We start from the raw sequence: 71,908 nt of genomic DNA on the forward strand, positions 1-71,908 counted from the left end.
TTGACGATGATGGATGACACAAGAATGGCCGATTTAAAAAACATACATATATTATTTCCATACATTCGCATACGTGTACAGAACAGCACAGCCCGCGCTGGTGCAGTAGGTCAGCTGCCTGACGACACAAAGGAAATAAAAAAAAATATGGATAAAACTAGAATATGAATTCCAGAATCGTTTCAAAATATACCTATTGCAGTCTGATTAGCCTCAAAGACAGGTGGCATTGCATATGTAAGCCATCAGAATAGATGCAGGTAGCGCCTCGGCTGTGGATACTTCTTGGTCAACAAGTGACAGATCGCTGTGCGTTCAGATGAAGTAACTTTCACGGAGCGACTCTCTCGACGGCTGAATGGCTCAACACTAGCTGAATTACTGCCAAATGTATTGCTGCTGAATTACTGCCGCACGTTCCCTCCACTAACACTGTGCGAATTCCGCCATTGGCCGAGTCGTTGAGCGACAGGGCCAAGTTTCCGTCGCGTCACTAGTTCAGCCTTCGCTCGCTACACTCTCACGTGCCCTCAGCCCTCGCACCATCAGACGAGAGATTCCCTTGAGCTATCTTAGTTGGCTAGTAGGCGTGCTTCTCGGCGTCCCCGTGCTGAGCAGCTGGTGTGCCTTGCGCAGTTTATACAGTAGTTCGATTAGCAGGCCGCGAAAAGCGCCCTTGGCTCCACAATAATTCAACACGTTGTCTGAGCTGACCTAGCTACACCTCCTCTGTCAAAAGTCGCCGTCTGCCAGGTAAGGAACTTGCCATCTCTTTCGTTTGCGATATTCGTAAAGCTACGTTACCAATATTGTCCGTTTTGTATAAAGGCCGTTAAATGAGCACCCTTCCTTCCAGAAACACCAAATCCCGCATTTCCCCAGCCGTTCATGCGCTAAATGTTTTCGTAGGAGAACGGGCGAGCCAATGTTTAAGTCGGACATATCTGCCAAGGCGGCCGTCCAATAGGAAACAGTAATTGGGATTGGAAATCTCTGCGAAGAAGGACGAAGATTTTCGACAAATGTGGGAGGAAGTTGATGTAGGCGCCAAGAAACGCCAAGCCTTATCCTACTTGTGGTAGTGCTTTTGAAGTCTTATCGGAAACAAAGTGAGTCGATGCCCTGAAGCTATCCACTGGTGTTTCCTGGTGGGAATAAGTAAATTGTATAAGGCATGGCTCGTGCGGTGCTCTATAATACGTCATTGCGGAAGCGACTATTGTCTATACGTTGGGTAAAGTGCAGTTTTCTGGCGCACTATCACTGAACTGTGAGCACACGACTATTTCTCATTACGCGAATATAGCTCCAAATAATTATGTTCCGCTTATATTTTGCTATTTCACCTCTAAGAATCGACGTGAGGTTTATGTCAAGCCGTACGAAATAATTTTTATTGAAACTACAAATTTATTCATCCAGGCTAGCGTTCAGCCATCGTCGAGGCAAACGATTGCTGTACAATAGGACGTCGTTATATATTATGTTGAGTTGCTTTTGTAAGATAGTAGAATGCGCAAGAAACGAACCTTTCTTGCAAAAGAACATGCAGCTACGAAGAAGGTAATTTATTTTTTAAGTAATCATTTGTACAAAATACAGATGCGTTTGCATGAATTTAATCTCCAAATACGTACAGGACTCTATGAACCTTTTTGAAACGCGGGCCTTTGGTTAGAGGGAAAATCAGAACGACTGTAAATCAGCAGATCTGTGACGGTGGACTTCGCAAAATATAATATGATCCGTCAAGGCCACGGCCCGGAACCAAGTGTGTCTTGCAAATGGACTCCTTGGGGTTACCTTCAATGATTTAAAGATCCCAGCTATTACTGTTAGCCCTCCCCCCCCCCCACACCCCCGAAACTCTCCGAGCAAAACAAATCCCACTGGGGCATGGAGCCGTAAATGGGCTGTTGACGCAGCAACAAAATAATAAATAATGAAATTAAAACAGGCAGCCTGGTTTCGTAACCAAGGAGACGGAAGTGCACATTTCCACTACTGTATGGGTAGAATAAGGAGATGAATGTTAGTTCCGGCCACTGGTCGAGGTAATTAACTAAAGCCGCCGCGCGCTTCATCGGCTCACCGCGTTGAGAAAATTTTCTTCCATCTCTACCACACGTAGACGCTTTAAAATTCATGCTACAAAACGCTCACTGGGAAGGGAGTTTTTACTCCAACTTCACAAAAACTCCCTATTATACAAAGTGGGGCACCCTTTAAAAGAAAGCGTCTTCCGATCCATGAATTCCAATCAGTACAAAAAGAAACGTGCCACTTATATTTCTGTTGTCTTATTGCTGCGAACCTATGCTACATTGTGTCTAAGAAAATAATAATAACTGGGTCAAAATCATTCGACTCTATTGACAAATATTTTCTCACTGAGTTGTACTACGCATTTTCATTTACCATAGGCAGCTAAAGAATAGACATTGTAACGGACCACGCACTGCATTTTTCTGTCGCTTCATGTGAAATGAAGCAAACAGAAATAATTAACATATAGCACCACAATACAACAGATGGTCACATATTCAGTACACTATAGCCAAATGCATCCTAAAGTTACACAACCTATCAAGACATCAAATGAATACATATATTTCAACAAATTCTCCATTTTAAATAATTAACTTGGTATTTGATTCGAATATCAGTAAATTTCTCAATAGATTTACTTCCATATAAAACCATTTCTAGAATGACACACGCATCCGGCTCTCTCGGGCTTGGTTCTCGTGAATCGTACTTTCTAGTTTAAGCAATTCGCAAAGCCCGGAATAATGTCTGCTCCTTTATTTACAGGTGCCGCTCCAATAATCAATAAGAGAGGTAAGCAAGCATTGCCGTCATGGATATCAAGCAATACAGGGACGTTGATGGCTTATGGATGCACAAGTTCTTTCATGAAGACTTAATCCGCTCCGCACTAGCATACAAGCCACGGCAGGATGACATCTTCATCGTAACGTACCCAAAGTGTGGCACGACGTGGACGCAGTACCTCATCCTCAGCATACTGTCTGACGCCCATCCACCAAAAACAGTTGTGGACTTCATGTTAGCATCGCCTTTCATGGAACTGATGGGCGCTGAAGCGGCAATCAGGATGCCCAGACCGGGTCTGTTGAAGACTCACCTCCCTTTCAGAATGCAGCCTTACTCTCCTCAAGCGAAGTACATCTACGTCACCCGCAACCCGTACGACGCCTGCGTTTCGTTCTACTATCACATGAAGGGCATGACACCCAAGAATGTTGACGTCTCTTTCGCCAGGTTTTGCAAATTATTTCTTGAGGGCAAGACCAGCTTCGGAGAGTACTTTGACCACTTGCTCTCCTGGTACGCGCACCGTAATGACCCAAACGTTCTGTTCTTCACCTATGAGCAATTGAAGAAAGACACAAACTTCTGGACACTCAAGATTGCCGACTTTATGGGCGAGCAGTACGGGAAGAAGCTTCGCGAGGATCCTGCCTTATTGCGCAAAGTAATCGACGCGTCGAGCCTCAAAAATATGCAGGGCATTTTCAACGACCAGATGCGTACGATTGTAAAAGACATGCTGAACTTGACTCCAGACAGGGCTATCAAATCGATGGAGGTTTACAGGGAAATGCTCGCTCACGAGGAGCCATTACACGATGCTGATGGATTCGTTCGCAAGGGCATCGTTGGAGACTGGAAAGCTCATTTCACGAACGAGCAGATGGAGGATATGAAAGCATGGATTGCCAAAAAGACCGATGGGTCAGATGTTATGGATTTGTGGAAGGATTTGGAACTACCATGAGAGCGACATTTATTTTACTGCGCGCGGCCAGGCAACAGCTTAAGTGCATATTTCCTTTCTAGTCGGCGCTGTGAAGCTGTGTGCAAATTTCACTTCAAGTTTTCTCATATCCCAGAGACTTAGCAGCCACTTTCTTATACGTTCCGGCATATAATTACAGTTTATGTCCAAGCAATTTCATTATTTTGAAGTTTGGTGAAGTGCTTCCACATGATGATGAGAACATACAATAAAAACGTTTCGTTTTGCTGTTTTTGCTGAGATTCCAGGGAAAGTTGCTGCATGGGGCCTGTTAATATTTACTTGCTCTTTAACTATCACTGATTCATTGTGTATATATGTGCTTGCGCGTGTGTGCGTTCTGCGTGGGTGGTCTCTGGCGGTGTGCAGGGGGTCTTGGTGACTTTCGGACCCTATTATACCAAAAATGACCTTTCCACGCGACTTCCTCGCTTGGTGAGTATTTTCACACGACGAAGTTTCTTGGTTGCTTGTTTTTAAATCGTTAATTTTAACAGGGACACACACCTAAAAACTGTGGCTACAAATGCGTAGCAACAGACACATGAGCGCACTCCTATGTCTTAGCTTCTTCTTAGTCCTCTTCTTGTCCGCAATTAGGGAGGTAGGTGGAAAGGATCATGGTTTTGAAACTGAGAATAGAAAGTTATATAAGTGCTTTTTCTATGGTGTGCCTCCATCCTATAGGCCAGATATAATTTGGGCATCTCGCGCAGTGTAATGAGAGCAGCTGTGGTTTACATGGAAGGTGCATGTTCCAACATCATATACAAGTGACAGTATTACCAGTCGCTCAGTTGTGGACGTCAAGCCATGTGGTCAGCACCATGAGGTGCGACGAAGTTTCTTCATTGCTTGTTTTTAATCGTAAATTTTAACAGGGACACACACCTAAAACCTGTGGCTACGAATGCGTAGCAACAGACACACGAGCCTACTCCTGTGTCTAAGCCTCTTCTTAGTCCTGTTCTTGTGCGCGAAAATGTGCTGTTTCGGGGCAACGCTTCTTGACAGGTCAGGTGAAGGAAGCACTCCGATAGCAGCGATAACACTCGTCTGCGTATTTTGACATGTACACGGTAAATAGGTACTTCTATTTCAATTTTTTCTTTTTTGATTACGAATATGATTGCCTAAATAAACAAAAGAACACAATTCCCGAGTTCAACAACCAAGGAAACATGTTTCTGAAGCGAATAATACAACAACAAAAGCCGGCCGTTCACTAATTTTTCCATGCCAGAATCTTTGGTTGGTAATTGCAAACTATTGCTGTAAGTTTGGCTGCACGTCGACCTGAACTAAGGCAAGGAAAGAAAGACAAATGGGGAAGTTGTTTCACGCAGCAACTTAGGTCGTTGGTTTGGGTATGTTGTTATTGGATAACATTTAGGAAACAGTGCTGTGTCCGTGTCGTACCTTTGCCTCTCGTCCTTTTTTCGCGCGCAAAACTCCTAACAATTTAGGTCGTTCACCACTAGATCTAGCGATCAGCAAGAAGCTCAAACTCGGAGCACTGTAAAATAGGGGTACTCCAGCCACAGCCCAACGTTAAGCGTCTTAAAAAGAAGGTTTTGCTCGCGGCCAAGTCCGATGTCACCAGCAATGCATACATAAAACACAGTAACGCATTTATGAAACTACCAGCAGACCTCTTTCACAAAAAAATTTATTGCATTTAACAGAAATTTTATAACGGCTCTTAGATGCAGAATTCTAATTTAGGGCCGACGATGTTTTACAACAATTTTCAAACACCGGTAAGTACCGGAATTTCTTCATGAAGATTACAAACACGTAACACTGCATATACAACACATATCGCAGTTTTGTAAACCGCATCTGTTAGAGCATCCAAAATGGAAAAGTTTAATTTATGACTTGAAGACCTACGTGAAATCGATACAATCATTACGAATGTTTTGCAAAAGTCGCACTCTAAAATTGTGTGGATTCCACGCAGTGTGGGAATTCAGGTTACGCGAAGCATTTGCTAGGCAGCAGGCTACGCAGCGTTGTTTTGGGTTCTGCAATGTGTTGCCATGTTGGCCAATGTATTTGTGTAATCCTGTAATTTTATATGCGGCGCTAGTACAGTGAACTAGAAGTAACGCGAGAGAGCGTTTGTGCGACAATAGCGTCGAGGCGACGATGATGGCAACGACGGTAGCGTACTCACTACAATAGACCGAATTCTTGTGAACAAGTAGTATGCAGGTGCGAGATCGGTAACAAATTCAGAAATTAGTTATTCACTCAAGGCAACACCGGATTGCACTTGTAAAACATAAACAGGTGACTTGATGACGAATCTGTACCACAACAGGGAGGTCATGTCCTCTTGTAGCCATTTGGATGAGTGGCGAGGCGCACTCCTCACCTCGACCGAGCCGTGACGGCGCTGTCATAGTAGAATCTGGTGCAGAAGTTCTCACACTCGGACACTACGTGCACCAGAAAAGGGAAGGCTTTAATCCTTTTTTAGGCAGCCTGGTAAGGACGAGAAAGGCAGTGAAGGTCCGGTACGAGCTTCGGGAGGAACGAGGACTCGGCTCGCTGCTGTCCGGTTTTGTGAAGTCAACGCTAGTGGGAAATTTGGTTTGGGTCACGCTTTAAATGGACACAACAACCACCCTGTGCTCTGCTGCGGAGCTGCTAGGATCGTTTTACGCCTGCCAACCGGCTGAAGCTCAGGTAGGACACGAGGATCAGAGGCGACCATCGAATAACGAAGCTGCAATGACGACGCAATGGCAATTACGACATCACGGACACGGACGCATAGCCATTGGCCTATGTTAGTGGTGAACTTTGTCCATTTGGTTGGGATAAGGCTTTGTTATGGTAGTAATATTGTGTGAGACGGCGTGAACAAGTAGCCACCGAATCCACGGTTTGTTTACGCTGGCCAGCCATGGTGCAATGTGATCTTGGGAGCGGCCCACACCGCAGCATCTCAGGTAGCGCGCGCTACTGTGTTCTATTCTCGCGCTACTTGCACGTGAGCCTATCTTTTTCTTTGCCTACTTTGGAGGCGATAATTTCGCCGGTACATTATCAAGGCGTGCGTGCGTGCATGCAAGACATCAATTTTTGTCATCCTTGTCATGCTTATCATTAAATTCATGGGAATCATGTTGTGAGATGTCATGTCACGCATGAATATTACGACACACTTCTCCAGAATACAGCCAGTTAAAGAAAGGCAAGCCGTTTCATTGAATATTGTTACGTCATCTCATTTTGACATTGATGTCATGGCATGCATGTAATGTCGCCCATGTCGTGACATGATGGTCTTTCATGATATATTCATTTTTAGCTAGTATGTGTCTGGTTATTCATGGCTTGTATGAAACGACGTCGTGCGAATATCATGGCGTGATTGTCAAGAATCACAGAAATGGCATGAGTTGGATGGGATCGTGATCGTTTATTTACATGGATAAGTATCAAGGATGTCTGAGAAGATCTACACGTATCACATGCCAAGAATGACATGACATGCTCAGGCATGCCTTATCTGAAGCGCATCTCATGACGTACGTGAAGCGTCATTATGGCATTTGCATCATGACACACATGACGTTCATTCAGTGATATTTATGTAATATCATTCATGCTAGCTCATGCGTGCAATGTAGTTTTATTAGTATTCACATATATGTCGAGTTATAGAAAACACCACGACCACATCACGTCATTATTACTATTTATGTCAGGATACACTTGCCATGACAAGCATATGAAGTTATAACATGACATTAGCATGCATGTCTTGTCACTCATGTGACGACGCGCATGACGTGTCGTGTCATCTATAGCACTCGTGTCACAACACACGTCATTCATGTGATGTCATTTCTGTCATGTCATGTCATCTATATCACGTCATGCATTCATGATATTCATATCCTGATGTACATCGAGTAAGAGAAACGCGCATGATGGTATCATGTCATTCATACCATTTATGTCGTGACATACATGCCAGGGCAAGAATGGGATGCTACTGATGCCATGACATGAAATGCGGATGCGTTGTCACGTGATCATTTTAATATAGATCGCTTGACATGTCGCGACATGTCACGTGATCTATTTTAATTAAGCATTCTTTGGCGAGCTCCCCAGCCCTGTCACATGAGAAGTATAATGCTTTGTAACTGCTCAAAAGCTCGTTATTTAAAAAGATAAGCCATTTAACGTTATGATTGTGTAAATGTAGATGATTGCAAGCGTTTCAGTGATAAGGAACAATTTAAAGAAAGCAATAGAAATACAATACCACCTGCAACTCAGCGCATGCGCAGGCCGTCCCCCCTCCGCTTTCCGTCTCATGTTTTCACTGCAGCCTGAACCTCAACTTTCCTCTTGGCGCCCTCTTCTTTCATCTACCGCTGCGCTTCACGTTCGCTTTCATTTTCGCTATGCTCGTTCACTTTGTTACGAGGTATAGCAACGCCAAAACAAGCCGACGCTCAATGGAGGAACATTCACCTAAGAGCGTCACGGTAATAATACTTCGACTTGTATACTCCCGCATAGTTGGAGCACAATTAGTGACGAGGAAATATTTGCTTGACAAGATTTTACTTACCACACTCGGTCAGTAAGAAGCAGTTATTATAACTTGTATAAATAGCAGAAGTTGGTGTCGCCATACTTAACGCAGGTTACTCCACACAGGCCACTCAGGAAGACGGGTGGTTGTGATGCATACAAAGATTTACTATACCTCAAGTTGCGTGCACAGTTATCGACTATTCCGTGTAGGATAGAAATGCACTAAGGTAACTCCTTGTAGTGCCGTATTTATCGTGCTCGAGTGGCATCAGATATACTAAGAATGCAACTGACAGCTTGCAGAAGAAACATCACTGTGATAAGACGGTGTTTCCAAAGTGTGCCATATAAAACAGAACATGCCACGACGTCTCCTTAGAAACTCCTCACCATGATATTTACCTTGGGTCAACAGTGAATAAATGAGGAGCCAATAATACAATGCGGGAAAAATGCATTTTGCAGTATCCATCATCGAGATCGCTTATCGTAGAATTTGTCGCACGTGGATGAGTGACAGGAGGTTTTCGGGATTCAACGCGTCAGTAAATGGAACATCATAAAGTACCTTCTTCACAAAGTATCGTTCTTTAAGAGCATATATGTAGCTTGCACACTGACCTTATTCGTGTGTTTGCTAATGCAGTCGTTCCCACAATGGCCTGTTTGTCCTGCATAGAAACGCCCACCGTAAAGAGGAATTTGGTAAACAAAAGTGCTACAACGCTTAACAAACTGCTGTTTGTGTTTCATTTTTTTTTCGCCTTCCAATTGCCTTTCTGTATTATTACCTTATTATCAATAAGCTTATCCAAGCTGATTTGGGGCAGTGAACAGCAGTCTAACGCAGGCGCTTTTAACGTCCTGTTTTAGAGGGTGCGATAGCTTGTGTTCATGCAGAATTATCGCAAGATGTCGGACAACAGAGCCGTTGTACGTTGGACACACGAGGTGTTTTGTGAATGACAGCACGAGAAAAACTTTCATGTAAGGTCAGTAAGCCAGCAAGATATAGTCACCTATCACTGCATTATGTTGAAGGCGGCTTTGAGCCACTTTTTAAACATCGCCACATACTGTAAAAATACCATGAATAGGTAAAAAGTGAAAAATGGGCGACTTCGCATTGAAACATGGCTAAATTCAGAGCCCGAACTACAGGTAAACAAGCTAATGCACAAGAAAAGACAGTACATGGCGCTACTGAAGGATGAAAGAAGGCGGCAGTTAAAAAAAGGAACACATGAAGCTAGGGGGAATTAGAAAAAAAAAAGCTGGCCGTCATCCCCTATGTCCACTGCATGTCGCTTACATTGAAAAAGTTAGGGTTATGCTATGGTGTGAGTGTAATTTTCTATGCAAACAATAAGCTTGCCACCTTTGTTCAGTCGTTCGCATGCGTACTGAAAGATCGAGCAGCCGCACCACACATGTAAATAATAGGTCTGGTTGCAGTGTTAATCACGTAAATTATTTCGTTTCATGCTCAACTTCAGTGGTGTATGGGTGCCTAGTATGGAACAGCATATGTGGGCCAAACTTGCCGATGTCAACACTAGGCTGAAAGAGCATTCAAATTCCACAAAAGGGATTGCACACACACATCTTGCAATGCACGTAAGAGACTGCACCTCCCAAGGAAAATGCGCACCCAAATTTGATAATACTACAGTCCTTTATAGCCACAGAGATCGAACAAGAGAAGTTGAAGAGGCTCACGAAATAAAGAAATAGAGGACAGGGTGTGTCATTCATGCTTCGTTTACCCTTCATGACACTGAAACATCTTTTCTAGATTCATAATTCATAATTTTCGTAATTCATTTATTTATTAGTAAAAATACAGACAATTACTTGTGCATAGTATGCATAAAGAGGTCCCATTGTCAAAGACTGCATCGGGACCTGCTGTTAAAGACACTTATGATGTTATACGATGTTTGAAGAAACAGTAGTACATATGAGAGCTAAGAGTAATGTCAAAACAAGTTTATAGCATATGATTATTAAGAACACTTGTTAACAACATGACCATATAAAGAACAGAAATAAATTTTAAAAAATGGACATTATCAGTAAGTCTTTATTATGAATGCTTTTAGTTCTCTTTTAAATTGGCATAGATTTTTTTGCATTCTTGATTATAGGTGGTAGAGTATTACAAACGATATCGAGGAAAATTCCGCAGTCTGTTTACCATAGTTAGTTCGCATTTTAGGTAGACGGAAATTATTATTGAGTGCAAATCTAGTGTGGCTATGAGCTATCGGGTCACAAGGTGAGTAGCAGATTGATGGTAGTTCCTTAGTCATATATTTGTAGAATAAAACCCTTAGATTATATTTGGTGAGTTCTGAAATGGTTAGAATGTTGTTTTATGTAGTAGCGATTTTCCATGTGCAAAGCGTGAACCGCGTATAATAATTCTTATGTATTGGTTCTGGATTACCTGGAGGGATGCCAAGTGAGTGTTATAAGTGTTACCCCAGCATATTATGCCGTAGTTAATATGAGAGTGAATGAATGAGCGATAATAATGTATTATGGTTAAAGAAGGGACGACTTTTAATTAGAACGCATATAACGTATGCTATTTTCTTTCTGATGTGGTTAATGTGATCTTTATATTTCAAGCTGCTGTCAAGAGAAATCCCAAGAAAATATAAGCATGGGCTGGGAGAGGTAGAGTGTGAGCAAAAAGTTAAAGAAGAGGAGGATGATGAATGTTGTTGATGTGCGGAATATACAACAAATTTAGTCTTGTTGGCAATAATAGATAAAAGGGTTAGCATTACACTAACTTAAAACAATTTCTAGATCAGTATGTAGCTTGTTAATAAGAAGTGATATGTTTTTATTAGAGGCAAATATAGTAGTATCATCAGCGTACGGAATGCACTTAGTAGACGACAAACAGTTAGGTAGGTCATTGATATAGATCAAAAAGAGTAGTGGCCCTAAGATGGATCCTTGAAGGACGCCAATGTTAGTGGTTTCTTCTGCAGAATAGACATTAGACACAGGCACTATTTGAACTCTGTTTGATAAGCAACTTTCTAATAGTGAGAGAGCAGGACCAATAATGAAATCTCTGTGATCATTAGAGGGAAAACAATTAGGTATTTCAATCCAGACAGATTAGCAATTAGAGATTGGTAAGTGTAGTTCATGTCGTCTGCGATAAGTAAGATCAGGAGATATATATATATTGCCGCATAACCATAACTGCTAGTTAATCTGTTACAATATTTTGAATTGTAGTTGAAGAAGCAATAAAGATTTTTGTCATCGTCTGATAACCAAGTTTCAGTCAAGGCAATGAATGAGAACAAGCTAGAAGATGATAAAAGTAAATGAGCTGTCTCATCAAAGTGTTTGCGAAGGCTTCTAGCACTGAAATGAATGACGGAATGAAATCCACTTATCAAAGAGTTAACTTGATTAGGTTCCAGGAAAAAGGCCATTTTTGATAAGTGGTGAGACAATGAACTTTCGTTGCTATGCTATTAGTCTATTCTAGTCAATGCGCAAAACTCTGCTGTTAGTAGTCTTTCTAGCCTTGATTTGACAGTTGTCAGTCCAAAGAAACATCCACTTCTTTTCTTTCTTCGGTGTTAGGGCTTTGGGAAGCAGGGCCTTGTTACATGGGGTCAGATGATCGTTTACAAAGATAGATGCGTTAGAAATGCTAGAGAAGCCTATATCACTGACACAAAGCTTGGCCTTACGGGCTTTAATGCTGAAGTCAGATTTCTTAGTTCGAGAGCAGAAACGTGCAATGATGTTTTTGTAAGTAGACCGTGTAGGCACGCGATGAACAGTGTCGAGTTCATTAGGCGATATGGGACATCCAGCTTTCTCCCCTAGCATTTCCATGATTGCGACGCAGTTCTCCCCTTGAGAACAGGGAACACCCTTGATTTCAACATTGCGAAGGCGTGAATATCGCTCAAGTTCTTCTACCTTACGAGTGAGTGAGGAGTTCTGAGATTTTAGTTCTTTATACTCATTTACCAATGAGGTATTTTGGCCACGTAAGTCATCGAAAAGTTGATTCAAGTGTTGTGCACTTCATTGAAGGTACTCAACTTGCTTTAACTCCGCAACATCAATGCCGGAATATTTCATTTTTAGTAAGAACCTGCTGAACACCTTATCAGAGGTGTCTTTAGCTAAACTGTTAATTTTAGCCTCTAGATCCTCGATTTTTTTAGAGTTCAGAATTAGTTGGCATAGTATAAAAATAAAATACAAACTCAAACACAAGAAGGAGGAGAACACAGTTGGTGGCAGCAGCGGTAGTGGTATGTAAAAAGAAAAAAAGAAGAAATAAGAGTTGGTAAGAATACCGGCGCAAACGAAGAACTTTTAAGGATGTGGCTCATGCAATGCCACTGCTGCCAGTGAAGGGTGAGCGTCGGTGCGTGCATATTTAAAGGTATGGTGCTCCGGGCAGCGACCCCAGTGGTAATCTCGTTGATGTCAGCAGACCACGGTGCATCCACGCAGTCGCAGCCTAGCCACGTGGCGACGATTCAGCATCCGGGAGGACAGTACGTCGATGTGTCACTACGAAGATCGCCGTTTGAGACAGAGGGGGTTGGATGAAAAGTGTCCGGTCAGGATGTCTGCGTAAACGAAGAACTTCTAAAGATGTGGCTCATGCAATGCCACTGCTGCCAGTAATACGACCTAACAGTGATACGACATACGACATAACAGTACGACATAACAGTACGACATAACATACGACATAACAGTGATGCCCGTGATACGAACTAACATGTGGCAATTTTTTGGCGAGCTAACGTAAAAAATAGTAGCTCTGGGGGGTTTTGTGTTCGTTTATTTTTGTTTTTATGCCATTTGATGACATAGGACGTGTCGGGTTCATAAAATCTCTAACCTTCCAAATAAAGTTTCAATTACACGTAGCGCCGTGTCCTGTCTTTTCTTGTGCCTTAGCTTGTGTGCCAGTAGCTCGTGCTCTGAATTTAGCCATGATCTATGAATAGCGCCTATGATTCGTATCCGAAGCTTTCCACATACAAGAAATTGGCAATGCATGCGTAAGCTCCTCTCCTTTTTCACTCTATCCGGAGGTGATATCAACATCATCGGAGTGATTTGCTTCCACGTAACTTCTACGCATGCCACCATTCCGTATTTCGTATCTCCCTTTCATGTCGTTATAATTGAAACGCTGCTTGAAAGAATGAATATTTGGCTGTTAGTCAGCGCCATTGTCGTCCCCTTCCTTACGTCCTGCTCCTGTGCGCTGGTTCTGATAAAGTCATGGACCAACCAGTCAAAATTCGCACTGTTCTCCGGAAACCTATTCGCTTACTCAGAGAATCAGCTTCTATGGTTTCTTGATGAGCTTTATTTAGTACTAAATGTAGACTAGTGCTCGCGAGTGGTAGTGCGTGGTAGCTTTTGAAGGAAGATCGATTCTGCCACAATAATTGTACTTCCCGTTCTTATCATGTAGGAGCACATCTCTTGTAATGAGGCCGGTAAAAAAGCAGATCCAGTGGTTCCGAAATATGGAAAAGAAGACCAGACAAGTGGAAAGTCATTTCATTACATGTGCGCTCACTGTTGAGACTCGCAGGGCAAATTGACAAGGGAGGCGAAACACTTGTAGCGACCTTCATTGGTGCCTCAGGTGTTGCTGTTTGTGCTGCTCGCGAGCGTCCCGAAAACCTACAATCTCCATTATCTCCTTGTATTCTGCAGTAACAAATTCTTCCGTAAAGTTAGCTTTATCACTGCGCAAGAGATGCTAGCTGAGCCACCAAAGGTCGGCGCTGATTTCGGACAAAGGGCGGATGATAGCGCTTTGCCCCAATCGCAGTGTTCCGTGCCCCCCCCCCCCCCTCGCCCACTCCCTTGCGGCACAGCTTCCCCCTAATGACGTTGAAGTCCTCCATTTGTGCTACTTTCTTCGTGTCTCCTTCTTTTCACTGGAACGTTCACGCAGTCAGTGGCCCCAGAGAGACATAAGTGGAGATATCCCTCGCGACCACTTTCTTGGACCTTTACACATGCCCCGCACAAGAGGACGGAAGCGTGTATGCGCAAGGATCTAGGCGAACAGTGTGAGCGTCAATGTTTGCTCATTTTACAGCTCCAAGTGTTGGCGAGCGACTAAGAGCCGTTATTGTTAGGCGTAAATCTTGGGTCTGTGTTTTAAATTATAACGAGTTTTGAAACCAAGCTGAACTCCTCGAAGACCTTGCCGTCTATTGTACGTACCGAGCTCTTGCTTACGGCAAGCATGTACACGCTAGTCGTTATTGTATTGTCAGTTACAGTGAAGACCTGTGATGTGGCCAATTCTTTGCTAAAGCAGGAATCTTAAGTTATTGAGAATGTGTTCCTACCTAGAAAGTTGTCGCTGCAATGTACATTAGGGTTTTGCAACGAGAACTTCCTAAATGTAGTCGGTGATTCTGCCCGTCGCATTTTTTCCCCACTTTTAGATAATTTCGTTAATAAGTTTCTCGATAACTAAGTTTCTAAAGCGCTATTAACATAAATGGATCTAAATCAATGTATTCTAACATGCCGTATCATCGGCTTAAGCTAATCGAGAGTGAGCTTTAAAAAATGCATGTCTTATTAGGACATATAAATGGCTCGCTGCTGCAATGATTCTGTAATCATTTTGACCCCAGAATGTGTGGTAAATTACAAGCATGTCAAGGGGAAGGAAGCCAATGTATTTGGCAGTACATGAAAGGCGCGCACGTAAGAGCGTAACCTAACGACGTGCTGCTGGCAGCAAAAATTGAAATGCGAACAGCGGAGCGCGTGTCCGCAGCCTACCTCAAGCTACAGTGCACTCAGTCAGCGAGCCATCACCACAGGCCGTGTACGCAATTCCGGTGTGTCTGCCGGTTGCGAGGCTGCTCGCCCTGCGGAGATGATATATCGCTTCCGTTTTCTTTGTTTTTCTGTGACACGAAAGTGAGAAAAACTAAAGTAAAAGTAAACGTAGAAGCAACCGAAAATGTTGCATAAAATCGATCATACTCCATGCGGTGGACAAACCGGACGTGAGCGCCTGTCTCTGGAGATGAATGGCTCACTGAGCTCACTTTACCTTCAGCTATGCTGAAGGTAAAGTGAGCTCAGTGAGTAAACGCGAGTAAACGCACTCCGCTGTCTGCATTTCAATTTTCGCCAAAAGAGAAGTCGCTGGTGATACATTAATTATTTCATCCTACAAGTCACTTGGTTGTACGCCTATAAAATAATAAACAGTAGGTGTACATGCCGCTTCACATGAGGAGCTGCTAAGTTTAAATCAAAATAGTTTGAAACGAGGAAGCTAGATCGATGGCCATCTTCAACATGGCTATACCTTCCTGCTTCTTCATCTCGTAAAACATGTCAGTAGGTCTAGTCCTAAGCAAATTGTACACTTGCTTCCTGAACAAAAAGGTGTGCCGATCACACATGTCAGGGTGTAGCACTTGGAATCATGACTAAACCATAAGAATAAAACAAATAATAGCCTCAGGTCAAGCGGCAATTTGTTTTTCCACGAGCAGTTTTCGTTGCTCGCATTAATTTAGCCAAAACGTTTTCGTATGGAAATGTCCAATTAGAATACTCGACTGCCTTTATGGAACTGTGTTACTCATTCGCACAAACTTACTATGGAGCCGAAAGCCAGGCTGGTTTGCTTCTCTGTGCTGCCATGAAAGAATAGCTGGGATAAAAGTAGAACCAGGGAGCAAAAACTAGGGCAATGCGATATAAACATGTTTTGCAGATAACGATGCACTGCATTTACATTAGGACCAGCGTATATACATGGTGGTAATAGTGACCGAATAACTAAATATTTGTAGCTGCACATTCCAAACAAGAATTACATGTAATCGCGAACCAATAGAAACATTTCTATTTAGTCTAACATTCTTTCGATTCGGTAGTTAACATGCCATGTTTTTGAATACACGCCTATATAAATTGCGCCTCAGGTGTACTTGAACAAATTGGCAAATTGGCACAACCTACGGATTTCGCATGGCAACAACGGGCGCGCTATCTTACCAATAGCTGCGAAGCACATCTCTATTAAATGACATGTGCGTTTGCTGCATTTCGTCGAAAAATATTGTTTTAAAAATATTCTGCATTCTTGTTTTACCTTTGCTTATCAGAACGCAGTGATTACATGGAGCTATTGTTGCACATCGTAAAGAACGACCCAAAACGATTCAATGTTTCTTTTGCACTTGAACTCGCTCTACAGTAGTTATAAGTTGCTTTTCGTGTGTTTTTTGTTACAGTCCACTGTTATCCTGGGCGGTTTCAAGAGAGCTTATTTTTTTTTTCCTCGAAGTGGCATGGAAGTGAAAGAGCTCCGGTTCATCGACGGCCTGTGCATTCGCTCATTTTTCCCTGAATCCCTCATTCGCTCTACTCTGGCCTACAGTCCTCGCCCTGATGACATCTTCGTCGTTTCGTACCCAAAGTGTGGCACGACTTGGACGCAGTACCTAGTACTCAGCGTACTCACGGACGGAGAACCACCTACACGCCTCGAAGACTTCATGCTGGCCTCACCATACATGGAAATGATGGGTGCCGAAGCAGCAGAAAAAATGCCGAGACCAGGACTGCTCAAAACGCATCTGCCCTTTGACAAGCAACCATACTCTAAACAAGCCAAGTACATCTACGTCGCGCGGAACCCCTACGACGTCTGTGTGTCGTACTACTATTTCCTCAAAAGCATGACACCGAAAAGAGTTAAGGACGTCTCATTTTCGAAGTTTCACCAACTCTTTGTCTCAGGCAGTGTGTCCTACGGCGACTACTTCGACCATTTGCTTTTGTGGTACAAACACCGCCACGACAACAACGTGCTGTTCTTGACCTATGAACAGCTGAAGAAGGAACCTGGGTTTTGGGCACTGAAGATCGCCAATTTCCTGGGCGGAGATTACGCAGACCGCTTGCGGGAGGACCCCGTTTTGCTTCAAAAAGTTCTTGACGCAACAATGCTCGAGAAAATGAAGCAAGTATTTAACGGCAAGATGTTCACTGTCATTAAGCGGCTGCTGGACCTACCCCCTGACAGGGCTATCAAATCAATGGAAGTCTACAGGAGTAAGTTGGCGCATCGTGAAGAAATGCACGAAGATTGTGGCTTCGTGCGCAAGGGAGTCGTAGGCGACTGGAGAGCTCACTTCAGTAAGGAGCAGATCAAGAAAACAAAGTCGTGGATTGCGAGGAAGACCGAAGGTTCTGATGTAATGGAGTTGTGGAAAGACCTCCACCTACCATGACAAGTGCTCATAAGAACGGCTCTGTGAGCTGTTACAGTAGTGGACACGAAAGCCTGCACCGTGCTGTATGATTTCTGTGTAGTGAAATCACTTATTACACCAAAAATTTATGCACTGAAATATAGCCCTTACCTTCACTTCCACAAGAAAACAGAGACTTCACTGTGAATATGACTTGTAGCATCCACAAAAGGTTCAAGGCAGCCTCTCAGGAACATACGCTGTCGTTAACGCGCAACAAAACCTGCATGGACTTTGCTGGACCTACAAACACGCAAACAAACAACTCTGTAAAACATGCTAAAAGTGACTGAAAAACGCCATCCTATACTTTAAATAAAGACTGAGCGAAAAGTCTAAACGTGTGTGTTTGAGTGGAGTAGCCCCTTATAACGTAGACCATGTGCTATAGTGGATAGACGTTAGGCGAAACGGTGCGACTTTCAGAGACACTAATAGCTATAGAGTATTTCTTTTCCTAACTGTGGAACATAGGCGTCACTGGACTTGCGTAGTTTTGTTGAAATGCAGCTTTTTAGTACAACTGGCACACTTATGACTGTGTCACTTTGCCGCTTTTAGTTCGAGGGTACTGGTGCAATCGTAACTTTGTCTCATCTGCTGTATGAATAGTCACCCTTGTTAACTGTAAAACAGCAGCAATATATAAATTATTCAAGACATTCTGAGTTTAGGCTGTCAAATTTTAATCTAACATACACATCTAGGCAAAGGTACTTGGTAGTGCTAAGCACAGGCTTTTAAGTCTAGCAATTCATTGTACATATGTCAAAAGCCTAAAAGGCACTCTCAAACGTTTCAATCCTTGTTGTTTTACCAGCAGGGTAAAGCTGCACAAAACGTAAAAAATAATGCATAGCCACTTATTCTGAAGAAAAAAAAATGGACACAAAGGTCCAAACCAGTTGAAATTAAATATGAATAACAGACATAATCCCACATAATAAAGATTTCACCATTTTATTGAACCCGAACCACATTCCAGTAATATTGTCAGAGAATAAAAACTTAGAGTTCCCGCCTCCGTGAGCTCCCGTGAAGCTCCCGTGAATGATCTGCGGCTTGTACCAACAGCAATGTCAGCATTGACACAATACCATGCAGTATCGACGAATACTGAAAGTAACTATTGTTACTTCGGGAATTACAAAGAACGCTCGCATCGTAAGCAGGATGACTTGTTGCAATACTGATTGGAATATCACAATTTACGCCTTTCAGTTTCAATACACATAACTTACTCTACGTCAGTGCATGAGCATACAAGTTCTAAAGGAATGCGTCGTCACAGCAGAGAAGAGGACCGTTTATATTCTTACCGGTATTATCGATAAAAGCCTACTTTCCTTCCGCCCTCCCGTGGTGGCGGTCGCGTCCTAAACATCACGCGTGTCTAGTGTCATCCGGCTCCTCGGGAACGAGGTCCCCCGTCCACAGCAATGTATACAAAAATCATGGTAAATGAGGTCGTACTTCCCTTTTTTTTTTATTAATAGATCCTTTCTTACTTGGAAGCGCTTACCTATTTGTTGTCTTCGTGTCTTACATGGAACTTCAATAAATCCTCTCAAAATATTCTACTTAGGGTCTCGTTAATTATCTCTATATAGTGTTCGTGTTCCGGTTCTAAAAGCTTATTGGTTCAGGATCTCTTGCCAGGTTATGAGCTCTTCGCAAGCACCGCTGCTTACCTCTAATCTTCAGCGCGTCCCTGAAGAGAACAGACCTCGCAGTTGCCGAAGAAGCGGCCGTGGCCCTCGCACTCGCACTGCCGAGCGTGGACACCGTAGTCACCGACTGAAAGACAGCCTACAGAAGCTTCCGCAGGGGGGTAATCTCATTCGCGGACCGAGCCATTCTAGCCAAGCACAAGCCTCCGGGAAGAGCCATAGAGCTCGTGTGGGTCCCGGCTCACTCGCAGGTAGCAGGCAACACCATCGCCGACTACCATGCCCGAGAAATGTCAATCCAGGCTGAGCACGAGCCGGAAGAGCTACCGCACCCGGCTACCAGCTTTCGGGAAATTACCCGGATGTACCGAGAGGAAAGGTGCAGACTGCCAGAACCACATCCCAAACTCAACAGGCAACAACAGAAGATCCTGCGTCGAGCGCAGGCGGGATCGCTTGCGCATCCCGTACTCATGAACCGCATGTACCCTGCGGAATACGATATGTTCTGTCCTTTTTGCAGAAGAGAAAAGGGCATCTACTTAGGGCAAGTAGGGGGTGACCGCGCACCTTGATAGATCTGAAATTATCGGAAGAATAAGAATGGGCCGGTGTGCATTTGGCAGGCATTCTCAGATCATGAACAGCAGGTTGCCATTATCCCTCAAGAGAAATGTGTACAACAGCTGTGTCTTACCAGTACTCACGTAAGGGGCAGAAACCTGGAGGTTTACGGAAAGGGTCCTATTTAAATTGAGGACGACGCAACGAGCTATGGAAAGATGAATGACAGGTGTAACGTTAAGGGATAATAAAAGAGCAGATAGGGTGAGGGAACAAACGCGAGTTAATGACATCTTAGTTGAAATCAAGAGAAATAAATAGGCATGGGCAGGACATGTTATGAGGAGGGAATATAACGGATGGTCTTTGATGGTTACGGACTGGATTCCATGAAAAGGGAAACGTAGCAGGAGGCGGCAGCAAGCTAGGTGGGCGGATTAGATTTAAAAGTTTTCAGGGACAACGAGGCCACAATTAGCACATGACCGGGGTAGTTGGAGACGTATGGGAGAGGCCTTGGCCTTCAGTAGGCGTAGCCAGGCTGATGATGATGATGATGAATTTGAAATCGGCTAGCGGAAGATGACGTAATTAGAGGTCACAGCGAGGGGGTTCGTCCGGCAGCGGACATAAAGGTAAGCTGAGGATGGTTAAATCATAATGATAGTCCTTTTGAAGAAGTGCAACATAGCGCTTCCAGTTCCAGTGAACGGAACACGAGATCCAGGCGCGAAAAACTTGTTACCCAACGTACACCAGCACTGCGTCTGCGCTGTGGAAGAATATGGCCACGGCCGCCAAATTTTGATGGCGTTTTGCACATCTTTGCTGTACTCTGAAATTTTATTCCAGTGACTACAAAACGACAAATATCAGCGCCACCCCTGAACAGAATTGGTGACTCAACTTTATTACCATCCATGGCAATTCTTGATAACAGTAGCGTTTTTATTAGCCGAAGTGTGACGCGGTACACAAATTATTGGATTCATGGAAGAACTACGGGTTGAGAATGGGTTGAGAATACGGGCCAGTTGTCCTTTTCTTCAGTTAGGCCGCCGCATTTAATTTATAAGTGCAACCTTCATACGAGCTATTCTTATTATCAAACTTAAGCATGATTGTATGACGAAGCCTGCGAGTTCTTGAAGTGCACCGTTATGCGCTATTAGGAATGTTCAGTGTTTAACACTTACTTGCTTCGTATGAGCCTACTTGGACCAAAAGTAACGTGCCCGGAGATTTCCACAAAAATGAAAAGATCCTAAATATTTATGACATAATACAGCAGTCGGTATACGGTTTAAGCAGGAATTATAATTTTTTATTGGCACTGGAGGTTCGCTATAAATTGGTGCTCTTTATTGGCAGCCTCTTTGAGGCGGTGTGGCGACAAATAGCAATCTTGCCTGCTTGGCCAAATGAGGTTTCGCTACATGCATCGCGGTCTAGCAATAAAAATAACGCATTATTCACTTTCTTGCTATTAAACACAAATCAACCAATTCAATAAAATGATTTATAACATATAAAGGGACAAGGACATACAAAGACTTCCTGCAGATACAGGTCACTTTCATTAAGAAGGTTATTAAAGAATTCACAGCTGATCGATGCAATGACGCTTTATACAATGGCCAAAGTCACTTTTCTATATGCTAAATGAGTGATAGGCATAGATCATTATTATTTTATTTGGGTACATCATTGCAATGCAAACTTAGGGCATCTCATCAAATCTTCAACGTTCTCCCGCACAGGAGGGCGCGTGCCACAATGCATAGGTGAACAACGTATGACATGCAAAAAGCGACCACTACACGCCTCTCCCAACCTGACAGTATGAATGAGCGAGTCTATGTTACGGCAACTAAAGATCAGAAACTGTAGATCGGGGTCAACTACTAAACACAACACTGTTCCAGAACTGGCATCAAATCGATTGACCTGTGTCGGATACTCCCATGATTGTTTTGCTTTATTGTCAGTATCAGCCCTCATTAACAGAGGTAATGCGAAAGTAGTGTAATGATGTGCACCTGTAGCCATTTTGTAAGGTTTAGTTTTTCTTGCTGTGCCTACGCCTCGAGAAATCGACTGCCACCAAAGAAAAAAGAATCATTTTTAGACTTTTCTCACTCACTGTATATTTGACTGTGCGCGGACTTTAACTGAAAAGTTTTTTCTTCTTGGGGTCGTGCCCATCCATTATACAGTGTATGCATTATTCGCTGACTGTATACACTATAAATATGGTTTTAATTATGTAGGTGATGCCTTCACAATTGTTCGGGTGTTTCGCACGTGCGCAAAGTAGCGTATAAATGAGTTGCACATGCACCTGTACATTGGGGGCAGCCATTGCTCGCACAAAACGCGCTGCCTATTTGAGACGAAAATATTAGTAGGCGCAGACTGGCCTCATCCGCTTCGAACTCACCACCAATCCTAAAAATGACAAAAGAAAATTTTAACATTCTGGCTTTCATAGTCTGCATACTAAAGTAACCAAAATACGGCACATGAGGTTATTGCGCAGCCTGTGAATGGTGACGCTGCAGGTGCCATTGGGTTTTTGCCCTTCGCTTGCGCACAGCTGCAGCTGTTCACCAAGTTCAATGTTAACGACTGTACGACTGCATTCCCAACCATGCTTCCAAATCGCTGAGGCTTGCATGTGACAACCAAAATTTTAGGAAACGAATTACTTTGGTTTGTCCTATATTGCTGCGCCAACCGCGTGATTTAGAGAGCTGGCTGTTTTCGGTGGCTTTAGCTGCTCGTGAGCTTCGCAAATCCCAAGAGAAGCAGAAAGCGTTCCGTTCCAGCCCAGCTCATTCAACAAAGCGTCGGGCACGTTTTGTTTTGTCTTGTTTACAGCGGTAAGCACAAACGTATTCAATACCGTTTGTTTGTTTTCTTCGTTTCTTTCCTTTTCTTCCAGGGGCTTCTCAAATAAGTGCTCACTGTGTATTCTTCCTCTTTCTGACTGTATTTCAGGCGCCTAAAGCGCTCGGTTCTTAACACCACTTTTCAAGTCTTGCCTGCTCAGATTCAATTATTGTTAGTAGGAAGGACTGTCCTTATTGGCAGTTGCGTTTTTTCGTTAATTTGCCATTTCCCTTCAAGGGAAACACCAGCACGCCTGCAGGTGGGTTTAAATTTAGCTGCCCTAGTTAAGCAAACCGTTTAGTTTACACGATGCCATTTGTGCCTAGAACCCTGGTGATTTCGAGTATTTCTATATATAGTAACCTATTAAGAAAGCATTCTTGCGGTCGTCTCAGCAAATTCAAATGCATTGCAAATCATGGTGGCCTTGCACGTTTTCGAAAAATACCAATAATAGACAGTTTATTTTTGTTGGCCTGAATTCTTGCACAGCAAAAAAAAATCGCAGTGAGCCGAAGCATCGATTGTGATAGCAAACTAGTAGGCGGCTATACGAAGTATAGATAGTAGTCTTATTGGCCTTATAAACTCGCAAACATTCGTTCTTCAACCTAATTACAAAGCATGGTGCTAGCGTGCACGAGCAAACATGAAGACATCCCACTTGATGAGAGTGGACACTCGCTCTCAAAATTCGGGTTTGAGAAAGTGCGGCAGGAGTACCGAGCGCAGAGACGTCGGAAGCTATCGGAAACAATTGATAGTCGGCCCATGTTTAGCAAGTTTGATCAGTAATGGCCTCTAAAGAGCGAAAAGAAGTCAGCAAATTTCTGGCGGAAATGACGGCCTTTCTTTTCTTTGGGGATGGTGAATTCGGATGTTTCCAGTGTAAGCTTTACCGTCGTGTTTCAGGCTCGCAGTAGTGGCACCATAATTCGTCCCTGGTCACAATTGCCGACAATAAGTCGTCAGCCTCACTGCGATGCCGAATCAGATTAGTCAAGGCGGCGCCGAACCTCCCCGTCTTCTCCCGATCGCTGAAAATCTTGGGCATCCTTTGTGCCCCCAAGAGCCGATAACCGAGATGTTCATGAATTATGGTGTGAACCGAACCATGACTGATGTTCACACGGTTTTCCTGTTCATCGATGCGTATCCTCCGTTCTTGTCTAATCGGCTCATCTAACTTTGCAATTTTGCTGTCTTTGGCAATTGCTTGAATCTGCTCGAGAAAATAAGTACTCTGCATATCTACTATTCGTAGACATAGGGCAAGCATTTGATTCGGTACCATATAGGGCGATGGCTTTCGCACTTATGACTGCAATAAATCTAGGTATCTAAGCCAAAGTTACTGTATATAACGCATCAAACAACCCAAATAAAGATGTTCCGCAATCAACGCTCAGCCCCCCCCCCCCTCCATCCACTCACCCTGATGTATCGCGCGACGAAAGGCGGTACGCTTCCTCCCCGCTTTTCTTCCTTGCGCACAGAAGACTGAGCCACCATCGTCAGCTCGCCCATGCAACTATACCTCCCCCTACGTTTTCACTCGCATATACAGCATGCGGCGCGTGGTCACGATGTTATCACCTTTGTACTTTATACGGAACATATGGGCCACGGCAGGAATGAACCTGGAGGGCCCTTATAATTGCTATCGCAATAATTTAATAACAGTATCCGGCAACTGAAGCGTCCCGTGGCCCTACTCTCTCCGCAACAAAAGAAACGAAATCGCACTTTCACCATGCGGCAATTCGCTGTGCCACAACAATGCATTCTTTTCCATTTGTGAGGTGGGGGTACCGGAATGAAAAAACAAGGAACGTCAAGGAAAGCATGTTGGCCACAATCAAATGCCTGCTTTAGGTCCCGTATGTGGCTACAGAAGGAATATCGAAGAAAACTTGAGACGCTTGGCCCATAGACAAACCTACGCATACTGCTCGTTATCCTACACCGGCGAGACAAGGCTTTACTTATTGATTTGCAGAATACTGCAGGCCAACTTGTGACCCAGGCAGGAGGGAATATGTTCATACAGTAATGTAAAAAAATGCGTTCATAGAAAAGAAGTGCATATGAAATATGAAATACATTGAATCATATGAGGTACATTGAAGGAAGATATAAATACAGAAAAACACATTCTACAAGCATACAATGCAAGGGATTGAATTGAAAGGAAAGAAATATTTACAGTAACAGTTTACAGAGTTTACACAGGTTGTTGTTTTTTTCATGATAACACGCATTAAAGTACTCATGCGGTCACACGTTTATTTGAAATGCAGTTTTTCAATGGCATGTAATATGCTATTGGACAGGAATACATCGCTCGGCAGAGAGTTCCAATCATTTATTGTTCTAGGAAAGAAAGAATATTTAAAGCAATTTGTACGCGGGAAAATAGGGGTTATCTTCTCGGGGTGATAATTTCTGGTAGCTCTAGCTGGTAGCGGCTGGAGACAGGGTGTATGACCAAGTTGTAGTTCCCTTTTCCAAAGGCGGAAAAGGAATGTTAGGTGTGCTAGCTTTCTTCGGCATTCTAGGGTAGCAATATTATTTTCATTAATCAATTGAGAGGGGGAGTCATAACGTCCATAACAATTATATATGTAGCGGACGACAAGCCTGTTTATGTTTTCCAGTTTTTTAATATTTGTTTTCGTGAATGGGTGCCAGACGACGCAAGCATATTCTAATCGCGACCTTACGAGTGTGTTGAATGCCAGTTGTTTCACGGATGGAGGAGAATGTTTCAGCTTGTGTCTTAGTAGGCCGAGTTTACGTCGAGCAGACGCACAAGCATTATCAATGTGTTGCAACCAGGTTAGACGATTGTTGATAGTTACACCCAAATATTTAAAAGAGTCTGTTTCAGAGACGGTGGATTGATTAATAGTGTATTGATATGTTAGAGGGTGTTTTTTGTTGGTAATGCGCATAAAAACCGTTTTTGCTTCATTAAGTTTCATTTCCCAGGTGTCGCACCAGTCAGAAATCGCCGTAAGACTTTTATTCAGGATCACTTGATCATTGGCATCTTTAATCTCTTTGTAAAGTAAGCAGTCGTCCGCGAAGAATTTAATACTCACACTATCGTCTATGCATGCTGTTATGTCATTATTATATACCAGAAAAAGTAGCGGTCCGAGCACGCTTCCCTGCGGCACTCCCGAATTTACGGGGATACATCCAGAGTAATGGCCCTCAACATCGACGAATTGTCTGCGCATGCTCAAGTACGCACAGATCCAGTTTACAATGTTAGGTGGAAACCCATAGTTGCTTAGTTTTGTTATCAAACCAAAATGAGAGACCCTGTCGAAGGCTTTGCTGAAATCGAGGAATATAACATCAACCTGGCCGGCTTTATCCGGTGAGGTTACGCTCAAGCAAACGCGTTGCAATCCGTGGAGTCCCCACAGTGACGGCGGCGAGAGACCGTTGTTTCTTTTTTGTCTGTAAGCCAGAACGCGTCTAAAACTCTGCCAGGCGAAAATCCACTCGGCCAGACAAACACGAAGGCCCACCGAGGTGCGCCGCGCGGTGGTCTGGACAACACGAGAAAAATGCGTGCACTATGGCTAGCTCTGGAAGCACTCGGGTAGCGAGAACTAGAAAATGGCAAAGGCTCATTGTGGGCTCGCGAATAATGTAGAAAAATGAATAACAATGTTGTTACCTTTGCTGACATTAGTGCCTTGACATGGATGCTTTGGCGCAGGTTAAAAAATGCTGATATTCTTTTCTCTGGCATCACGACGCAAATTAACCACCACAACGCTTCGTCTCATGGGACCTCGCAGCGTGTTTTGTCAACTTGTCTGATAATGCTTTGATTCAGCTTGTCTTGTTGTATGGTCCGGTGAACGTATTAAGAAATATCAATGCACCTTGGGCGTCAAATGTTTGCAAGAACACTAAACCCACAGAGCTTCAGAATAGGAAATCTGGAGCAAGACTTTGGAAATGTCAGTTTGCATGAAAATTTATGGGAACTTTATACCCTCGAAGCTTCGAAATTCAAATCCATGCGCTCCGTAGACTCCGCGGCCTCCGCGAGATGCCGCGACGAGCCCGCTTGCCATCAAAACGCCCTTGCAATGTTATGCTCGGATGGGGCTATTTGCGCTATGTGGCTCCTGGTGCATTGGTGCTGCCACGTAATTCAGTCTGAGATCGCGATGTGGGTGATAAAATGCCTTTTCGAACGTGAAAAAGAAATTCTAGACAAATCCACAATACCTTCCGGCGCCGGGGGTTGTTTTGGGCAGAGGTGCATGACAGCACGAAAATATTTCGGCGGGGGGAGGGGCTGAAGGATCCGCCTCCCCGACTTTCACTCTGGCGGACGTTAACTCTTCACAGAGGAAAAAAACATCAGCATTATATTTTATGAATAATGCGCTATTTCCCGTAAATCGCGAAGCTTGCACGTAATCTGCATTAGAGTTCAAATTTTTGTTTCTAACGCAACATCATGAAAGGCAAAATGCATTGCCATTGGTTTATTCTGACTGTTTCACTGCACAAGCTGTTCGCACCATAAGGGACAATAATAAAGGCAAAGAATGTAGGCCAGCATTGTATGTACCTCATGTTTTGTATTCACCGCCAAAGTAGCAAGCTATGGAAAACTTTACGTGTTTCTTCTAGATTTCCGCACTACTCAAAGCTCCCACTAAAACTCATCATCCGCAGCCGTTTATGAGTGGTACCTTCAGTATAATCACACTAGATATAGATGCAGTCTACGATGAAGATGTGCAGAACTTCAGACCTCAGGCTTATTGCCGGGTGAATTCAGAACAGCGCTGCTGTCATTTCGTTGAAAAAGTGCCGTCGCTGCATTGGCGTGACTATTTCTTCTCGTTTGAAGGAACACAGTGCAAAATCGTCATCTTTGTCCCTCCTAAAAGAAACCTAATGCACAGCGGGTAGGCTCAGACTACCTAACTTTCAGCTCAGTATAATTTAAACACAAATTAGAGCGTAAGAATTGGAGTGTCAGTCGTCTATAGCATTACTTTCTAGAAAGGCTCAGCCCCCGTGCTGCTACACATTAAAACCTGGATCTTAAATGTCAGGCTGGGAAGTATGGCTATTACCCCATGTGTTGAAGTACTACTCGATGGAGTTTGTTCAGGTAACTGCAATAGCGGGCTTAGGAGTAATACTTAAACTTCGGCTAAAAATGTTGGGAAATGTGTATCTTCTCGTAATGTGAACATATTGCTAATTAAGTGATGTGTATACACACGTAAAAGTGTGTGTGTTGCAGCAATGACATCGCCTTAAGAAACCCCATGAAGACTAACGTGAAGCTGCAAATGCTCAATTTAAGTCCGATCTGTGTTCCGTGCTATACGTGAAGCACGTTGTCGGATTCACATGGAATGAGAATTCTCCTTATTGCTTTTTTGTTCGCGTTTAGTTTTGCTTTAGTGAGAACAGTAATAGAAATAGCTAAACAGATCATTCTTGGGTTTCCTTTGTAGCACTTAGCTACGTTAGGCTGGATGTCTCATTTTCCTTTTCCTAATTACTTCCCTCAACCTTGCGCGTTTCCGCAGAACTATTACGTCAGATAATTATCGCAATAAAAGATCTACAAAAGAAATGTTCTACCTTATTGTGACAAATAATTTTTCGCTAACTCTTTTAAAGAGCTGTGTTGCTATAAGAGATTTGGTAAACATGGCTTCAGTTTTGGCCATTTAATGCTGTACTTCTTTATCATTGCACGATAAAGCCATTTTCCGACGATAACCTTTTTAACATTCATTTATTATTTTAGTTTGTTCATTTTACACCTGAAATACCTTCCCCTCCAAGTGTAAACGTGTTAAAATTGCCACATACCTTAGATGCTGCACGAAATTCTCACGGCGGGAATGTCTGGCCACAAAGGCAGACTGCTTCCAACAGCTTTTACTCTTTTAATCGTCCTGCTTTGTGATTTCAGGCGAAAACGTGTCTCCAGTTATTAGGGCATAGAAGGACAATGCCCCGTTCCACACATAGTAGGAATCCCTACGAAGGCTAGGAAAACGTTACTCATTGCTCACATTCGCGACTAAATAAGTGCGGTGCGTATGAAATAAAGATGAAAGGATGCCTAAGGTAATTCGACGAACCTTTATGTCGCAAAATGTGGCGCAGGTATTACCGGAGAGATATAACATATGTGAATTTATTAATCACCGAACGAGTGCAGTGGCACGTTTTCAGCGACCGGCAGCCACTGAAGTGCACTTAGGCTCGCCATCAAAATATGGTGCGTTGCATTTGTCAGCGAGAAGGTGCGCACATAATGTGGGATGCTACGTAACCTTGCGTCCCCAAGTGGAAGCTGTACTACTTGAGGCATCCACAGCTATTCTGCTCTCTATGAAGCGGTATCCCGTGTGCTCCAGCCACGCCTGTAAACTGAACTATAAAACCTGGCTTGCTTTCCCGAGCATTAAGCGTTTTCTTGAAAGCTAGTGTCCAGGTATGTGTAAAGCATTGCGCAATGCACCTCCCTTCTCTTCATGCCCTTTCTGCAACCCTAATGGTCTACCGGTTACCTAGCCTACGCATTACATGACTTGCCCAGCTCCATTTTCTTCTCTTAAGGTCGATTAGAATATGAACTATCCCCGTTTACTCTCTAATTAACACCGCTTCCTTTCTGTCTCTCAACGTTATGCCTAGCATTCTTTGTTCCATCGCTCTTAGCGCGGTCCTTAACTTGTCCTCAAGCTTCTTGGTCAGTCTCCAAATCTCTGCACCTTATGTTAGGACCGGTAAAATGCACTGAATGTACACCTTCCTTTTCAAGGATAATGGTAAGCTTCTAGTCAAAATCTGAGAATGTCTGCACTATGCACTCCAACCCGCTTTTATTCCCTTGTAAATGTCCTTGTAATAACCAGGGGACCCTGTGAATAATTGACCTAGCTAAACGCAGTCCTTCACAAACTCTAGCGGCGGAATGGCGATCCTCAACTCTTGTACCCTTTATCGGCTGCTAATCATCATCTATGCTTATCTAAGTGGTTATGCAGAAATGCAATTTGAAAGCACGTGTTTCCTTACGTCATGAATGCATACTGCTCCAATGACAAATATTGTAACACTTATGCCCTAATGGGGTCAGATGGTAGCGTCCTGTTTTCGCAGATTTACGTCACTCGCAGCATGTACTGAAACTTCACTCTATTACATTATCACGATGCTAAAATATTCCGGCATACGCAATGCTTTGAAGCATGTAGCTTAATGCTTTACTTTCCTTAGCAATTTTTCAACCGGCAAAAGTTAATCGTGTTCATAGTAAAGCCCACAATACCATTATAAAGACTAGCACATGTACAGTGCAACAAAAACTATTTGCCAACCGCTCGTTCTAAAGCGGCCCAGTACACGGGGGACTCCTTTATGTTGAAATTGAAGCTGTCGCCTTTTTTTTAATATGGACCTTTAATGCGCGGACATATCTCTTCACTCAGTCCACATGTTAAACTTGCAGTACACGCACAAGAAACTCTTACACCAATTGCATCTGTTACGGCAGCCCAATGTCATTCCACAAACTCATAACACCACTTCTGGTTGTTTTCCCTGCGATCCTGTCTTTCATGCGAATCCCCTGTTCAGGGGTGAAGCAATTTCGCCAGTCCCCCACTACTCCTTTGCGTACAAAATCATCTGGTATGGCCTTATTTATTGTTTCTTCACCCGCTGCCACTTCGACGAGCTTTATCCAACGTGATTTATCATTCTCCGCGATAGATTTCATATCGTCGTTAACCTTCCGGGCGCATTCATTCACACTTACCTGCATCTGGCTTTCTCCCTACCATATAATCTTGGTTGAAAGCAAGCGTCATGAAGACAGTATGATTAAGTCAGTGCTATGAAAAGTCCTAAAAATACTGACCTCGAGGGTTTCCGCCATAGTATAGAATGCTGGCAAGGCCCGGTCCTGCCAGAGAGTGACAGACAGTGAGAGGCTCGCACTTTGTGACGAAGGTGAGCTGTGTGTGCAGATTGTGCATCACATATTTATATAACACACTTTCGACAGTCGTCATCATCATCTTTCTGGTAACTACATTTATCTCCTTCCATTTCCTGTTCTCCCCCTCCCTTCGACAGAGCAGCGGGCTAGAGGCAAAGCAGTTCCGACCAACCTCTTTGCTTTTATCACAATGAAGTGTTTCTCTCTTTCAACTTCTGCAGCAATGTTTCCGCTGCTAACATCAACACCGACTGAGAGATGCCGACATTTAAAAGCCATTAAACCTGATTGTCAACAGCACTTTTTGTTTGACGGGCTCACAATTTTCTAGACGTGGACTCCAAGCAGAGCGTTAAAATACTTCTGTTTAAGATTTTTCAGTGGACACAGTTGGGGTAACAACACCTTTTTCGCGTTGGGTGAGCTACACCTGGCTACATGTTCGTTGAAAAACCCCATATCTAAATTTATTCACTTCAGCAGATTTTCAACCGGATACCCATGCGTATAGAAAAGGTCACTGCTGAAGCACCATTGCTCTTGACAGACAACGCCATCAACAACGTTCTAAATCTTTTTAACTTTCATGGCAATGGCCTATCGTTTACGTATGACCTTCCGGTGTACAACATGCAGCAGCTTTCTGATATGTAGTTATGGTTTTAGGCGAACATCTGGGAAGGTGGCAGCGCGAAAAAAGATCAATTACCATGCAACTTTGCCCACTCGAACTTTCCCCAAGAAAGGCATTACAACGTCCTGCTTGCGTTCCTTGCATAAAAAATTGTGTGTTCACCAGATAAAGACTTGTTTTCAACAGCAGGTGCAGCGGCTTTTAAAAGTCGTCTTATCTCAGTCGGTGGTGTGTTCAATGGCAAAATCGTTGCCGCAGAAGCTCGAATGAAGCAAGAAAACTAAGGTGCGCGAAAAGGTCAATCTTAAAACTCGAAAAAAAAAAAACGCTTGAGGTGCGATACCTTAACAAGCTTAGCCAAACTATGAAGAAGTTCGCAAACAGGTACGAAATGCCTGTTTTCCACCTAACGCCCCCCCCCCCCCCCCCCAGACAACTCGCCCATCTGTGCCCCCAAATCACGGGATGTGTGGTTCGAAGGTGTACCATGGTTGGTCTACATAGGCTGCTAAACTAGGAAAGAAAACATATAAAAAACTTATTATTGGAGATATCGTGCAGTGCAGCAGCATTGAGGCGTGATTAGGTGCGGCGAGGAACGGTAAAACAGCAAAGGCTCTGTATTAAAACCGTTTCGAAATGTTGGCTCAGAATACGCTAAATAAAGTAATAGTTTCCTTTAAGATTATTTTGCCGTACAACACCCCAAAAAATGGCAATTTGTTATGTTCCGGTGTACTGGTTGTGTCTCGATGACCCCTACGGACCAGTGCGTCTGAAGCGAAGTTTAGCCGGCTTGTGCAAGCCTCTGTATAGCAATTACGTCATACTGCATGGGATTACTCACTTGAACGCGGCGGTTTCATCTGAGCTGTTTTTTTTATTTTCTTGAGATTTAGTCTTCAAGGCATTACCTGCACTTCTATTCAAATTTCGCCTAAGCCAGCAAATGGCATTTACTGAAAAAAGGTGTGAGTGCTGAAAGTTTGTTTTTCTGCCTGTTCAAGCTGCTAAATCTGACCCACTGTGCCTTTTCGTGACGATGAATGTGGAATTCTACGCGAATAAACGTAACACTGCGTCCGTTATTACTCTGTAACACAGGCTACTAGCTCAATGCAAGCAGCAAAATTGGTAGCTTTAATTGATATGTAAGTGATTATATTGCGCAGCGCTTTCTTGTGATGATTGTTTGATATGAATACATCGTGTCACACAGAATTAGTAGTGCTTCGAGTATTCTGCATGTATGTCGCATGTATTGCTACACTGTGACTCGATGTTGGCGAAACTGTATTGTTCATCCACTGGAAATATGCTTTTTCTTCATAGTGCATTGGGGGCATAATTCTAATAATAATAAAAGTAAAGTGGCCTTTTACTTCTCAGGCGCTGGTATTTATTTCCATCCCATTCCCTCACGTTCTTAAGGAACGTACAGAACCGATTGCCGTCATTACGCGCCTATGCTCACCTTGGGACATACGCCAATTAAAAATTTTATTGACACGCTCGCGCACCAACTGAGACGAGTCAGAAGGTTAGAAAGCAAACAAATTGCTCGCGTAGTGGTCGCGATATGGGAAATAAAGAAAACGTTCACACCAAGCTACATAATATCTCGATGTAATTTTCTCTTCCAAATTTCACAACCTACACTACTTTATTTTTGCATGACAGACGTTGTCTCACCATGGAAAGGTAGGAACGGCTCCAACAATCCTCAAGTTACCCAGACATGTTGGCTACTAAGAAGCTTCTCTAGCACTTTGCGTGATTTGGATTACAGTCATGCAAGTCAATCGCTACGTATGTGTCGGAGGATAGGTATATCAGATGTTGAACAAACGGGCGCCTTCCCTACTTATTGGATGAGGGAATACTGGATTACTGGAATAGTTTAAATGAATATTTAGGCGCTAACTTTAAGCGCATTGCCGATCTTGTCTCTCTGAACCGGTGCGTCTCTGATATGAGGATCCTCGGAAAAATAAGGATAAAATTGTGCAGTAACTGTTCTAGGCATATAATATTCATATCATTGATGGAGCCTATGCTACCGAAACCTCAGTCACTTTATATAATGCGGAAATGATACAGTTAACTACCTGACAATGATTATTCCGTTTTTGCTCTTACCTTACCCTTGTTATCATGCGTCTGGGCAGCTGATATGTTGCAATGTGTTCTGAATAGTTATAGGTGTAGCACCTGCATTTCATTCTCCTGAGTCCTTTCATTAGCATTTCCTTTCATTTTATAATTTTACAGCACAAACCTGGTGCAGTGTGCCAAACACAAGGTCACCCGAAAAGAAGTTTTCCTAGTCTGTTGGTATTTAATGAAATGTTCACCACAGTGCATTGTTATTGACCTGCGCTGACTTTCATAGTTCCATGCTCGTGGGACTAAATGGTCCAAATATTTGCATGACTTCCGTCACTCATCAAGCTCCAAAACCTGCAGACAACGGCGTTAATCGTAGCAATTTCTCACTCAGCCTTTTAGTGACTCTTCAGCTTTACGCGTGCGCGTTTTAAGCTACTTGTCAAAATATTTTGGGCAGAAGAACCCGAACATTGAAGATGCTCTACATTACATGCAGCATTTAGAGAGTGTTTCAACTAATTCTTGCTTCTTAAAAGGGAGCATCTAAAATCAATTTGAACTGCACGCTACGGTGACATTTAGGAGGCGGAGCGTAGTGGGCACGCCCGGCTCCATCGTAGGCTTCGCCGTACAAGCCATTGAATAAGAAATGGAAGCACCGCTAACGCGATATTTCATTGCCAGTCACTCCGCTTCAGCTGAACGCATTTTGAAGTACTTTTTGTTGCAATATATTTCTGAAGCGGTCTAATTTAACTTCAAGTGCATTTCTACATTTTGATAAAGAATGGTTAAGGGCCCCTTCAGTATTTCCTTTTCCTGAAGGCAGCCCGATTAGGTGAATAGTTGTATATGGCTATTTCTAGCCGAAATATCGATCGCGAAACCTAGTGTCAAGTTACTAGTGCAGGATCTGAGCAGCGAAGAGCGCAATAAAGTGACACTGTTTTATTACTTTCAATGGTTCGACGAAAAATCCAAGAGGTTTTTTTTTAGGCCCCGGTTTCTATCGCCAACGGAAATGGACAGGCTTAAAGAGCAGGACGTTCTCCCGAGCAAGCTCCACCACGAAACTTTGGCCAGAATGGCGCCCTCGCAAAATATTTCACATATTAAGGCAATTTGTGTATTGTTCAACTTGCGAACAAAGACTACATAATTGCCAACATAATTAAACATGATCTCGACAGCTCTTGCCATTGCTGCGACGATCTTCTGTTAAAGTGGATTAGGAATATGTCACTCAGTATAGGTGTCTATCTTTCTCTGTGTCCTTTTCAGGTGTATACAACAAAATTATCTAAATGAGCCCGTGCTAAGTGGCTCCGTTTACCCGCTCTCCTTCGTCATCTCTCCACTAGATCTTGAGAATGAATAGCAGGTCTACGAGAATGAATAGCAGTATAGGCAAGAATAGTTACCGCTACAATACCGCAAAAATATTTGGGTACATCACGACATACCCCAAAACAAGCATCCTTTAATAAATTGATCAAACAGAATGAACGCAATAGCAAGACAAGTGCAGCCTGCTGAAATTGTGAATCTGATAGAGTGATGAGCCTGTAAACCATGAAAATGCTGCGCGTGCGCGGCTAGAAGTATGTGGCACGTTGTTGCGTCTTTCAGTTCCGTGTTCGCGGACGCGGGATCAAACAGCAGTTGTGCGGCTGTTTCGTGAAGTTGGAACAATAAAAAGGTAGTTTGCATATAGATTGAAGGCCCCGCACGACGCCTTATCGCAAATTTTGGTGATACACAAAAGTCGTAAATCTTCGTGCGAGAGACCTTCTATCACCAAAAGTATTCAGATCAGTTCATTATTGGCACATTCAGGATAAGATAACTGGGCTGTTACCATGCCACCAGAAAACTGCCAACGGAGAAAGTCTCTACCTTTGCTTCGACTCGCATCCGATGGCGGTGTTCCCTGCGCACTCACTTAATGATGCTGAATATTCACGTTACATTCACTCATCGTACTCCACCCCCTTTTTCTTTCTTTTTTTGCGTGCTGCATGTACAGCAGTGGAGCTGTGCCTTGCACACTCGATGATTAACTGAAGTCACGTGCATGGTGTCTGAAGTCGCTTGCATTGCATTTTACATCACGACATGTGGGCGTGTGCCCTTCACTACGTGGCTGGGAGCGCCGCTCGTTCGAGAGACTTTGCTTCACACTTCGCTTCTTTGAGACGGTGGGCATTGGTTTCCCTCTTTTTGCAACACCCTGCACTACAATACCTCGCAGACATGATCGTCAGCGCACGACGCATACGCTACGCTTGACTGTTTATAATTACCAAACTTCGAGAGCTGCCTTTTAGGGCGTAGCATGCACTGCTCTAAGTATAAATATATCCTAGTACTGCGTCCTTCATAGTCTACAGTGCAGCGTGGCCGCTTCAAACGCTAGAAGTATACATAGGCACAGTAGAAGGTTAAGTAACCTTAACATTTTCCTTGCTGCCGAAGTAGAAGCACTTAAGCTGCTGTTGCTGCTTAAGGTGATGCAAAGAGTTGGTTGCCTTCATTCTTTGCATGGGCTTTCAGGCATGCCAGAACAGTTTCGATACATTCGTCACTTTCGGAATGGGACGGTTTGTTAAGCTACCATGCATATAAAGTGTTATCACATTTTTAACACCAAGCCACTAATAGGCAGGTAGTAAATACATCGCATCGGCAGATTTGATTGTTCCCCATAATTTTATACCGATTCGATGACAGCAGCAGTGTGTCACCACGAACGCTACTATTTTCTTTCTTACAATGCATGCACCGCGTTGGCACGCCTTGACGGCAGGCTACTTTCAGAACAGTCAATATTGCAATGCCCACATGAACTGTCGTCGCAGCAAAAGTCGGTCAAGGCTTTGTTGACCTTTTTACTTGACAGTGGCCTATTAGAAAGACTATAATGACCCCATTCCATCCCTTTTCATATTTTTGTCACGCTTTTATTTTTTTCACGCTCTTCTTTCCGTCTTTACTTCCCCTCTCCTTCCCCCAGTGCAGGGTAGCAAACCGGAGGTTTTACCTCTGGTTAACTTTCCTGCTTTGCTCTCATTTGAATCTCTCTCTCTCTGCACTCAAAGTCGTCTTTGCTCACACAGCATTACCTCGTATGGTCTTTAATATGCATGCAAAGATGCCATTGCCCTCAGCTTTTGAGTGTATCGCAAAACTCCGCCCAAGTTATAAGACGCCAAAGCTGAGCAATGGCGAAATGAATTGCATCTCATGCTTCAACTCACAAGTCGACAGGGTGCCGGGGTTCTAATCTCAGCCGGAAGGAAAGTTTTTGTTTCTCGTGACGCTGTGGTGAAGGCCAGGTAAAGAAGATAATGAAGTATTTATTTACATATAACAAAATACAGGTAAATAAACATTTGTCGTACCTGTCACTAAGTTGAAGCTCCGATAAACGAAATACAGGCAATACCTAGCATAGTACAAAGATAATCGGTAACAGGATGAGTATAGCGCAATGGCAAAAAAGCAATACAAGCCAAGTTCGAAGTACCTTACGTCATTATAAGAATCGATGAGATAAGAATGCTATACATTACTACATTAGCACAATGCAGAAAAACATATCTCCAAATTACCACAATATTAACTAAAAGGTTAATTGTCGGCGCACTGTACTGAAAATCAATTGCGGCATCTGGACGTTTATTGTGACGTTAACAAGGTTAAGCGGTAACGCTTGACAGCCTTTTAGAAGTTCGAGGAAATAATGATTTCCTCTTGCAGTTAATTACAAATTTTATTACCTGATACTCTAGAAGACCTTCAATGTGCACTTTACTAGACAGTGCAAGATCAAAATGTCCTCTACTAACATTTCTGGTTTGAAGTGACAAAGAATACAATATCAAAGCGTTAAATGGGTGGTTGTACCTCACAACCCAGTAAGCGTACATGGATATGCTCTGTTCACGCAGTAGTTGAAACGTTAAAATGTGATACTGGATCAGCACTTTCAGAATCACACATAACTCTAATCACTAGTTTTTGAAGTTTCCTAATCTGATGTAATATGGTGTATATCACCAGCCCGAAAAATTTATATAGCACTTCAAATGATATTTTGAGATAAGGATTAGAACGTCGCCTGAAGATGTTATGACCAGGATAGTGACGATGATAATCTTCATCGTGGGCGTGAGCGAAAAAATATAGAAGCATATGGACAAAGCAAATTTGTATTCATTTTTTAACTGCTGGGGCACTAATACCTTCCTCTATTAAGAATGTATTTAACTTTCCTCCAAGTCCATGACCTTCCTGTGCCTTCATGGCTGCTTTTATTTTTCCTAAAATTTTCTCTTAACCATTTCTTCTTTCAATAATGTTACGTCCAAAATACAAAAACGCTTTGACATGCAAAACAAGCACATTGCGGCAGGACAGAGAATCAAGAAATGAAGCTACACACGAGCAGATTGGTGAAATGAAATGGCTTTACGATGTACACAATTATGGCCTCTCCTAAGAATTACTTCTTTATATAGGTCTTGTCGCTCCCTAGGGCATAAAAAAAAGTTCAACATTTTCCTTTATGCCATTAGCCTTCGCATTTTTAAAATGTGAGTGAATCTTGTCTGGGAATAAGCATACTGTCATGCAAAAATGGCTCACTCGAGCCGTTGCTGTAACGCTCGATAGCGCTCCAAAGTCTAAGTTAGAGAGTTAGCTAATGGCAAGCTAGTACCGATGGGCTGGCAGTTGAGGAAAATGAGATGTGTAACTACGCACCTTGAATGATACCACCTGCAGCGTTCGCAGCAGTGCAATATTATTGCGGAAACGAAGCTGAATAAACACCTGTTGGTGATCACCTGTCGTTAGTTGTATTGGGCGCCATATGTACGACAAAGTAACTATTGGAATTCGTTCGAATGTACGTCATAGGTTGGTTCAACATTGAGATTTACATGCCTCACGCGGTACACAGAAACTTTACTATGACCATTGTGACTATATATTTTGACATTCTCATGGAGAACAGGGACATTTATCGCGGTAACAACACCATTGAACGGATTCATTGGCAAAAGGGCAACGAAATAAAGAAGCATTATAGAATCAGGCAAGCAAACCCGCCTGCACTTTATAGCCAGAAAGTACCTGCAACAAAGAAACTTACCTGTAGAAGAACCCGCATTAGGGCAAGTTGGTTCATGACTTAAGCAGGAAGAATTGTCACTGCTTTGCCTTGAATGTGGCTGTGCCCCATTGTGTTCAAATACCACGAGGAGTGCCTGTCACTGATTTTCGAAGCTTTCCACAGAGAGAAAGTAGCAACGTTTATGTAAACAACCGTCTCATTTCAATCTTTCTATAGTGCATATCATTTCAACCATATTGATTTTGTTCCGCTACTTGTGCGCACGCTCTTGTCCCGTCTTTTCCTTTTTTTTCTTAAGTGTTGGCTTGGTGGAATATTAGAGAGAATTGTTAGTTAAGACCCTTGTCTGTCCATTTGTATGTCCTGCGTTTTCGCGCAGTTTCCAGAAAACAAAATTAAACATAAATGCGTAGAAACAGTTGTGTCGAAAATTGTGGTGCGAAAATCTTAATTTCGACGCTGTCGCCGGACAGTTTCCCTGGGAGTGGGACATGACTGCCATTAAGGAAGTACTGTCGAGAACTTCAGATATGCACGGATTCTTCTCGAACTTAATGTGTGCAAAACACTGCACTTTTCGCATGGGAAACCTTTCTCCGCAGAATTTAATCATTTCTATATATCACCGTCAACTCTATATCACCGTCAACATTTCTATATATCACCGTCAGCAATTGACGCGGTCGAGTATTGTTGCCCGGTGTCTGGTATCAGACCCTGCAGATGTGAGCCCTTGGCTAAAGCTACCCTAAAACCGCCTAACGGGGCGTATAAGAACCACACTTTCGAAACTCTGGTTGTTCAGTCACACTCACTATTGTGACATAGTAAGAATATTGTATACATTTTATATGTCGTCAAACGTTTGCAAAGTCAATATGTGTGAATTGGTGCTGACGAGAAGCTATTCCCTTATTACAAAAAACGACACTGAATATTCATTGCTGTTTGTGTACAGACCTAATAATTTGTTGTAGAGCCTTTAAAAATAATAATAAACCTTTGGAATACAATATTTCCGAACGGCAACACGCTCATCGCTGTTAGAGCAAAGGGACGCCATATTGTACAGGGCTAAGATTGTGCGAACCTTTGTTGCGCTTGCCGTATTGCAAAACATATTGTGCGCCGACTGCTTATGACAATTCTTCAGTACAATACTTCGAGTACGTCTGAGTATCAGAATAACAACCGTTACCATTGCAATTGTTCTTTACCATTGTTACAAAATAAGATTCGTGCGTTTGCTCTTCCTGGGACGTGTCATAGACGTTGAAGGTATTTTGAACCTCGTTTGCTCTGTTCATATCCTTTTCTGGTGTGCAGTGACTGCAGTTCTAACAATTTCGCAGGTGGTTCCCCTGTGGCTATGGATCCTGAGGATTACAAGAGCATCAAGAGCGTTCCAATGCAGTCCGTATTTCCCAAAGAGAACGTGCTTTCGGCCATGCAGTACGAGCCACGCACAGATGACGTCATAATTGTGACATATCCGAAATGCGGGACGACTTGGACTCAGTACATTGTCTCACATTTTGACAAAAGCAGAGCCGCCCAAGAGTCCCGCCTAATATATGCTTTGTTCTCCACTAATCGAGCTTTTGGGTGCAGAGAGTGCCACGACCCCTGAGAGAAAAGGGCCCCTGGTCACACACCTGCCACTCAATGCTATAGTGTTTTCCATGCGTGCAAAGTACATTAATGTCGCGAGAAACCCTTACGACTGCTCTGTTTCGTGCTGTTACTTTTACAAAGGTTTCACGCTCAGGAGCACAGAAGACGTGTCCTTTGGCAGCTTCCTTGAATGCTTTCACTACGGCAAGACCCCCTACGGTGAATACTTTGGCCACCTTCTTCCCTGGTATGAGATGAGAAACGAGCCCAACGTCTTGTTCTTTACCTACGAGCAGCTGAAAATGAATACCAGGGAATTAGTATTGAAGATTGCAGATTTCCTTGGCGAAGAGCATGGTACGGCTTTGAGTGAAGACACGGAGTTCTACGAGAAAATCTTGCAGTCATCAAGTCTTAAGAACATGAAGGCCATCTTTGATTACACCCCTTCCGAGCGTATAAAAGCGCTGGGAGAACTTCCGCCTGAAAGAAATCTGAAGTCTCTTGAATTCTTCAAAAAACTGAACATACAGAAAAAAATGTACAAGGGCTCAGCCCTTGTGCGCAAGGGAATGATAGGAGACTGGCGAGACCACTACACAACAGATTATATTGCGAAGACTAAAGCTTGTATAGCAGAGAAAACCAAGGAGAGTGACGTCATGAATCTGTGGAAGGACTTAGATCTTCCGTAAAGGGAACCCGGATCGCCATGCTTTTGCGTGCAACTTGACAGCTTAACCGTACCAGCTTAACAGTGCGATAACAATATAACATGCATGACTAAATTATTAGTTATTGTGGTCATGAGCAGCGTGCTTCTAACACCGGTACCTATCAAAGAAATCTTAACAGCCTAATGAATGAATGCCAGTCTCATAACACTGTCGCAAGCTTTCACCCGAAAGTCGCAGTTTCTCCCGAGAGCCGAAGCATCAATTGCAATAGCAAATTAGTGTGTAGCCATGCGAAGAAGCTATAGTGGCTTTATAAATTGGGAAACGTTCCCTGAAGAACTGAATTAACATGCATGGTGTGAGCTTACACAAGCAAACATGAACACATTGCATTCTATGAGTGCGGACTCTCGCTGCCAAAGCGCCGGTGTGAGCAAGCGCGGCAGCTGCAGCGAGCGAAGTGACATTCGTGCTGTCTATCGCTTCAACGCAAGAGCGGCGAGAACGCGCGCCAGATTAAGGTGCGATCGTCGGCTTCCCTCATGTGCTTTCGCTCGCACATACAGCATACGATGCGCGGCGATGCTGTTATCGCTCTTGGACTTTATAAGCACATCTCGGCGACGGCAAAACTGAGCTTGGAGTGTCCTACAGTTACTATCAGAATAATAAAATTATTGTTGATGCGAAAGCATCAAATGACGCCTAAATTTCCCTTGGCTGCTACAACCAGTCACCAGCGCGTCTCGAAGGAACAGATACGGGATGCGACACAGCCGGGCGAGACGTGGCGCGACACCTGCGGCGAGGCAGTCGAGTGATGTGTGATGCAGCCACCATCTCGCTCTCGGAATCTGGTGCGTGGTCTCTCTCTTTCTTCCTCTCTCTTCCTCTCTCTCTCTCTCTCTCACCCCCACTGCGCTTTGCTGCTGCGCGCGCCTGCCGGCCTTTAGTGGCCGCTGCTGTTTCCTCGGTCTGTTGTCGCGCAGGACGCCCGTCGGTGGCACACGGCGTTGGCACCGCAGGCTGTTGCTGTTTGGCGACTTGTACAGCTCGTACCGCTATGTTACATAACTTGCAGCGCAAAACTCGACGCACCACTCAGCGGCCTGCAATTGACTAATAATGCTTTCGCATTCAAACTCATAAGTGATTAGGTGTACTCCGATTTTTGCGTTTGATTCCTGTATGGCGTTCTTGTAGTTTCTTGCAATAACACTGTGGCAATCAGCACCACTGAAGAGGTACCGTGTGCCTTCACATAATTCCGTGTGTGTTTTGCTTTTTTTTCATTTGTGTGCACCAGCTCCATGTTCTTTTCACACATAGATAAACACCGATTTGTTAACAAAAAAACGGCTGTGGCTTAGCTAAGGTTAAGCCCAGGATGCGAAGCATACTAGCCTTTATTTTAGTTGTTGAACCACTGTTTAGCCTGGTGAACTGCTGTTGCTTGGCTATATTTGGTTCGGCTAGACGAAGAAACAACTCATGCATTACTGCTTCGCCTTCAAGAGTGGAACGCGACAGCGTTCCCGTCGACCCGCCAAGGGGTGTAAGACAATGGGCTACAGGGCAGCGACTACGCGCCCCGCATTGGACGCGGTGAGCGTCGAGCAAAGCAGCGTTCGGCGCGGCAACGAAATGTGCGCCTGAGCAAGAGACGCACGCCTTAGAAACAGCTCGTTTCTAAGGCAACACCGCATTCACTAGAGGCGCTTTTGTACCGCTTTGAAGCATCGTACTCGTGGCTCAGTGGTAGCGTATCCGTCCCACACTCCGGAGACCCTGGTTCGATTCCCACCCAGCCCGTCTTGCAAGAGTTGAGCCAAAGCCACTTCTCCTCTGTCGTGACGTCACGGTGTCACGTGGTTTCATGGCGACACCGCCGCGTCTGAGGAGCTGGGTTGAGCTCTCGTAATATGCTTCGCATAAAAGAACGCATAGTACTAGGCAAAGAACGCATAGAAACGCATAGCGCGATAAAGGGGAACGGGCTGACGGCCTCGTCAAAATGGTTCTCAAAACGAATGATTTATGGCCAACACGAGAGTTCTTTGGTTAGGGGAGGTTTGGGTAATTAGCAAGGATACGACTATCATGTCAGCCGCCCAAATTGGCACGTCCACGCCGAAGATGTGGTCAGTGCAGTGATACGGTCCATCACCTGTCAGCCGCCCTAATCGGCATGTCCACGCCGTGGACGGAGTCAGTGTACGACCGCAGTCAGCATACGTTCCCTCCTTTCCTTTGTTTGTGCCCAGTGATGTGCGCGCGTTTCCGACAAAGCTCTCTTCGGAGGGAAAGGACAACTGACCTGTAGATTGGTGGGACCTGAGGGCAGCGGTCTCCTGATGCCGGATTGGGGAAACTGTCTGAACAATGACCACACAGGGCAATAAAGAAACAATGGAAAGTGGAAACCATCGGCTTCTACAACCTCTTCATGAGCTTTCTCTGTGCTACTTTGAATTTTCTTTTAAAAATGCAAATATAAACGTGTTTGTCAAACAACCTGAATATCGGGACCAGCATCACGTTCCCTTACTCCTGCACGAGCAAAGTAAGTTCCCCGTCTTACGACTTCCAGTCGCAACACTGGATGGCAGCGGTGAGATAATCTGCGCAGCATTTCGACTTCGACATGGTACGGCCTTTTCTCCTCGAGAGTTGCCATGGTTAACGTGGTTCTTCATGGTAACAAAGGCGTTAGAAGCCTTGTTGAAAGATACCTTGCTTCAACATTTAATTCCTTGAGAAACTTGTCGGCAAAAGAGACGTAGCCATGGATTGGAGGAAGTTGTGCAGAATGGACCTAAACGCGATATGCGCAGAATTCGGTATTGATTGTGCGAAAGAGCTAAAGAAAGCGGAGGTTATTGATGCGAGAGAGGGAAGGGGCAGAGATGACGAGGAGATCGTGGAGGCTCGGGAGGATATTCAGAGACACAGAAAGCAAGAACGTGAAGAACACAAAAGGGAAGATCGAAAGTGACAGCACAAATTCGCAGTACCGCCCGAAAGGCGGCGCACCGATTGCGTAGCAAATTGGTAGATATCCGTATGAATTAAGGATGGTAGCTTTATCGGTCGTATAAAATTGTAAACATTCGCTTATTGACTAAATTAACAGTGATAGAATGTATAAGCGTTACTCAACGAGGACGTAGAAAGGAAGACACACAGAGACAGCGCTGTCTTTGTGTGTCTACTTCTTTCCACGTCATTGTTGCATGCACAGCGAAACACGAGCACATCTCCCTCGATGAGCGCGGAAACTCGCTGTGAAAATGCTGTGGTGAGGAATTGCGGTAGCTGCAAGCGAATTGACCTTCATGCATGTCTCGCTTCAGCGCGAATGAAACGTCGAAAGCACAGCGCATACGAATCTGCCGGCACTACGCGCACTCTGCAGTCATAGCAGATCGCTTTGAATACGATGCCCATGCGGGCGCGCACTTTAGCCGCGTCGCAGATCGCTTTAAAGACACACGAGCGCCGGCAACGCGTCCCCACGGCTTTCGGCAGAGCGTCTGGAACTGCGTCCGCGCTTCGCGTGGCCAACGCCGTAGTAGACGCCGTGGATGTCTCCTCTCTGTACGGAGCGGCGGGCGAGGAGAACATCGAGGCACCGTAGCAGCTGCCTGAGAAGAACGCCCCTCCACCCTCTCCTCACACCTCTCCTTCGCGCACCGCAGGAGAGGGCACGTATCCCGGCCGCGTTCCTCGCTCGCGCACGCGAGATTGAACCCCTTTTGCCGGCTAACCCTCACAAGATTTCAGTCGTACGGAACCTCACAGCGACGCTGACGGTGACGGCAGAAATGGGCCTCGAATGTCCATTTAATTGTTATCGTAATAAAAGGCCGGTTTCCGGTATTCCTTATCTCAAACTTGCAAAGTTGTGGCTCACGAAAAACTGGGCAGTTTTCTTCGTGCACCCATAAAAATACAGGAAGATCACCTTCGTCGTACGAAACTTCGGTGTCCTTCGTCGATCGAAAACGCATGAAGGGACATCTGAAGTCAGAAACGTCACTAACAAAGTACGCTCCAACTCAGCCTACAAAAACTTACGTGACCTGCAACAACGGAGATTGCAGTACTGCGGGGTGACCAGACCACGCAGACCGATCACACAGAAAGCCTGAGTAGTTTTATTTAGATAGTGGGCGATCTGCGGTGAGAAATATCATTCATCAGAAGCATCAAATGGAGGTATTGGACATGACCGACACTCTGGCTGCATGGTGCATTGCCAAGCTCATGTGTATTCACGGGAGCCTGGACTCCAATGGCGCTCCACCCAATTTTCCCAATGAACCTGTTTATGGCTAGGATTCCGTGGATTTTTCCAGCTCCATAAACGATATTGTGGGCCGATCCTGGTGATAATGCAGAAGAGGTGAAAGCACAATGGCCCATGCCTCTGTGGTCTCCTCGTGGTGGGCAACGAGACCTGTAATGCACCCTTGAACTAGCCTTGTCACATTTGCTACCGAAAAAGGTCCCAGGCACAACAGTAAGAACGGAGGTTTACAAAACGTTGTTTACATTAGCCATGCGATGAACATAACTCTGTGCCTTATTTGTAATATTGATTTATTCAAGGTGAGCCTATGTGAGCATGTTTTTCTCGAGATTTCTGTTTGTTTATTGAAATATTCTCACGCAGTGGCAGCTGAAAACTACTGGCGAACGTGTTCCTCTTGCCTGAGTACCACGTGCGTAGAGTGGACTGCGCGTGAAGCCGCGATGATTTCGCTGATTGCGAGCTTCTTGAACTGCCGGAGGTAGGTCTTGCTGCAAAGTTGTGTCAGGACACGGTCGTTACCTCGGTTCCACGATCCGAGCCGACCCACGTCAATTGCTTCAGCACTGACTCGCTAGTAGCGGCGGAAGAGGTACTCCCGGAGGGGGTTGTGTTTCTCCACATTTGCTTGTCGGGCTTCCTCCAGAGCCTCGAGTCGGTTCCCGAGCGGGCAGCTCACGTCGATGATGGTCGCCTCCTAACCCTTGGCAATGACCAGATCAGGGCGGAGTGTAGTGTCACCGGGCTGGTGTGTGGGGCGGTGCACTCCATCACCTTTCCTTGGATAGATTTGTCGTGTAGCACATGGTACCGTGCGCACGTCATGTTTACCCGGAGTGTACTCGCCACTTTAGGGTGGTACTTTTGACTCTAGGTGTCCTTGGCGCGGGAGAAGATGTCACCATGACCCTGAATCTGCCAAGAGACACGCAGATGGTGGGAAGCCTTCCGGGCTTCAGTTCACACTGATTGCTGCTGGGCTGCTAGAGCCCGGAAGTCGCCCTCTTCTACAACTGTGCCACCCCCATTCTACCCTGCTGGCTCCTGGTGGTGGGCTTCGGGACTTGTAACGCACCCTTAGCTACCCTTCTCATACCCGAGACCCAGAGGTCCGAGAAAGAAGCGTAATAGAAGTTTTTAAAAATAAAATGTTTCTTACAATTTTCTAAAAAAATAGGATCGTTTGTTTACATGAAAATTGTAGAGTTTTGGTGCTCGTTTTGGAACAGGCATGAAGGTGAGTCTTCGTGTAGTGCTTGTTTGGTATTTTGGAAGTTTTTAGGCTGGCATAGAAGTGTTTGTCAGTATAGTGTGTGTCTACCTAGTGATTCTCCATTGCTTGGCTCCGATGTGCTCAGCGTAGATGTTGCTAGTTCAGCGATCGACTCCGTCATTGCGCGGTTATTGAATAGCCGCAGGTATTTGTGTCGGCGGCAGAAGTCGCGCATGAATCGGTTGTTGTTGGGGTCCTATGATCCAAGTGCCCCAAAGACGACCGCTTCCATGGACATCTTCTGGTACTTCCGCAGCAGGGACTCCCAGACAAGCTGGTATTTATCCTGCTTGCCCTGGCACGTCGCATTTAGGGCTGCTGGCTGGTTGTGGAACGGGCAAACCACATACAAGATGATTACCTCCGGGCCTCTGAAAAGCACAAGGTAAGGACGGACATTAGTCGCACCAACTGGCCGACCCTGGTGGCTGACAGTGAACTTGATGGAGGCAGTGCCTGTCACTGGGTTCACAATTTGGTTATGGCGGTTTGTGTATGGTTTATTTTGAGTCATGCAAAGACACAGAGCATGCGGCAGGGTCTCGGGTTGACCACCGCAAATTCTACACTGTTGGTCCATGGCCGCAGCTCACGGCCTCGCTGAGTTCAGGGAAACCGCTAAGTTGAGGATGAACGAAACGAAAGCCGGCAAACCTCGTGATTTGACCGGTGCGCAAGAAGTGGGCAATGCTCCGGTCGGTGGCAACGCACTCCATTACTTTCCACTGACTGGGTTTTCGATTTCGGTGGAGATCGCAATTACGCGGGTTCCCCAGTGTTGTCCTGCGTCTCCTCACCACCTTAGAGTGTTTCCTCCAACCAATTGTCAGGTCGCCTCTGGAGATGCGGGTGCTTCTTCTAACTCCTAGGCCCCAGCCAGTCATTGAGCAGCCTTGCGGGCCTCTGCTCACACGGACTGAAATTGCCTCACCATGGCCCGGAACTCGCCCTCCGTCTCGCCGCTCAGGTCTCGCATCTCAGCCATGTAACCAGATTCGGCAGGCAGCTGCAGCCTCTTTCTTGTTACCGCCAAGAGCGCCTGCAATGCCAGATCCTGAACTTCCGTGTCAGCAGAACAGAAAAGTTTGAATGCAGTATCAGCTCTGCAGATGTCACCGATTTCTGCCACCAGAGGAATGCCGATCGCGCCAGCCGTTGAGCTACCGCAAAGGTAGTCGTTCGCAGCGTTGGCATTCAGATAAAGCATCCGCTTGATGCGAGGGTGGGACGCTGTATCCAGGGGATACCACTCTGCCTTACCAAGAAGTTAAACCTCATGGCAAACTCGAGCGCCGGAAATACGAATGTTTTAACAGCGTCCAATCTGCACCATGGGGCGAGCATTGAGGTAAGCAGATTGCTTACCCAGGTTGATGGCTTCGTCTACTGTTGCCCAGTCAGGTAGTACAGAGAACTCGAGTGGCAGCCCGAGGAAGGTATGCGCCTCAATGTTACCGATAGAAGGAATTCGGTCACCGTACACTCTTAAAATATCCACACCCCAATGGGTGTAATAGGGTTGTTTCGGTTTTCTCAATCTTGTAAACACCCTTGAAACGCCATTCTTTTTTTTTCAAGAAAAGGTGCTCCACAAGAAAACACCCTTTGAACGCCCAACTCTTTCTAATTTACACCCTAATTTTACGGGTGTAAATTAACAAAGCTATAGTATGACCAATGAACATTGGCGGGTTACGTATTTATATCCTGCTGGTGTGCTAAGCAGTGGGACATCCTGTGTCCTTAGTGCAGCATCCTTTGTTATTACGCTGTGCTGCTTGGTGGCTGTGTACTGTCACTGCAGAGGAAGATGACGAAAAGCATGGGGTGTGTGCCTTGCTGCAATAGTGAAACCCTAAATTTTTTGCCTGAGAGGGCCACAAAATATATATAGTACTACATACTATAGACACATTGCTCCACAAGGGAAGCAATGTGGCCACATTTCTCACATTCTGACTCATATACTGAACAGGATAGTTACATAGCTAAGGCTAGGCAGCATTTAGAATACCTAGGCGGTCGACTAACTGTACGGTTGTAGTGAACGCTCATGTACTTGCAGAGACCCGCCATTGTTGCTTAGTGGCTGTGACGTTCCACGAGGTCGCGGGATGGAATCCCGGCCGCGGCGGCCAGATTTCGAGGGGGGCGAAATGCGAAAGCACCCGTGTACTTAGATTTAGGTGCACGTTAAAGAACCCCCAGGTGGTGTAATTTCCGGAGACTCCCCCTACATCGTGCCTTTTAATCAGAAAGTTGTTTGGCACATAAAACCACATAATTTAATTTTTAATTTTTACTTGCAGGGAAAACAAATTTTGGAAGGGTGCTGTCCTTGCTAAACCTATATTGAAGGCGTGGTGTCTGTGTTATACCCATATGGGAAAGGTGTCGGCTGTTCTACCGTCATCATCAGCAGCAGCAGCCTGGTTCCGCCCACGGCAGTGTAAATGCCTCTCCCTTACTTCTCCAACTACCCCGGTAATGTACTAATTGTGGCCGTGTTGTCCCTGAAAACTTCTTAATCTCATCCGCCCACCTACCTTTCTGCCACCCCCTGCTGCGCTTCCTTTTTCTTGGAATCCAGTCCGTAACCCTTAATGACCATCGGTTATTGCCAGAGTTGGTGGAGAGGTCACATTCACGGGGCTGCCACTTGCAGAAGCAGGTGGCGTTGATGCAGGCATGGTCTCCCTCGAGGGGACCGCAGTCGGGGTCATGCTTGAAAGTGGGGTGTCAGTGTTAGAGCCGGTGCTTTCTGTTGCCGAAGCCAGTTGGTTTGCATTGCAGACGAGGCTTGCCGTGCAGTCTTTTTTGTGCCTGCTGGTGGTTGTCGGGATCTTTCATGGAGTTAAAGGAGCATGTGCATTCAGTGCACTTGTGCAGGTGTGGCATCCGTGGGATGAGTTCGTGCTGGTAGCCAGTAAAGCATCTGTGCGACGTCGGCAGGTTTCCCAAGATCTTTCTGTAAATAGAGCAAAAATGGGTAGTTCTTAGGATCCTGGTGCCATGCTATTGCTCGAGGTGTCACTGAAGACTGCCGTCAGGATGTCCAAACTGCCGGCCAGTAGCTGGTTCAGCAGCCTTCTTCTGTAAATATGAAACAGCTGAGGAAAGAAAAGAAAGCATATCAATTCCTGCTCGTGGTGCATCGGCTGTGATCCGGGACTGGCATAGTTGAAGTGAGGTGGCGGTGGGCTAGTGGGCGGGCGAGCGAAAGAGGATTCGGCTGGGTGGCCTGGAGTCGGGGGTGCTTGAAGGTGGCGCCATCTCGTCCGACAGCGGGAGAGGGGAGCAGAAAAAATAAAGAAAGAACGCCATGCAAACAGGAGACAAGCGGGCTCGTGAAGTGCACGTGAGCGCCTCTCTCACTGCAGCACAAGTGGAGCCTATAGGTTTCCTGCATGCAATGGCGCGCACAGAAAAAGAAGGAAACGAAATCAGAAACCTACGGCGCGAATGCCGCGAAACAAGAAACGAAATAATTACCAATGGACTAGAAGTTCCCGCATGCAAGAAATTAAATGGAGCGCTTCGATGAAACGCAATTGAATGACGTTTACGAGAGGAGAGAATAATAACATACGGCGAAAACAAAAAAAAGTTACTAGTTCGAAACAAGCCAAGCAGCGAATCCGGCAACGTTGACACTTACTCAGCAGGCAGCAAGCCTTTCCAGGAGTACGGGGCTTTCAAGAAGGGCAGGGATGTCTGAACAATATATTTTACCGCTTCAAGCGATCGGATCTTAGCCCAAAATGGACGACCCGTGTCAACCGTTTCTATGTGCGTGCCGCCCTCTCTTTGTCGGCATTCCAAACACTTGCGTACCTAGTTTCCTTTCCTTCCCCTCTCCAGTTGTGCTGGTGCCGTCGAAACGACACACATGTCACAGGAAACATGCGTCACACACACATGTTTCCTCAGCCTTCTCGGAACAGCAGCTGCATTCTCGCCTCTGCTCCTGCCGTGGCTCTTCCTAGGCGCTTTGCTCCTCAGGAGTCTGTACTATACGCGAATGCGATTGAAATTATATAATAATAACAGATGTGATACGAGGATGTATTTTCGGTACTACCAATACGATGACCACCATTAAGGACAATAAATGTGTTCGTACCTTTGTTCAAAATTCTATGTCACCTCTGTGTCGTGTGCTCAGCTTCGCTAGTCATTCACCTTCACAGAGTGGAATATATCATGGTTTTTTTTCTCTCCCCTGAGGGCCCTAGCTACATGTCGAAATTTCTCACATCGACAGTGCTTTCACTTTACTTTTTTCGTGAAATGAACCAAACACCCAAGAAACTGGAATTTTGCTTAGTGTGTCGGAGCTAAATTGGCAGCTTCAATCAGAAAATTCATCGACTGTATTATGAGCCCTATATAAAGGTATATATGTAGCATATGCGTCACTAGAACGATGCCTCGCTTTTTCCGTGGCGGGATTTCTTTATGGTGACCGTTGGAATATATGACAACTTTAAAAAATTCCAGTACAGGAGGAGCGAGACATCAGGGGTGGCGTACATGCAGTTGGTGAACATGATGGAGCGAAATGATGCGCAAACTAGGACATTCGAGTGCGCATTTTTCGCAACAGTATCGGTGAATGTATTCGCTGTCATGAAACAAACATACTTCCTGACGCTATCGAAGAGATGCAGAGATACGGGCTCTTGCTGTCGATGCATAGAAGATTCTGTGCAATCACTACAATGTGACCTGCAAATCTTCTCAGGCCCTCTATTCTTCGGTAAGAATGTGCTGCCAATGTAGTTGCATTTTTTTGCTAGAGTAGATGCTGCATGCACGCTGCCTTTACTCTCATATTTTTAGAGTGCGGTGTTTAAATTTTTCGTAGCTTGTCGCTTCAGATGAAACTTTACCCCTGTACAGCCTCCCTGATTTTTAATAATATAGCGCGAGCGTCGACTGAACTGCTTATAACTGCTTATAACGGCGATAAGCGTGCAACAAGGCGAGAGTTCGCGCACGAGCCTTGTTGCCTTGTTGCACTCGCCTTGTTGCACGCTCTTTTTGCACGCTTATCGCCGTTTTAAAGCGCTCACCAGCAGTTCAGTCGACGCTCGCGCTATATTATTAAAAATCAGGGAGGCTGTACATACTACAAGATGAACATTGCTACATGTGAGAAACCACTTCACGAAAGCCCGATGAAGCATGTAATCTGGTGCTTTCGTGGTCGCGATGGTGTGAAGGCACCGACAGTCATCGGGACGGACACTTCACGAAATAAAAAAAAAAGAAATTCTTCGCATACTTGCCATGCTTCTAACTGAAGTGTTTTTGTTCTTCCAGGCAACGGGAGCACGCCTTAGTGCAGTAAGGTGCGACAAGATTGACAACTTGGGCCATTTTGCAAAGTAGATTATTGACACTTTGGAGGCGCACGTTTCTTAGCATTATCCGAGCGCCAGTGAGACTCGAGCATAAATGTCTGGGACAGATATACACGCCTTGGCCGGTCGCTTCCAAAAACACTCAAGATAGGGGCGTTTGCTTCAAAGCTCGCATCCACTTCCAGTGCGATACTGCCATTCGTTATCGCTGCGCATTTAGCGGAATTTTCTTGGCACGGACAGAGGCACCGCAGGAAGACATCGGTGCTGTCGCAAGGCGCTGCTTGAACTTCGCCAGCTCCGGACGGAGGGAGTCGCTCGTGCAATCAGGCGCTATGCTTATACTGGCAAAACCTGCTTCTTCCAGGGGGCAGTAGCCTCGCGCATGTGTTTTCCTCCAACAACTAATTGCATAACACTTACGCCTTTCCGCTACGATCAGTTCCCTCGAGCTCAGTGAACGTGAACACTACTTCATAGACGGCAGTTATTTTTACGGCTGGGGCAAGTTAGCAGCTTCGATCGGCACATCTGCTTACTAAAAGGTAAGACATCTGTTCTTTTAGTTTCTGCGGCGTATTTTGTACAGCTTTGTTCAGTTATGTGCCAACCTAATAGAACATAGTCCATTATAACTTGCATTGCTAAAACGCAATTTTCGTTCTGATTTGTGGCAAGAACGTTTCACGTGGTTTCGACTTGCGCTTTTCCAGATGGCTTATATTACGCTTGCGTAACTTTGCATAACCTCGACAAAGGCCTGAAAAAATGTTATTTTCCACAGCAATTTTACAAAATAGGTTTTCAACCACCTAAATATCTTGCTTCGCTAGCATTCAATCAATCATTTGTTTTCTTCGCGTTTCATTTGGTAAAAGTACAATCGGCATTTAAAGCGAATTCTGTGCTCAGAAATTTTTCTTTACACGTCACTGCAGAGAAAAGTTACATTCTGAAGTTTTCCCCTAAACCAAGTGCTTCAAGAAAAGAATTCCCATATTATGCACAGATTGAAGCAGCTGATAACTGCAGTGCAGTTCTTGAACACTTAAATTTTTCAAGGCAAAGACGCTCACACATTTTATGGGACTGCAAGATTACATGGCATCGCATACCAATTTTGTACCGTAAAACTCATTCAATCGACGTATAGAGATCCTTATAATGCAGTGTGCAAACTGTTTCCAGATATTTTTGTTAGCTATTCAAGAAAAGCTAAGAAATGTCTGTTTTCTAGGGCCAGTGCGGGCTTCAACAAATTAGCCCTTGCTAGTCATAGCATCTCCGTGTGGTCCTATAACGTACTTGTGAATTCTCTTAGTTGTGACAATAAAATTTATTAGCATTATGGTGATTGTACACATAACCCTCTGCTAACGAAAACTATGGTATTATAAGACGTAGACTAGCAGTACTAACGAGAAGCTGGATGGTTTGCTCGGCATTGCAGGAGTTAGAGCGTATTCTTTTCCTAATCACAAGGCCCTCTACTCAATAACCAGCGCCTCTAGTCATAAGAAATATTTAGTTTTTTTCGCAATATATTGCAAAATCTCTAAAATGGCAGAATTCGTAATCAATTCTTTTAAATATGGGAAACCGGGCTCATATGACATAAATATTCCCATTACAGGTCCCGTATTTGGTGTGAAAAGTCTGCGTTCTGTTGCCAGAAAAATGTATCAGTTCGGACGCCTTATGAACACCGCCACTGAAAGAAGTGAACGAATGCATAATTGCACGAGCGCTCTACAAGCAAGTTTTTCGCGTCCACAGCATGCTTGCAAATGGCGAATTTTCTGGAAGGCCACATTAGCCACATCGATAAACCTGCACTTAGCTTCAATGAAGCAGCGGCCTGTGCTTCCGAAAATACCAGCGATGACAACATAATGCCCACTTTTGAGGCCACATAGTTTTTTCCACTTGATAATATAGCAGAAAAAGAAAAGGAAATGTTAGCTGATAGTTTAGTGCTGCAAAGCCAGCGCATACGGGTGTAGTGCTCGTGAGTACGCTAACGGCCACACGCTCCTTTTGAGCTAAACTTGCTTTGTATCCCAACTCTCGTTCACGCCGGTGGTTTCAGAGTGGTCGTTACTAATTCCGAAAAACACAATCCAAGTATCACTTTGGTTTGGCGGCTACTAATTTGCTCAAAGAATGAGTTCAACTGATCTTTAGTTCGGCAGTGCTGATACGATTGGACCGATCAACAGGGAAGAGTGGTGGCCCTATTGCAGGCATTTGCTGGCCTTGCTTTGCACTGACGTCAAGTATCTTCGAGGTCGTCCTTTAGCTTATAGGTTTTGCCGCGGCTGCCACATTCATGGAATGAGCACTCGGACCCATCCTATCGCCGGCGGGAAAAGCTTGCGGTTCTCCCTGAAAACTGTCGCTTGTCGGCATTTGGCATCCGGTGATTCACAAATGACACGGTGTTGTGAAGTTGGCCAGGCTGACCACAGTGAATGGTCAGCCTGCCTTTACCACAACTCAGAGCGATGGCCTGACTATATCTAGCAGTATTTTAGAGCAATTAGCAGAACACTATTTTCCGCATAACTCTTCGCAAGCTTTAGTAGAAAAGCTCGCGATCTAGAGCTATCTTCTTCAAGGTAAGCCTCGACCATTGTAATGGCATGAGTATTGCAGCACCCATGGCTTCGCTTCAGCGAATCTAGCGTGACCTCAGTTACGGCTGAATGCGCATGGGAGTCCCTATATTATTTGTTCGCATGACCATTCGCTCTCTCCGACCCGCAACCGATAGCGCACGCGCTATCGCTAAGCTATGATATCGGCGGCTCGCGTAGAATTCGCAAAGTGATTGCGTGTCACGTCGTACAAAGTGAATGGTCATGCCGACGGTGATATAGGAAGGCACATGCAGATAGCACCTCATTTGACGTCTACCTTGATTGGCGGGCCATCAGGTGGTGCCGCTATGCTCTTCGGCACACGTTGGCAGCGATCACTGTCTTTAGCTCGTTACTGCACATGCTCGCACATGTAGGTGCCTTAATCACGTGTCGTTGCGTAAGCCGATATTTTGTACTGCTTGAATTAAATTAACCTCATTTTCTCGTGAGCCCTCAAGGTTAACCTATCTTAGCTGCTTACTTTATCTTCAGCGCGTGAACTCCAGTTTTATAAATGTACGTTTATTCACCCGACGGAAACCAAAGTTCGTCATACTACCGGTACTAAACATTTAGGTGACACACAAATCCTTCGAATGACTGCTCTCCCGGAAAACAGCGGTCATGTATTACAGACATAAATTCTTCACTCGGAAAGTTGTGATCCCTGCTACCCTTCAGCAGTATCCTGGAACGCAATTCTGTTCATGCATTCACTGTCGCTATGGTAAAGCTTGGCATTTCCGTAAGCAAAAAAAATCACATCGCAGTCATTTCATTTGAAATGTATGTGAAATATGTGAGCCGGTGAAACAGCTAGTGAAACAGCTGCGAAACAACGCAAAAGGAAAAGAAATCAGTGGATGCACACGGGCACTCGAGATTAGTTCGTATGACTCTACATGGTAGCATGTTGTTTGTGCTGTTGACCGGTCTTCGTGTTCATTACCCACTAGCTGGAGCTTCGATGCAGTTACGCGCTAAATTGTTTTACACTTCCACAATTGTTTCGTCGTTCTGACGTTGTAATTTATTCTGCAGTGGGCAGAAGTCAAGACTGCAATGGATGTCGAATCGTACCGAGATGTCGCTGGCGTGTGGCTGCACAATGCCTTCCGTGAGGAAAACGTCCGCTCGGCCATACAGTACAAGCCTCGGGAAGGTGACATCTTCATCGTAACTTATCCAAAGTGCGGCACCAATTGGGTTCAGTTCATCGTCTACAACATATTGACACGCGCCAAGCCCCTGCCGAGCCTGCGCGAATTCGGTCTCTTGAGTCCCTTCATAGATATGATCGGCGCCGAAGCGGCCGATAATCCGTCGAGGAACGGCCCTATCATGACCCATCTACCACCGAATGTCCTTCAGCCTGTCAAGGGTTGCAAATACATCTACGTCACTAGGAACCCGTACGACTGTGCCGTGTCCTTCTACCACTTCATCAAGGGATTCACACTGAAGACGGTGACTGACGTCTCTTTCGAGAGCTTCCTGTCCATGTTCCTGTCGGGAAAGGTGATGTTTTGAATTTTTAGCTCGCTTAGGGCCGGCTAACCCTAACAAATATTGCACATCTAAATATACACCAATACCAGCTGAACATAACTTTGTAAACTTACGCAGCCTTGTAGCCCAGCAATATTAAATGAATATACTCGTCCCCAATCCAAATAATTACAGTAGGGAAATATTTTAAGTGGTTCATTGATATTGTTCTCAAAGACAGCAGGAAGGAAGGACGTCGGAGCCTTCCTCTTAAGGAAACTGCATTTCTTTTCATGTTAATCTGCTCGGTCAACAGGAATGTTCTTGTATTTCTTCTCCCGAAGAGAGACGCGTTACCTACAAACAAGCTGCGAAAAAAAAACCTAGATGCTTGATTGTCGATTGACAAAGCAAAATGGCAAATCAAAATTTATATTACGGAATTTTACGTGCCAAAACCGCAATATGATTATGAGGCAGGCCATAGCGGGCGACGGCGAAATAATTTTGACCACCAGGAGTTCTTTACCGTGCATCTAAACCTAAGTACACGAGCGTTATCGCGTTTAACTCCCGTCGAAATGCAGCTGCATGGCCGGGATTTCATGCCATCACCTCTTCCTTAAACCAAAGCCACGATGGTTTAACGAAATGGCATAAGTACTGGTATTCCAAAGACAAAAAAGTTGAAGCCTGCATTTATTGAGTACGTTTAGGCGCCAGTCACACCGTCTTTGTCTACTCGTCATAACTGGGTGCGATACTATTTCGTGCTGACCTTGCGTTTGTCTGCATATTTTCGCAGGTTATCTACGGTGACTACTTCGATCATCTGCTTCCTTGGTACGACCGCAGGGCAGAAGAGAACGTGCTATTTTTAACGTACGAGCAACTGTCGCAAGACACGAGAGGAGAGGTACTGAAGATCGCCGACTTCCTCGGCGACGACCATGGTGCTGCACTACGGAAGGACGAAGCCCTGTTCCAGCGCATCTTGGACGCCTGCAGTCTCGAAAGCATGAAGGCTTTCTTTAAGGACCCGCCGACAGAGCGGATAAAGGAAATAGTCAAAGCAGTCACAGAAATATCACTGACCTCGACAGAGCCTTTGAACAGACATCCAGATAGGAACATCGATAAGCACGATGGTGCTGGTTTTGTGAGGAAAGGCATCGTCGGAGATTGGAGGAATTACTTCACTCCAGAACAGCTAGAAAAGACGAAGGCTTGGATCACCTCCAAAACAAGCGGAAGTGACGTTATGGAACTGTGGCGTGAACATGATCTCCCATGATATTCTAGCTTGAACTCTAACGCAATCCTCCAGAAATTGCCGCCGTATTATAGTCAATTTCTGAGGCAGGGACCTTGTTTCCTGCTCTTGTCTCCAAGATTTCTTGGTTCGCAACCAATGGTAATGTACAGTACAACCTTAAGTGTTAGCGAGCTCGCCCAGAAAATGTAATTCGACGTCGTAATATTTAAAGCAAATGTTTTATAGAAGGTGCACTATATTTGGGGTTTCTTTTGATTGAAAATATGTCTCAGTACATGCAACTGAACACTTTTATCCGTTCCGAATTGAACTGTGTTCCTTGCATAGCTAAAGCTTTTTGAGCGCTTGTGGAGGCAAATCTCGCACGATATTTTATTGACCATGTTTCCGTGCATATTTACCAACACTCCCCTTACTTTCAAAAGAAATTTCGACACTTCATTCTTTCTTTTAGAAAAGGTACTAAGTAGAAATATATTTTGACGTATTCATCATGCTTTATTTTTTTACATTTTCGTGTGGTACACTGAAAAAAAACAAGATCCTGTTGTCGAACCGAGGTAGCTGTAACCACCTGTTCTCCCTTTCATATTGCAGCTTAAGCATTGTGATCTTTTTTGTGCATGTTTTGTTCTCCCGTGCCTAATGTATTTCCTATTCTATTATTTGGTTAGTAAAATTATTCAGCAAATTTTTCTCTAAAACTTCCCTGTGCGGCAGCGGTGCGTCGTTGGTTAAATAATTCGCTCTCAAAGATAAAAACAAAAAAGACACACTGGACTGCGCCCATGTTGAGTATTTTTAGCGTTTGTTTGAGCAGCAGCAACTTTCTTTACCAAGGCCGTCTGAGTAACGCGAAACAACGAAAAAATATAACTTCCATAAGTTGGGTATGTTACCGCTTTACAAACGGTGTGTACGAAGTGTGCTTGCATATGATCGTAAGCTACCACAATTGTTCACAACAAATGGGCACAGTTACCTGTGAAGTAACGTGGCACTAATAACACCCTTTTTTACATTTTCTGCATGCTTGGATAAAGTAATAAAGACGCCAGAAGGGAAAAATTATGCCGTAAATCTGTGGCGAGCATCGACACTAACTACAGTTCGCAGTTCAATTTCACAAGGAATAGTATTTTTGAACGTGTGATAATAAGGTTCATTTTAAGGAATTACATGTAAAAAAAAACACAAATTTACTATCAAATAGCTGGAAAACACTCAGTTTGCAATCGGTGACTAACTTCTTAAAGATGGGTATGATAGGGCTAGGTTATCGAACTGGTACTGTTCATACTGATGTTCGATTTTACTTCGCAAATAAGTGCTTGCAGTGCAGATTGGCAACCACTTCTGGGGTATTTTTTTCAATGCCTTCCAATGTCAATGCAACGCGACCGGAGGTTTCTCGGGGAACACCGTAGCTAATCTGTACCATATTACTTTTATTAAGTTTTCCTCTAAATATTTTATGTTACACATGCGAACATACACCAATTGAAACCGCTTTTTTTTTCGCTTTTCTACACTGTAACTGAACCATTTCCAATCAATTAGAAAAAGATATCCCGAGGGAGAAATATGTTTCGCTTCGACACTGTAGTATCTGCCCCGAGTAGTGGAACGGGGACTTGTTTTCCTGAAGAAAGTCCTCTGGAGAATAAAAATGCGCTAAAATGCTTATCAGACGCATTATTACGCAATGACAAGTAGTTTATCTGCTTCATTACAACCATTACATTTGAACACAAACGTATAATTAGTAAATTCAACCAATTCGAATTCATATATTGGCTAAAACAAGAATTATAAGGAAATCACACTGATAGAACAGAAAATGTTAAGGGAAAGGAAGAGTGCAATGTGAATCACGGAAAGATTATTTAAAAAGAAATGAAACTGGGCTAGTCATGCACCACCTAGGCTAGTGCAGCTGACCAATGGTACGTAAGCGTACAATGAGTGAGACTGCACGTTGTGAAGATTGCTTGCGCGATCGCTGTAAACAAGCTCAATTCGCTAACTTTTTTACCTGAATATGCACATAATGACTCGAGTTGCACCATAATGAGTAAAACATTACTGACGCCTATTATTGTGGTGACCCTTCCATTGCGAACGCAATACTCGCATGGCATCCGACATCAGTCGGTGTGCAGTAGCACGCAACCTTAAACCAAAGTACACCGGTCCATTGGTGGCACTGAGGCGGCGCGCCGCAGCTCCCCCTGTAGGTGCTGCATGGTACTGCAGCGCACTTGGTGCCAAGAGAGTGGAAAGGTAGTCGACGATCGCCGAGGAGCGGATGGTATGATTAGAAGTGCTGAGGCATAGAAAAGGCAGCTGAGGCAAGACAGGGGTAATGAAAGATCGCTGAGAGAGTCCTCCGTCCTGCACTACACTTGAAACGGACTGAGGAAGAGACGACCAAGGGTAATATACATACCACAGTCCGAGAAATTGCTCTTAGGTGTGTGATGAACTGACCAACCAGTAAAAAATGTGTAGAATGAATCATGGACAACATATATAAGTCACGCTTAGAGAACCTGCGTGAAACGGGCCTCCATAGCCACACTTAATTTCATTTCCACATTATGGCGTGTGATGAAACACAGGGGAATAAAAAAATAACGCCCGTAACAAAGTAACGCTCAGCGCGTTCTGCGAAGATGCGATAGTATCTGTCCAGAAGCAAATATAAACGCCCGCTATTAGTCTTGCAGAAATCTTTGGTTTTAAAGGTGAAGAAGGAGAAATAAATGATGACGTGGTGGAGAATTGTAAAGTATGACATGAAGATGAGGGGCGCAAATCAGGTAACCTTTACAGCGTTCCTTTCCTGGCTTGAGATATCACGTTTCGAACGAACCACGGATCCTAATAGCTGAGAATACACAGAGGAGACGGGTAATAAAAACCAGTTTTCTGAACCAGCCACTGTCCAAATTTGATGGCGATGCTCGTACGCAAGCTCATGCAACAGTGCTTACGCATACCTCTGCAAGGTGCAAATAGCGAGAAGTCATCAAGGACAAACTAGGGGGCTCACAGGAAATTACAACATTACTACCACGTTCAGTATGTGAGCGCCTCTCCATAAAATGTCTTGTGGTAATTATATTGCTTGCAAAATGTTCACTACGGCGCTAAAGATTACAAAAAATAATGGGCGCGCGCTCGCAGCTCCAGGTATACGAAGTTTAGTCGTTTGCTGAAACTCAATCGGCTAAGGGTGCCTCGTAATTAGCTACCGAGCATAAAACATCAACTGCGGAATAACGATACGGCTTTTACTGTAACGAACTGTGAGGTCCCGCATTAGCATATAGCTAAGTGTGGCTACACCAGCAGGTTAGAAAATTGACGTGAGCGCTTTACGTGCCTAAACTCGGTTCACAGGACATGTGAAATTCCATTGTATCGTTCGGAACATCAGGACGGTGGATGCGTTGCAGCTCAGCCGCGTCATGCTCGTCTGCTGAATTGCGTCCGTTGAGTGAATCTACCAGAAACATTCATCGTGCATGTATCAGAGAGACGTCTGTCAGCCTAAATTCTGCGCCGGTTAGCCCACGAATTTCGTGGTCGAAATAGAGGTGTCCAGGAAGAAGTTTGTTGAACTGCATTTGAAACAGTAAGATCATACAATAACTTGTTTCTTGTTTGCTCACGAGTAAGCGCGTATAATGGAGTTCTAAAATGCCAAAGGACGGCTATGACTTCGACGAGCGTCTTGGAACTCAACCCACAGCCAAATCATCGTAAACTATTATGGTATATGTAGCCATAAACGTACTTCGAAACCAATGACGCAAATAATGTGCAGTGCGCCCACTGAGTTTTCTCATTTTGTCGACAGAATAGTAAGTCCAAGACAATGAAGGTTTAAAATCGTCTGAAAACTTGACTGTTAGGGCGGAGAAAAAGTAACAAAATTGGTTTTGATTAGATGACATGAGTAGGTCATTGTTTAGAGAGCCAACAATTTGGTTCAATATATAAAAACAAGAAGCCCACAGCTCTGTGCTGTTTTGTAGTGCAACGCTATAGAGATAAAGGCCTGCAGTTTTTTTTTTTCTGTAGACCTCGTTCTAGGGCCTTTCTACCCCGTCGCCCCATGCTCTGTAGGCAAAAATACGCTAGCCTTTCATTTTGCTTTTCACATGCTTTGCTTTTCACATCGCTTTCTGTAGGAGTTGTTTGTGTACCTTTGCATATAAAGAAACGCGCAAAGCAAGGCAAGCGAAGCAATGTCGGTGGAAAACTTTTGCGGTTGTACAACGTGCTGTGATGGTGCTCAAGCATAATCTCTGCTCTCATACCTTGGCCCTGATAGCCACGCAACTTACTCTACATGACGTAACGACTCCAAATACGTCTTATAGCTGGAGTAGAGGCGGTTGCAGCAAGAAAGTTATGAAAGCAGTAAGCTTATTGTTACGACAAAACTCTGTGTCACAAAATGGGATATACCTGCCTACGAACGTAATGAACGAGAAAAAACGTTATTCAAAAATAATAAATAGGTGCATGCACAATTGCGCGAGTCACTGAAATGTGGCCTTTCGAACCTAAGTCATCCGTTCAACAAATATTCCACGTGCATTGCCAACGCAGCACTAGTTCTGCCGGATATGAGGACGAATAAAAATAATTCACGAGTGCTTTTGGCGAAGATGTGTGACACGTCTAACCACAGTTTTAAAGCGACAACGTGGCCAATTCGTATATGAAGTTCAAACTCTTCATAAAGTAGGGTTTTACATTTCGTTTGTGACATTTCCAGCATTTGTCAGTTGTACCTGTCACCCGTTGCGCTTGCTCCGTGGCTTTGGCATTGCGTTTCTGAGCACGCGAGGTCATATTTTTGGATCGTCACGTGCAGCGCATTCAAATGAAGGCGCTACGCAAAAACGCTCGTGTACCATGCATTCCTTGCATGTTCAAAAGCCCCTGTGGGTCAGAATTATTCCGAAGTCCCCACAATGGCGACTGTCAGTATCAATAAATTATATATATATATATATATATATATATATATATATATATATATATATATATATATATATATATATATATATATATATATGTTGCCGTTCAGCCATCACTTTCGAAAAACAAAAAGCGCGAGTACCTCCATGCCAATGCGCAAGCCTTGAATTGTTCTGAAGATGTTGAATGCACCGAAAATTGAATTATACTGTGCCTTCCTCACGGATGCATATGAGTCGGCGAGTGTTCACAAAGTATCCAGTGAGCATCAGAGCGGTTTCAAACTAGAAGCAGTTGATCGAAGGTCTATATACTGGGTGTCCCACGTAACTTTCGTCAGATCTGAAAGATATGCGAATGACACGTAGCTGGACAGAACCAAGGTAATATCCAAAGACTTGAAAAATTATGGACCGATCAGCTTACTGTCCGTTACCTACAAAGTATTTACTAAGGTAATTGCAAAGCAAATCAGGAACACCGCAGACTTCCGTCAACCAAAGGACCAGGCAGGATTCCGTAAAGGCTACTCAACAATAGACCACATTAACACTATCAATGAGGTGATAGAAAAATGGGCGGAATACAACCAACCCTTATATATAGAGTTCATTGATTACGAGAAAGCATTTGATACACTCAAAACCTCAGCAGTCATGGAGGCATAGCGGAATCAGGGTGTAGACGAGCCATATGTAAAAATACTGAAAAATATCTATAGCGGCTCCACAGCCACCGTAGTCCTCCATAAAGAAAGCAACAAAATCCCAATAAAGAAAGGCGTCAGGCAGGGAGATACGATCTCTCCAAAGCTATTCACAGTGTGTTTACAGGAGGTATTCAGAGACCTGGATTAGGAAGAATTGGGGATAAGAGTTAATGGAGAATACCTTAGTAACTTGCGATTCGTTGATGATATTGCCTTGCTTAGTAACTCAGAGGACCAACTGCAATGCATGCTCACTCACCTGGAGAGGCAAAGCCGAAGGGTGGGTCTAAAAATTAATCTGCAGAAAACTGAAGTAATGTTTAACAGCCTCGGAAGCGAACAGCAGATTACGATAGGTCGTGAGGCACTGGAAGTGGTAAGGGAATACATCTACTTAGGACAGGTAGTCACCGCGGATCCGGATCATGAGAGTGAAATAATCTGAAGAATTAGAATCGGCTGGGGTGCGTTTGGCAGGCAATATCCGATCATAAACAGCAGGTTGCCATTACACATGAAAAGAAAAGTGTATATCAGCTGTGTCTCACCAGTTCTCACCTACGGGGCAGAAACCTGGAGGCTTACGAAAACGGTTTATACTTAAATTGAGGACGATGCAAAGAGCTATGGAAAGAAGAATGATGGATATAACGTTAAGGGATACGAAAAGAGCAGGCTGGGTTAGATAAGAAACCTGAGGTAATGATATCTTAGTTGAAATCAAGAAAAAGAAATGGGCATGGGCAGGACATATAATGAGGAGGGAAGATAACCGATGGTCAATAATGGTTACGGACTGGATTCCAAGCGAAGGGAAGCGTAGCAGGGGGCGGTAGAAAGTTAGGTGGGCTGATGAGATTAAAGAGCTTGCAGGGACAACATGGCCACAATTAGCACACGACCGGGATAGTTGGAGAAGTATGGGAGAGGCCTTTGCCCTGCAGGGGGCGTAACCAGCTTAAGGTGATGATGATGAACAAACTTGAATATCCTAGCAGGGAACTTGTCGACTATTTCCTAGGAACGTCCAGGAAGCTCTTTTTATCAGGAATAAGAACAGGACCTTAAGGAACAGGAACAGGGCTGTGATCTACAAATCTGTGGTTGCTCAACATGTTTATTTGCCTTGTTTGACGCACTATATATAGTGACTTTTTCTTAGAAACGTACGTTTAGTGGAGACTTATACGTACATTTATATATATTATCGCGAGGTGTTTTTGCGTGCAAAACTCGGTCGATGAACGCTGCAGTCATGACTAATTAATTTTTTAGGGCTATGAATGCGCGTTCGATCGTATACAGCAGCAGATATCTACATGCAAGTAGCAAAATATAGAAATGATGACGCCATAAAGATATGTCAAGAGGTATGCTGGAGTTCGTTTTCTTTTTTTTATCCACAGTTCAGGCTGGATAATCTCGGGGACATGATTATACGCACCGATACGGAAGTCTCTCCCAATAGTTGCGACGAAGTTTCTGCGGCTGAGTGCTAACCGACTTGCGCCACGGCCGACGTTACCCGTCGTCAACAACACTGACACCAAAGTGGCAGGCAACTGGCCGGAGAAGCAGCGCTTGGTTCGAATGAAACGCAGCCCTGTCATTTCCAACAATGCTGGCGAGGAACAACGCCTGCAGTGCGGCTCCTTCAGCTGCTCGAGGGAGACAGGGCGTTTTCTTCGATGAGGTACAAAACCACGAGACGTTCCACGAGCTTTGAGCCATGGCCTCGTCTTCAGATTACGGCTTGGCTTGTTTGTAATAATAGCGTGCCGGCGGCTCGAGCGTCGAGGTCAACAGCGACGGCGCTATAGTGGACGTCTGCCAAGCACTTACGCTGTTGCGGAAACCACTTTGTCGCGCCGTTCGCCTTCAAACAGGCTACATCGCTGACGCCTCACGGCTTCGGTGAGTATCGCTTGTCTGCTACATTTTGCTACCTTTTATTACCGCTTTCTGAACCACCGCGGTAGCTAAGGCAGCGCTATGGTGTTGCGCTCCTTGTCTCGGGGTCTCGGATTCAATCCCGGCCACGGCGGCCGCATTCCGGCCAGTGCGAAACTAGAAAGTGCCGGTTACTTAAGACAGGTACACGCTGGGAAGCCCGAGATGGATGAAACCAGTCATGTGGTTTGCGCCTCCCCATACAGCGTGGCTTGGGATCATATCGTGGTTTTGGCACGTAAAACTCCAGACTTTCATTTTATTGTTGTCGCTTTCGGATCTGAAATGCTTGCCCAAGACAGCATGACAACTTGCGCCCCCGAAAGTCACAATAAAAGGCTAAAGCTAATACAGTTTAGGGTGATGAAGTACACTTTAAGATCATCGTTAGTTGCACGGCAAGAAACTTCGTTACTAGACGTAAAAATAAAGGCTGAGCTCTCATTTTTTTGGAGTTCGCACCGGAACATGCAAGTCGCTCCATGGTCCATAGTACAAGCCTAGGAAGACCGTGGTAGTACCTCAGCAAACGCGCATTACAAGCAAGAAGTCATCAGATTTTGCCAAGGTCTCCTGCAAAAGTTCCCAGATCACTTTCTCGCAACGCACACGCGCATACGAGGAAGAAACTTCCCTCTACAATAGCTCGTGTGTGTGTGTGTGTGTGTGTGTGTGTGTATGTATGTATGTATGTATGTATGTATGTATGTATGTATGTATGTATGTATGTATGTATGTATGTATGTATGTATGTATGTATGTATGTATGTATGTATGTATGTATGTATGTATGTATGTATGTATGTATGTATGTATGTATGTATGTATGTATGTATGTATGTATGAAAGGTCCCTAGCCCATCCTTGGGAACCGATACAGGAAAGTGTGGTTTTAGGGTGGCGACAACATCAAAACTTTATTCGCCGTTCGCCACCAAGTTTAACGGGCATTCATTAGAGTGCGCAATCTGGAGAGAAGTGGCAGCGCATTACTGCTTTTTATTTTTATTTTTTTTAAATTTTTGTGCCCTCTGACATGTTAGTATGTCACCGCGTGATTTAATAAACTTATTTCGATGAGTTTTACTGCAATGTGCGCGGCGAACCTTCATCCACATTGAATATATATGTTCCCTTTTTATTTTATGTTACCGCGTTAAGTGCATTTGTTTTTACAGTCTTATGTCGCACGAAACACTAGAGCAACAAATTATAGAGCAAGCGTGGTGACTCGCACTTGTGTGGAAATGTACGGCGTCCAAAGTGCGAGGACTACAGAGCCCTGTCGTCGCTTTTTCATCTAACGCGTGACGAGGTTTATTGCACTCGTCGAGCGGTTCAGCTAGATCGACGCACTGGCCGCACGACATGCGATGGCGACAGCACTTTCTAGAGTGTCCATCTTGTTGTTGTTGTTTTAAAACATGGCTCGTACACACAAGTGGGATTGGCCACAATGGCTTGAGCGAAAAGTACATCGCACAGACAGTCAAAAGCGGGTGAAAGCAAACAATCAAAACCAGGTATTAGGCAACTATAAATTCTAATAGAAATTTCCAGAAGGCCTATATATAAACTGTGGCTAAAATAAAAATAAACCGTCTCACAGACGGTGCACTAGCAGCGAAGCATTCCAGACGCTTCAATGAACTTGTGCATAGCAGTAATCATTGATTCATGGCTTGTGCCGAATTCACAGGCATCAAAGGACAAAACATTTGGTGTAGTAAGCGCTTACATCAGCTTATTAATTGGAACCATGAGGACCATTCTGCGGAGGAACGAGAAGTGACTGCAAGAAAGAGAGAAATGGTCCATAGTTTCTGGTTCATTTAAAGAACACCAGAGGTTAGTTATCGATAAACTAGACCTACGAAGATAAAAATTTAGGTGGCGACCTCTGCAACGGAATCTTGATAAGGTCACCTTGCATTCTCGTGAAAAGCGTTTGCTCGTGTTGCACCAGAAATTCTGATGTATAAAATCACCTGCGCAAAGTCGGCATGATTTCTTACAATTTGGAAATAAAATGTGTTTAAATCTAGCTCCTGTAATAAAAGCGAAGTCAGGTAGAACATTTAGAACTCGGCCATTTAGTGACGACGATGCGAGCGAGTCCACTTCTTCATTTAAAAAAGATTACACTATGTCCAGAGACCCAGACAAAGCCGACTTGAGGCACATCGTCTGAGGCAAGAGTCGAAAATACACTAAGCAGGTGTGGCCGATCATTGGAAGTTAAATGAGTGCAAATCGAAAGCGCACCAGTAACAATTATTACTTCAGATTTCTGTAGACTGAATTTTATGTTGGCCATAATAATTGGCAGAAATTATGCAAAAAGTATTGGGGAGTGACGCTGTGCCACGAGGCTGACATATCAAACGCTTGTTGTAATATTTCGCGTCACAGCGAATAAAAAAAAATGTAGCGCTAAGCGGCACGACAGGAGCAATCGATAATCAAGTTCTACGCTTCGTGCTGCACGTAGTAACCAGTGCGCACAGGGTGCCACGTTCGGAAAGTTTCTCCAAACACTTCACGGGAACGAATTAATCAAAATGTACTGTTGATCTTTCCAGCTTGGTAATGCTGGGACGCTCTATTGTGTTATTTCCGCTAATGTAGCCGCCTTGGTGGCTTAGTGGCTATATTGCATTGCGCCTTAAGCATGAGGTCACGGGACCAAGTCCCGGCCGGTGCGGCTGCATTTCCATGGGCGTGACATGTAAAGACGCTCCCTTGCCGTGAATGAGGAGGACGTTTAGGAAGCCCAGGTAGTCCAAACTACGCTCGAGCCTTTCACCACGGCGCGCCTCATAATCAGATGCTGGCTGTGCACTTAACGGGACTTCTTTTTTTCCTGAGAATCCGACTACATCGCATAGCGCAAGCGGCGAAGCAAGGTGGCCTATTTGAGCAAAAGTACGAGAAATTGAGAAATGGCGCAAGTTCGACGATGCTAAAGCCACCTAACGCAGTGGCTAATGAGGCGCAAGAGGAGGTTGTTTGCTCGTCTTCGGCTGCATGACGTCATCGCACATGGAGCAACCGCGCGCTCGGCGGTGAGCCCCGCGGGACCGACCCGCGGAAGCCTTACCGTTCACAAGACGTGACCCGCGAATGACTAGAGCATTGACGTCCGCCATGGGGCAAACATGAGCACTTAGTATCATAGCGTGGTGTGTCGAAACCTTCTAACCTCCTCAAGGTGTCCAATTCTTTGTCCAATTCAGCTACCCCGCATAGTTGCATAAATGGCGCAATGAGTGTCCTTTCTTTTAGTTCCAACCCGCCGTGGTTGCTCAGTGGCTATGGTGTTGGGCTGCTGAGCACGAGGTCGCGGGATCGAATCCCGGCCACGGCGGCCGCATATCGATGGGGGCGAAATGCGAAAACACCCGTGTGCTTAAATTTAGGTGCACGTTAAAGAACCCCAGGTGGTCAAAATTTCCGGAGTCCTCCACTACGGCGTGCCTCATAATCAGAAAGTGGTTTTGGCACGTAAAACCCCAAATAGTATTATTCTTTTAGTTCCACTATATTGTTTATAGTTGTTGCATTGTTGAGCGCTAGAAAACACGCAATAGTCATTCGCATTGTTGCTGATAACTACTCTGCAAACACAACTTTGAAGCTCACGGGGAGTGGCTCCTTCTCAACAGCAGCAAAGCATGTATCCTTTTAATATCATGACTAATATGGATGAGATCGTTCAAGTGGCTGAGGAGTTCTATAGAGATTTATACAGTACCAGTGGCACCCACGACAATAATGGAAGAGAGAATAGTCTAGAGGAATTTGGGATCCCACAAGTAAGGCCGGAAGAATTAAAGAAAGCATTGTGAGCTATGCAAAGGGGGATGGCAGCTGGGGAGGATCAGGTAACAGCAGATTTGTTGAAATATGGAGGGCAGATTGTTCTAGAAAAACTGGCCACCCTGCATACGCAATTTCTCATGACTTCGAGCGTACCGGAATCTTGGAAAAACGCTAACATAATCCTTATCAATAAGAAAGCGGACACCAAAGACCTGAAAAATTATGGACCGATCAGCTTACTGTCCGTTGCCTACACATTATTTAGTAAGGTAATTGCAAATAGAATCAGGAACAACTTAGACTTCCGTCAACCAAAGGACCAGGCAGGATTCCGTCAAGGCTACTCAACAATAGACCATATTCACACTATTAACCAGGTGATAGAGAAATGTGCGGAATATAACCAACGCTTATATATAGATTTCATTGATTACGATAAAGCGTTTGATTCAGTCGAAATCTCAGCAGTCATGGAGGCATTATGGCATCAGGCTGTAGACGAGCCGCATATAAAAATACTCAAAGATATCTATAGCGACTCCACAGCCACCGTAGTCCTCCATAAAGAAAGCAACAAAATTCCAATAAAGAAAGGCGTCAGACAGGGAGATATGATCTATCCAGTGCCATTCACAGCATGCTTACAGGAGGTATTCAGAGACCAGGATAGAAAAGAAATGGGAATAAGAGCTAATGGAGAATACCTTAGTAAGTTGCGATTGGCTGATCATATTGCCTTGCTTAGTGGCTCAGGGGACCAACTGCAATGCATGCTCACCGACCTGGAGAGGCAAAGCAGGAGGGTGGGTCTAAAAATTAATCTGCAGAAAACTAAAGTAATGTTTAACAGTCTCGGAAGAGAACAGCAGTTTACGATAGGTGGCGTGGCACTGGAAGTGGTAAGGGCATAAATCTACTTAGGACAGGTAGTGACCACGGATCCGGATCATGAGACTGAAATAATCAGAAGAATAAGAATAGGCTGGGGTGCGTTTGGCAGGCATTCTCAGACCATGAACAGCAAGTTGCCATTATCCCTCCAGAGAAAATTGTATAACAGCTGTGTCTTACCATCACTCACGGACGGGGCAGAAACCTGGAGGCTTACGGAATGGGTTCTACTTAAATTGAGGACGATGCAACGAGCTATGGAAAGAAGAATGATAGGTGTATTGTTAAGGGATAAGAAAAGAGCAGATTGGGTGAGGGAACAAACGCGAGTTAATGATATCTTAGTTGAAATCGAGAAAACAGAATTACACAAGTGTTTTTCCGTTTCGTTTCCATCGAATTCAGCAACCTGGTTTGGACACGCGAGCTCGAGTTTGCAGACCAACGCTACATCCGCTTCACAGCGGAGCGGTTCAAGGCTACTTTCTCCACTATAGCGCCCGCATGTAAAAAGAAATCGAGAACATAGTGCAATGGCAGGCCGACCCGCGGCGAAGCTGACGCAGGCGTTAGGCACTCTCTGCACGTGGGCAGATCTCAAAGATTGTGCAACACCGGGCGCTCCCACGGCGGAAGTGTATTTCGCCACTATAAGGGGCCCACATAAACAGCTTCGCTGGTCATCCTGCTTCACAGAGTGGAAGGGCACTGAGTTTAGTTGTTTTTATTAAGCATGGACTGGCCAACAAATTTCACACGGCTTACGGGCCAAATATTATCATATACAATAGCTACCCGAAACTGTTCTAGGAGCACGTGTGCCTACCGCAATAAAAGAACCCGTGCCAATTACTCCGCGTTCTTTTACACGAGGAAGACGGAAATATGAATGGAATGTTGCACTGAAGTTTTTTCTTCTTTTTCTACAAGAATACTTCTCGCAAATCTAAGTACAGGGCGCCGCACGGGGCAGATATGTGTTACTTGTTTGAAGCGGCCAGCCGAAAGATTGCATATGTTTTTTTTATGCGTTGCATATTGCAATCACTCAGTTCAGCCCTTGGGCGCGGCCGGGCAGCCACCATTGAGGGTATGAGCCATTTTTCATTGCTGCACGTCTCATATGTGGGTCTATTCTCTATTAAGTATGCTATATTTGTTATTAAGTCGCTTCTATTTTTATGCGTTGCATATTGCAATCACTCAGTTGAGCCCTTGGGCGCGGCCGGAAAGCCACCATTGACCTTTAGCGCAACCACGTGACGTGACGTCACGACAGCCGGAGGAAAAGCTGGGCCCCAACTCGCGCAGTATGCAACGCATTCTTGGCTTAACCAAGCTAAGCCTGGCCATTTTTTCTGTGTGCGTTCTGCAAGAACTATTGATAAAAAAGTATACACGCAAAAATACACGCGAGAGACGCATCCTGCTTGAAGACCAAGAAAAATATTTGTTCTCCAAAGGGAACCGTAGAAAAACATAGTATAATAACACCCGACACTGCGGCCGCACTGCACGCGCTATCACCGAGAGGAATTAAAAATAAATAAAATGAAATAAAAAAATAGAAAGAAAAGCATTTATTCCTAAGGCATAAATACATGTCATATCAAATTATAAACACCGTTTCAGCGGTCTCGTGCCGAACAGGAAGTGCGCGAAGCGAAACGAACGACCCCGCCGAGCAGAGTCGCCAGCAGTTTCCAACGGTGCGACCTTGATGCGGCGTAATCCACTTCGATCGCAGCGCCGCCACAGTGTCTTTCGTAGTCGCGCGCCTCACTGCAAAGCAAGCGCCGCCCCAGTCGCTCGCCCCACTCAACCGTTTTCTAGTACTCTAATTCTGACAGAACACGCAACCGACGTGATCCCGAGTCTCCCTCGGTATGGTCGCGCCATCTATATCATGCGCCTCCAAACGCATTTTTTTTCACAAACCGCCTGCACTGTCAATATATATATATATATATATATATATATATATATATATATATATATATATATATATATATTATAATTAGCTATTGGATATCCCACAGAAAGATATGCTATTACTGTTGCACATTGTCTGCAAAAATGTGCTACATGTAAATGCTTGTTTTTACATCATATTTTAATTTGTTTTAGAGTTACATCTGTAAATCTGTAA

At 44.5% G+C, this 71,908-nt stretch overlaps 5 protein-coding genes across 5 annotated transcripts in view; all 5 read left to right on the forward strand.

Annotated features, from left to right (window-relative positions):
• Positions 1 to 576: 576 nt before the first annotated feature.
• LOC135906765 (sulfotransferase ssu-1-like) lies at positions 577 to 4,055 on the forward strand. Its single transcript, XM_065438344.1, has 2 exons — positions 577 to 753; positions 2,815 to 4,055. Exon 2 carries the CDS (start codon positions 2,861 to 2,863, stop codon positions 3,800 to 3,802), a length of 942 nt encoding a protein of 313 aa, XP_065294416.1. The 5' UTR covers positions 577 to 753; positions 2,815 to 2,860; the 3' UTR covers positions 3,803 to 4,055.
• A 4,037-nt stretch (positions 4,056 to 8,092) lies between these two features.
• LOC135906811 (sulfotransferase 1B1-like) lies at positions 8,093 to 17,697 on the forward strand. Its single transcript, XM_065438408.2, has 2 exons — positions 8,093 to 8,337; positions 16,696 to 17,697. Exons 1-2 carry the CDS (start codon positions 8,254 to 8,256, stop codon positions 17,695 to 17,697), a joined length of 1,086 nt encoding a protein of 361 aa, XP_065294480.2. The 5' UTR covers positions 8,093 to 8,253.
• An 8,467-nt stretch (positions 17,698 to 26,164) lies between these two features.
• On the forward strand, positions 26,165 to 41,050 carry LOC135906824 (amine sulfotransferase-like). Its single transcript, XM_065438419.1, has 3 exons — positions 26,165 to 26,232; positions 40,068 to 40,193; positions 40,510 to 41,050. The coding sequence occupies exons 1-3, from the start codon at positions 26,165 to 26,167 to the stop codon at positions 41,048 to 41,050; spliced, it is 735 nt and encodes a 244-aa protein (XP_065294491.1).
• Positions 41,051 to 52,134: 11,084 nt separating this feature from the next.
• Positions 52,135 to 58,083, forward strand: LOC135906766 (sulfotransferase ssu-1-like). The gene is made up of 3 exons (XM_065438345.1): positions 52,135 to 52,528; positions 55,667 to 56,143; positions 56,919 to 58,083. Exons 2-3 carry the CDS (start codon positions 55,688 to 55,690, stop codon positions 57,405 to 57,407), a joined length of 945 nt encoding a protein of 314 aa, XP_065294417.1. The 5' UTR covers positions 52,135 to 52,528; positions 55,667 to 55,687; the 3' UTR covers positions 57,408 to 58,083.
• A 6,704-nt stretch (positions 58,084 to 64,787) lies between these two features.
• The window catches only part of LOC135906812 (sulfotransferase ssu-1-like), a 10,400-nt gene continuing 3,279 nt past the window's right edge, over positions 64,788 to 71,908 (forward strand). The window contains exon 1 of the mRNA XM_065438409.1: positions 64,788 to 65,010. The gene's annotated coding sequence lies outside the window, so the exon portion shown is untranslated. The remainder of the gene's footprint in view (positions 65,011 to 71,908) is intronic.

Source organism: Dermacentor albipictus, chromosome 7, assembly GCF_038994185.2.
Source record: "Dermacentor albipictus isolate Rhodes 1998 colony chromosome 7, USDA_Dalb.pri_finalv2, whole genome shotgun sequence".
Lineage (NCBI taxonomy): Eukaryota > Metazoa > Arthropoda > Arachnida > Ixodida > Ixodidae > Dermacentor > Dermacentor albipictus.

Bases quoted from the DNA above. Each gene is read 5' to 3' on its own strand.
- LOC135906765 (XM_065438344.1), top strand. From the start codon at position 2,861: ATGGATATCAAGCAATACAGGGACGTTGATGGCTTATGGATGCACAAG.
- LOC135906811 (XM_065438408.2), top strand. From the start codon at position 8,254: ATGCTCGTTCACTTTGTTACGAGGTATAGCAACGCCAAAACAAGCCGA. The intron at 8,338-16,695 runs GTAATAATACTT...TTTTTGTTACAG, and splicing joins ATTCACCTAAGAGCGTCACG to TCCACTGTTATCCTGGGCGG.
- LOC135906824 (XM_065438419.1), top strand. From the start codon at position 26,165: ATGAGAGACCCTGTCGAAGGCTTTGCTGAAATCGAGGAATATAACATC. The intron at 26,233-40,067 runs GTGAGGTTACGC...TCTGGTGTGCAG, and splicing joins AACCTGGCCGGCTTTATCCG to TGACTGCAGTTCTAACAATT. The intron at 40,194-40,509 runs GTACGAGCCACG...TTTCACGCTCAG, and splicing joins AACGTGCTTTCGGCCATGCA to GAGCACAGAAGACGTGTCCT.
- LOC135906766 (XM_065438345.1), top strand. From the start codon at position 55,688: ATGGATGTCGAATCGTACCGAGATGTCGCTGGCGTGTGGCTGCACAAT. The intron at 56,144-56,918 runs GTGATGTTTTGA...ATATTTTCGCAG, and splicing joins CCATGTTCCTGTCGGGAAAG to GTTATCTACGGTGACTACTT.